Consider the following 72089-nt stretch of genomic DNA (forward strand, 5'->3'; position numbering starts at 1 on the left):
AAACATTAAATCTGTTTCACAATAATATGTATCCAATGCATTGAAAGTATATAATATAGGTGGCATATTTGTAGCCCTTTGGGTTCTATTTATTAATGAATTAGGCACCAACTGCATGTTTATTTTTCATAAAATGTGTTCATGAAAAGCAGATAACACCAAAGTTAAATAAATCACATACTTCTTATATGCCAAGAAAACCAATATTCTCATATATAAATAACACTGCAGAATGCCCTGAGAGAATATAGTCCTTATTTTACTGTGTCAGCAAAAAATATTCAAGTTTAGCAGTGTTATGCCAGAAGTTGAATTTTCTAAAAGATATACTCAAGCTTTTACATTATTAGCACAGCTATAGAGAATTATTTGTAGCATACTAGTAATACAAAAGTATAGGAAGTGCAAACTCCTAACCCCCTAAATATGAAATTATTTGAAAAATTGTGCCGGTGTTTTGCATACTCATTTGGAAGAGTGAAGGTCAATAGTTTCAGTCAAACTGATATTTGCATTTGATTCCACAGAAATTTTATATGTCCCTACACAACTTTAAATACTCTGATACACAATGTCTTACTCCCTATGAACATCTGATGTTTTTTCATATTATGTGTAATTCTGTCATTGAAATTCCTCAACATATTAGCTGCCTTAATTTTCTTTATTCTTTAAAGACACAGAAATGAACACATGCCATTTTAGAGCATTTGTTTCCTAGTCACTAATTTTAAAATTATAATATGATTTTACTTCATTTGAGACTATATTGACATACCTGCTGGCATGACTACATGATTTATGTGTGTCTTACATGAAACATTAAAATGTTTAACGTTCAAATTGACGATTCTAAATTATTTTATGGTATGATAAAATAATCAAGTTTGCTTCAAAGTCATTATTGAAACATCACAACTTCAATATTTCTAAGTAAATCTCAAATATCTAATCTACTTATGGTAAATTTTAGATTATGGTGCTAAATCTAAGCATCACAAGTCCATCAGTATCAAAATTGACTTTATGTTTTCACATATTGGGACACTAACTTGTGTTCAAGGGTAACAGATAATATTTTGAGTAACCTACGTTCTATATCCAAAATCATTTAATTGATCTGTTACTTCACAAACTGTGTTATACATAAAAGGAAGAACTATAAGCAGGAAAATAAAAACACCTCCATAAGGCAAGTACTAGACATCTTTTTATAGCAGGACTATTCCACCACAAGGTAATAAGTAAATAGCAGAAAATCAAATATATTTTTAATGCAAATAGGATTATGAAGGTATTAAATATCCTAATGTCTGTGAGGTAGGAGACTTTCACAGGAAGTGATGCTGTAAATATCCCATTGGTTTTAAGTCAAGAAAAGAAAGCACTCCAGGGGTTGATATGGCTCTAAACGGAAAGCATGGAGCTACAAATGTAAATCTTCAGAATTCTTTTAGAAAGTATTATAACCACAAAAACCATGGTTTATTTATATAGTATTGCATGGTGATGAATATAACGTAATCTATAATAGTACAATAAACCCAAGGACAATAAATCACCAATTTTCTGAAATTAATATAATGAAAATTTTCTCAAGAACAAATTTCTTCATAATGTATGCTAAAAAGACATTACTTTCCTTCACCTATTCATAAGCCCACTTGTACAGTTTATTAACACTAGACAAACACTGACAATCACATATGGGCTGATAGTTATCAGTGGAAATATAAATGAGTATAAATGGATTTAATTATTTGCTTATCTTTTTCTCAAGTAGTAGAAAATATAATTATGCTTATAAAAAGTTTCTAAGAGTGGCTGATACTTATACAGAGAGAAAATGTTGAATTTCACATTGCTTTTGATAGATTGCTTAATGGTTAATTATGATTTCCAACAGAGTAAAGATAGAATATACTAGAGTCATAAATTATGCTAATTTTGTCAAGAATTCTATCAATATTTTGTTGTTAAACAAAATGATTTCCATAGTTCAACAGATTTTATGTGAAATTAATTTTTGACAATAACTTTAGCTTTCATTATAGAATTATTATTTTTTTTTGTTTTTGTGGGTTTTTTAAGATTTTATTTATTTATTCATGAAAAAACACACAGAGGCAGAGACCCAGGTGGAGGGGGAAGCAGGCTCCATACAGGGAGCCCAACTTGGGACTCAATCCAGGGGCTCCAGGATCATGCCCTGAGCCAAAGGCAGGTGCTCAACCGATGAGCCACCCAGGCATCCCTCATTATAGAATTCTTTATCTTAAGACTAAAGCTGTAATTATTTTGTTTAACTATCAAGGTTTATCTCCCATAGAAATTTATTGATCCAATCTAGTTTCAAGACTGCTCATAGAACCCAACAAATAGGAGAACATAAAAGTGAAGAGATGGTCTTAAAATACACCTAGAACTCTGAATAGCATTAAGTACAGAGATGTAAATAAAATGTTAAATCCTAAATTATACATAGTTTATACTTATCCAGAACAGGGGACAATTACCTTTGTGTATGACGTCTTTTTTTTATGCTTCTCTATTAATGTAGAAATTCCTGACAGGCTTCAGGAATTCAAATTATTTTTTAAAAAGTTATAAATGAAGTAAAATCGTTTTAATCATCAAAGGTAATAGAGGGTTTTTCAAAAGCTTGCTCCATAACTGTTATTAAGCTTTCACTGTGTAATTTTGGTTTATAGAGGATCTACTCATAGGGTTTTAAATTGAATAGATTATGTAATCATTTAACACAGATAACAAATATTTCTCATGTATTTTTCTTTTAAGCTCAAAATTTCCAAAGGCTTAAAAAAAACTTAGGCATACTTTCTCTTTTGTTCCTGTCTGTTGTCTTTACCAATCATGATAGATCTGTGTTAGAAACAGTGACCTGGAGAAAATTATTTGGACAGAAGAAATTGGAATGAATTGTCATTGAGGTTAAAGCATAGATTGGGTAATCAAGTAGGGATTTCTCTGTATCTGCCATTATAGTGATGTTATTACTAGGAAAATCATTTCATTTCCCATCTGTTTTGTGTGTTTGTATGTATATACAAAATAAAGTCAAAGTACCATATACTACATCCTGTCACAACATCCCATAACTCAAGTGCTGTTTTACATTATGTTTTAAATTGTAAACTGGTTTGTAGTTACATAGATTATTCTAATCACTTCAAAAAAACCCACTATATATAAAAAAAAAATATTGTTCAATGGGTGAGTGTGTTCTGAATGAAAACAAAAATAGAAAAATGAGAGAAAGGGAATGCACTATCATTTAAAACTAATGACATACTGATTATGTGGATCAGCTCTTATCTAGAACAATTTAAATTTACATATATCAGTACAGAAATGAGGGACTAAAATATGAAAAAGGAAAATTGGGTAATTGTGACCCATCATTGAGGGCAACTTTTCACCTAATACTGTCTGTTTCGGAAAAAGTAGCCAACAGAGTGTGAAGGTATGTATAGATTTCGTCAGTCTCTTGAAGACAGAATTTGGAGTCTGGGACCAATGAAGGGAGGCTTCTTAAACTGCCAATTGTTTGATTTGGCTTCCTAAAGGACTAAACCATATAAGCAGAACTTTAAGAGGAATGAAAAATGAGAACTAGACTAGCCCTACATGCCCTACAGCCCAAAGCCGTATCATTGTAAATACAGTAACTTGATTATATTAATCCAGGGATGACCATGTACCTATTTTCTCCTTCTAGAAGCAAAGGTAAATACTCTTGGGAGGACCTATTATATGTTGCCTCAAATATTTTCCTTGTATAATCATTCAATTAAAATTACTAAGCACTTGAGGAAACAAAGTGATGTGACTGAAAGCCAGAAGAAATATTACAAGACAAACAACCACAGAGGATGCTGATGATCATTATAATAGATATTAATGCAAAAAATGCTTAAAGTGTTCAGAAATATAGACCATAACAATTCTTTCAAGAGAGAACTGGAATCTATGAAAAAATAATTAAATGGTAATTTTAGAACAGACAAATGCACTAATCAAGTTTGGGAATACAATGGGACAGTGTAGCGGTATGTTGAATATAACAAAATAGGAGATTAAGGAACTGGAGGATCCAACTGTAGAAAATATCCAGGCGATAAACAAATAGTACAAAATGAATGGAAACACAAAGGAGGGCTTAAGAAATCTAAAGAATAAATCGATTAAAATAGCATGTATAATGAAATATAATATATATAATGGAATATTATTCAGCCACAAAAAAGGGAATCCTGCTATTTACAACATGGATGAACCTGAAAGATATCATGCTAAGTGAAATAAACCAGACACAGGAAGACAAATATTGTATGATCTCACTTATAGGTATAATATAAAAAAGTCACAATCACAGAGTCAGAGTGTAGAACAGTGGTTTTGAGGTGGGTGTGGGGTGACGGGAAAAGAGGCATTTTGGACCAAGCGCAGACTTCCAGTTGTAAAGTAATTAAGTTCTGGGTATCTAAGGTGCACATGGTGAGTATAGCCAAAAAGACTATACTGTATACCTGTAATTTGCTGAAACAATAGATCTTAAGTTTGCAGGTTTTTTGTTTTTGTTTTTGTTTTTTTACCATACACACACAAGATGCCAACTATGTGAGTTAATTGATGTGTTAGTTAACTTGATTGTGGTAATCATTTCACAATGCATATGTATATTAAATCATCATGTTGCATGCACAACCTTAATGTATACAATCTATTTTTCAATCATACTTCAATAAGGCTGGAAAAAAAAAGCTAAGCATAAAAAATAGTGACAGTTAAATCAATTTTTAAAAGAAAGATACAGGAACCCATTGTTAAACCTGTAGTTAGAACCTTAGATAATATACACTTTGGTAAGTCATAGATGGGAGAAGAGAATGAGGGCAGATTGACAACAGCTTAGCATGTTCCAAAATCAGGGAAATTCAAGAAACTATAAATTTGAGAACAGCTATGAAGAAAATCAATCCTTAAGCACATCATGATAGAACTGCTGAAAATCAAAATGAATAGAAAAGCCCAAAGGCATTTTCAGTAAAGCCAAATAAGGATCAGCAAGAAGCCCATGATTATGGGAACACTAAGGGGTATTAATCAAGCAGAAGAACAAGAAAAGATTAACCACAAAGTTACAGATAAGTGAGAAAACTCTAAAGCCCAAATATTAGCTGTGTAAAGCAATGTCTTGTTTTATCTAATACAGAAAACCACAAGAGAACATCACTCTCAAACTAAAAATGAGAAACAGCTGGATAAAACATAAAACATAATTTTTTTCTTTGGAACTGATCCAAGAGCTGAAATTGCAAGTCACTTATGGCACCTGAATTGTAAGGAGTGACAATCTCTTCTAAATAGAAAAGAGACATAAGAACTGTTACACTTTGGCAGGACACAAATAATTTTTTTTTTTAATTAACAGTATCCTAAAGGGAAGCTGTAAGGCTGAGTACAGTTCATAGTAAGAGGAAGCCCCATGCACAAGGAGAGTGGACACTTAGTCACAAACTCTTCTACCTGTGCTTCCACTAGATTTTTAATAGAAAGACTGTAGGCTGAGGAGAAGACTAAAGCATCTCCTTAGTGCTGGAGAAAGGCCAGAGGCGGTCCGATGTCAGGGGAGAATGAGAAGGAAATACACATGGGTGGCAGCTGATTCTCACACATGGACCTGCAGGGGTAAGGACAGAAGCAAGGCCTTCTGCAAGTAGGGATGCACTGAGGAGATCCTCCTTCATGCTCTCAATGGCAGGGCTCAGATCCACTGCTTCCAGGGAGGTGCAGATGCAAAATCCTCCAGGAGGGAGGGAAACCAAGCCTTGACTTCCTCACCAATACAAAGCAGTGCATTCTTATCATTGGGCAAAGGGAAAGGTAACATTCTCCTTACAGGAGACATACATTAGCTACAGGGCAGAAATTGCTGCCATAGGTGGAAAAGAGGCAAGAACGCTGAGAAGAGTTACTCCTTGGTGATGACTGGGATGGGCCAAGGGAGCCAAGAACTCTCCACCTCAAACATAAGCACAGCAGTATCATGAATAACACCATGTGTATAGCAAGAGCATCTACCACTGGGGAAGGGGAGAGAAGGAGAGACACCCCTCTCTGTGATTCAACAATGCAGAAGCAATGTGAGACCTGGGGGACAGACAGACAGAAACACTGAGAAAGTTCTCCAGAGACCCAGACCTCACAGTAAGTACACAAAATGATGGCCTATCCATCACTGAATGGATGTGAAAACTGTGGGAACTTCAGACAACGACAAAGACACCTACAAGGCACAGCATAGTTTAACCACCATATATTAACCTAATCACTCCAGAATAATGGCCTGATGGAGAAGGAGGTAGCACACACATTTCTGCAAAAATAATATACAGGTCATCTGTTATTCTCAGCTTGATGTCTAGAACTTATTCTTAACTCTATCTAAGAAAAATTTAACAGTCTCCCCACTAGACCAGACACCACTAAGGAACGACTCCACTGAACTTGAAGATAAGTCAAAAAATATTGAGGATGAAATGCAAAAATTTAAAAAAAAAAACTATCAAAACCAAACAAAAGAGCATTTAAGAGATGTGGGACAGAATCAGAAAGTTCACGTTCATGTATTATATTGACAGAAAGAGAAGAGATAAGAGAATGTCTGAGGAGTTCTTTCAAGACACAATGGCCCCCAAATTTCTAGAACAAATCAAAGATCACAAAACACATAACCAGTAAGTTTAGGCAACTACAACAAGAAAAATACAAAACAGAAGAAAAAATGTTAGAAAGAAAAAATTAAACTGAATTTGCTGAAAGAAAGATGTAAAGAGAAATCTGGAAGGCATTAAAGAAAAATCAACATTCCATACAGAGGAAGCAAAACGAGAATTTAAACATTTATTTTCAGAAATTGTGCAAGTCCAGAAATGGTGTGGAGTTATCTTTAAAATGCTTAAAGAAAAATAAATATTTCAACCAGCCTTTCCATGCCAAGTGAAAATATCTTACTTGGTCAAGATTAATAGAATATGGAAGCAGGTATCAAGAGGATTCATGTCTTGTGTTGAAGGACATAGGCTTTCAAGCAGCTACTATAAATATTTTGAAGGATTAAAGGAAAACATGACCTTACTGAGTAAACAGTTTGGGAACTGCAATAAAGAAATGGAACCAAAAAAAAAAAAAATAACAATTCCAGAACCAAAAAGTACAAAAATCAAAATGAGAAATCAACCATATGTTGTGAGCAGGAGCCTGGAGAGGAGAGGAAATCATGAGAAACTTGGAAAGCCCGTCAGTGAAATGGTCTCGTCTCAAGGTACAGAGATAAAAGACTGGAGAAAAGATTACCAACGAAGGTCTAACAAGCCCATAGTTGGAGTCACAGAAAGAGAGGACTGAGATTGGAGGAAAAAAAAAATGTCTGAATAAAAATGAGCTTTTCCCCCCCTTCTCCCCACCCAGTTTGATTTGAAAATACCCACTTACATATCCATGCATTTCAGCAGACACTAACTAGGATAAATACTAAGAAAATCACATCATGGTAAAACTGCTAAAAAATAAGGAGGGAATTTTTGAAAATAGCCAGAGAACAAAAGAACTACCACATAGGGAGTGACACTGAAATGAATGACAGCTAACTTCTCATCAGACACCACAGAAGCCACAGGCAATGCACTATTATCACGAAAGTGCCAAAAGAGAGGTTTCGACATAGAATCCAGGAAAAAAAATATAATAATGAGGAGGAAAATTTACAGTTAAATAAAAGTTGAAGATCCGGGCCACAGACCTATACTAGAAGAAATGCTAAATCAAGTTCAGAAAAAGAATGACACCAGATAGGAACTCAGATGAGCATCAGAAATGGCAAATGTATCAGAAAATAACATTATTTTTTCTATTGATTTCCTAAAGGCAAATGGTTGTTTAAGAGAAAAGGTTAGCATTGAAAGTAGAACTTCAGCAGTTTGTGCAAAGGACAGAGAGGAAAACTATAGTCAAAAGCAATAGCATGGACAATGTAAAGTGTCAAGTTTAAAATGAGAAAAAGTGTGAATTTGGAATCAAGAGTGAAGTGGAAAGTAGAAATATTAACTCTTAAATGTTGAAAATTCAAAGATGTATAATGTGAACTCTAAGGAAACCACTAAAAATAAAATATATGTGCCTGAAAGTCAGCAGAATATAAAATAATGAAACAGAGTAAGAAGAGATAGGCCTACTTACATATGCTCACTAATTTTTAATAGTGGTGTCAAGGCATTTCAATGAATTGGGAATAATATATTCCTCAAATGGTGCTGGGACAAGTGGATAACCTTACATTATACCTTTACTTAACACTATATACAAAAATGACAAAAATTACCTTGAAATGAATCAACCAAAAGTCTTCCATTTAATCTATAAAATCTTGGAGAAAATATAAGAGAATTTCCTATTTGCTTTGGGATAAGTAAAAGATTTCACAAGGAAGATACAAAAAGCATAAGCTATAAAAGAAAAATAGATAAATTTGATTTCATCGTTTTTCCTACTTAAAGCCTTCTTAACAAAATAGAAAGTAAAGCTAAAGACTAGTAGAAAATGTTAGCAAAACCATTATCTGATACAATTTTTTCAATATATAAATAAATTTAATAGTTCTATAAGAAATATTTACTGAAAATGTAGAAAAATTTCACCAGATACACCACCAAAGAGCAGAAAGGGGAAATGGAGACATGAAAAGTTGCTCAACAAAAAGCCATCAAGGAAATACAAATTATAATTTCAATAAGATGCCACAACATACCCACACGAATGCCTAACACTGTTTTATATGTATATACATTAATTGCCGACTAGAGCAAGTGGAAATCACATAAAATGCCGTGCAAGTGGGAAGTGGTACTGCCATTTCTCATCAGGTTGATCATACCCGAAATCCTATCAACCTTCTGGAATTAATTTTTTTTTTAATTGTCAAACAATTTACCCAAACAAACAAAATACAAAAAAGAAAAAAACTTATTGGTCCTAAGTATCAACCTTACAGATGTGAAAACATGTGTCCATATAAATACTTGTACTCAAAAATTCATAGCAGGTTGTTTCTAGCAGCCAAAAAGTAGGAAAAGCTGATATGACTACAGTATCTCAGACAAGGTATGCTTCAAGACAGGAAGTATTACCAGAGATAGCAGAATTCTTCATACCAATAACATAATTAGTGCACCAGGACCACGTTACAACTTGAAGTTTGCATGTATCTAATGAGGATGTTAACATACATGAGTCAAAACCAGATAGCTCCTGGGGCAGAAAGAGACAACTCCAAAATTACAGATGTTGTGCTTAACTCCCATCCCTCTGTAAATGATAGTAGATGAAAATAAAATTATAGGATACATAAATGACTTGATGAAAACTGGCTTAATTGATGTTTACAAATATTACACTAAAAAGTACAGGAAATATAGTCTTTCAAATATAAATAGAACCCTTACCACATTTCCTATGTTAGGCTGTAAATTGTTTTATAAACATATAAGATCTTACATAGCATATTTAAAATTTATGAAGATGTAATCTAATAAACTTCAAGTTTGAAAGTTTTACCAGAAAAGTATCAAAACAATTAAGTTAGAAATGAATATAAATTCAATATCTAGAATAAAAACCAATATTTGGATATCTAATAAAACTCTACTAAATAATCCACAGGTCATAGAAGAAAACATAACTGAACTTATAAGATATATTGAAGTACATGAAAAGGAAAACATAAATTATCAAAATTTACAGGATGCCACTACACCATAGCTTACAGAGATATAACGCCTACAGTAGAGAAAGTTATAAAATCGATGATCAAAGATTTTTTCCATGCAGTACCTGGTGGCTCAGTCGGTTAAGCATCTTACCCGTGGTTTCTGTTCAGGTCATGATCTTAAGGTCATGAGATCAAACTCTGTATGGGGCTTGTGCTTAGTATGGAGTCTCCTTGAGAGTCTCTCCCTCTCCCTTCCTCTTGGCCTCACCACCTGCTTTCACATGCTCTCTCTCCCACTCTTTCCCTCTCTCAAATAAATAAATAAATACAATCTTTATAATGAGAAAGATTTTTCCATAACAAACTGGAAGAACAAAATAAAGCTAAAATGATAAAAATTAGAAATGAGAATAGGTAAGAACAAATAATGGGTAAAAGAACCCAGACAAAATAGAATAAGTCAAAATTTGATACTTGGAAAGGCCTACAATCTTGATAGAAAACACTAACTAGACAAAAATAGATGAATAATATTGATATAATATTACATAAAACTCTAACTACTACAGACATTAAGCAAATGAATAACTACATTAATAAATTTGAGAATTTAGAGTAAATAAATGCCATAAGTAAAATATAAAAACAGACTAGTAAAGAATCATATGTGGCTAACCATGTATCTATAAAAGAATTGAATTATTAATCAAAACCTTTCCTCAAAGAAAACTATATCCAACTAATTTCACTGGTAAATTCATTTAAGTTAGGGAAGAATAGCACTCATTTTTCATGACTTCTTTAAAGAAAATAGAGGAGGAAGAGGGACTTTTTATTTTATGAGGAGAGCTTTACCTTGATATCGAAACCAAAGTAATTACCAAAAAGACTTATCCATTCTGGACATAGTCCCAAACATTCTTAACTACTAGGAAATCAAATCTAGTGATATATAAAAATGATAATATGCCATAACCAAGTGAATGTCATGAATTTTAATGATGTGATCTAACATATTAGACTAAATATAGGCCAAATCGAGGTGGAAATTGGAAAGGAAGTATTATTACCTGATCCTGTGGTAGGTATTAGGCCTAAGGATGCCTGCGAATCTGGACCCTCGTCAAATAGTCCTCGTTACACTAACCCAGGGCATGGATGCTAGGCCCCACTTACATGAGGCTGGCTAAATTTACTCTTAACAAATTGAACATCTGGAACTCACAGTTGAGATTGTGTAACCTGAAATTAATGAGATGCAGCTGAAGGTTTCCCAGGTCTGATGGCTTGCTTTAATTAAGACTCTCTGAACCATAGAGCCTTACCTCTTATACGCAGGGTAGGGATGCTGATTAATGCGTCTGGGAGTCATTAGCCGTCCAGAACGGGACCATGCATGCTATGTTGCCTGACTCCTTACCTTCTTCAGAGCTGATCTGGTGCTAGGCAATTGTATCTTGTAAATTTGGTTTTCTGTTTAAAACCAAAACCACTGATTCTGGCCAAACAGATTAGGCACTGCAGTAAGACTGCAGGATTATGTACCGATGGATCACATCATTCCCTTATTCCACAGCAACGCGTTAGGAAGCTTTATTAGAAAAAAATTTCAAAAGTCATTTGTATTAATATTAACCACTCTAAAGGGTCTAGGGGCTAACCACACAAAACATGTGTGAGTCTGACAGAGAAAACAATTCAGAAAATTAAAGACTCCAGTCATGGGGGACAGATGACACCTGGGTGGGCGGTGAGTGGCCTGCAACATTTGCTTGTAACTGAGATGGGTTGGCCCCTCAATCCCAAACCTTTCCTCTATCAGTTAACAGGAAGTAGCGTGGACATTTAAGTGGGGAATGGAGTCCACAGGCCACCTGGGAACCTCAGGTAGCTATAGGAACACACAGCTTGCAAGCATATATGGATACACAGATGGAGCACTGTCTGGACATTTGAGTGGAGTTTTAGTAAGGCGTAATAATGTCCTTTATATCAGGGGTACTGAAGAAGAAGAAGATGGGGAAATGAGAAACTAGCATCTTTTGTGTGGATTTTATATATATGTATAATTCTAGATAAATTTATGTAAATATATATAATTCTAGACAAATTTTTTTCAAAAAATATCGAAGAGATGAAATAAGTTTTAAATAAAGGGATAAATTTTGCTGTTTATGAGTATGTATTTATTTACAACCTAGTTATACGCTAAGCTTTTTGAGTGATGTGAAAATGTTCTGATTTTTTATAGAAAAATGCCAATAACTAAGTCAACTTTATAAAAGAAGGTGAAATGAGAAGATTCCCTCTAATATATATGTCGTACAGGGCCATATGGCTTTAAAATATTTATTTGACCAATACAAGATTATAAACAATAAGAGTGGTCAGAAATGGACATACCCGTTTTATATCCATTATAAATTTTATATCTTATAATTACACATTTATAAATCTTAAATGTTATAAATTATAAAGTTGTTAGATAATCAGTGGAGAAAAACAAGGGACTGTGGGAATTGGATCACTATGTGGAGATAAATGAAGTAAGACTTCTTTTATCACTTTTTTTTTTCCTGTGCCTACTTAAATTAAAAAAAAAAAACTCATCTATGCATTTTGTTTGTATTAAATGTTTTTATACGAAGTTTAAATATTTGAAAGTATGTTTATATCTCAGAAGTTTCATTTTTGTAATCATTTCATTTTCAACTGACATTGTTTTATCACTTTTTCTAAATGTATCCGTTAACATAATGTTATTTATTTAATATTCACTTTTATGCAGTTAGAAAAAAAAAAAAACACAAAGCAACCTTTATTTAACAATACCTTTGGAGAATTGCCAGCAATTATTTGAACAAGCCACATGAAAACAGGCAAACAGTAATCTGAAGTATTTTTAATGATGTATCAAGCTACCAACTTGATTTAATCCTTTCAACTTCCGTGAAAGCAAATAATTGGAAATCATTTCACATACAAGTGACTTAAAAGTTAATAATTAAAGTCATTTACTTTTGCAACTTTTGTAACATGATTAAATTAGTTCTGTTCACATTTCTTTTTCTTTTAATAATATATATGTGACTACACATGGCTGGATACATGATGGATTCTCATTTTTCATGGTAGTTATGTTCTATAAAGTTGCTGTGAACACTGAATTTGCAATACAGAACCATTGCTTCTAGGTAAATACAAGGTCAGTTTGCTGGCAAACATCTGGCAACAACAATTTCCATCAACTCATTCACATAAAATCTTATGTGTCCCTGTTTTAAGATACTTTATTTAAAATTTCTTAAAATTGATTAATTGCTCTGTCTTTGGATAATTAAGCCAGGGATTTGGGAAGCCATTTTTACTATACACTTTGTTTGCCACCATCCTTGTGAAATGAGCCAGGCTCAGCGCTGAAAACCTGCTCTTCCATGTAATCCTGTTTCTGTATAATACTCATCAGGTGGTGGTTGTTGTTAGTTTTTTTTTTTTTTTCCCCTGCCACCTTCTGATCTGCAGAACTGACCTCACCTTCAAGCTTGAGGCTGTTCAAGCCATATCACTTTTTGAAACACGCAAAGCAGCCAACATCAGCTGGGAAGTGTTTAACCTATTCCTGACCCTGGGTAATGTGACCATAAATTGTTTTGTTTTCAGCCTCACAACAATGCTGTCCACTATACTTTATCGGTTATCTCATGAATCCACAACTTTAGTCTTTTTCCATACTTTCATTACACACTAGAGAGGTTATTTCAGCAATTTCCAGAGAGGCCTTGCATACAGGTCAGCAAATTTCCTCTCCCTTTTCCTGGATGTAATATATTATTCATTTATTAACATTGAACTGTGGCCAATAGCACTATGACTTATGCCTTAGTTAAAGTCCATTATTTTGCAGCTGAAAAATCAACTCTCAGATGGGGTCAGTTGATTTTTAAGGGTCACAAAGCAAGTAAGTGGGAGAACTGTAGACCACAGCTAAATCCACTGTAGAAAAATGCAAAAAGTTTTATTTATAATTAAAGCTTTATAGTTTAACATATTACTAATACTAATAAAGTTATGTATCCTATTAACAACACATATAATTCATATATGTAACACGCAAAATATACATGTATTTATATATGTGTATATTTATATATGTACCCTATTAACATGTATAATTTATATATGTAATTTATAATTAATAATTATGTGTTTTATATGTATTGTGTATTAAACGATGACAATAGTGTTTAAGGGAACTTAGGATTGTTTTGTAATGGGGTATCCTTTACATACAAATAAAATACATTTAAGAAATATCATGTATATACTATACATTATTATCAGTGTATGACTTATTTTCTCCATAAGGCACATCATGTCCTCCTTGCTCTTAAAAACACTGGACAGAACTTCAGCGCTAAGCTTGGGGGACCCTTTAAACAGCAAAATCACTAACAAAAAGTATGAACATGTAAAAGCATGACACTAGATACACTGCCAAAAAGACATCGGTCTACAGAATGAGGGCTAAAACAAGAAGCAGAGCATCACCTTTGTTCAACCTCAGTGGGAACATGTTCACTGAGTGACTCACATCTTTTACATTCTGCCCATGTCCACGAATAATCACAAAATACAGCAACTACTGATCTTTGGGTTTACAAATGACAAATTAGGAAATCCATGAATAATGAACATTAAGTGAATGTATGTGTATTTATTTTTATAGACTGATGTCTGGGAATTTTGTTCAAGGAGGTGGCAAGAGCATTTTTGCAAAAGCGATTTATGGTGATTTCCTTTAGGATTTATGTTTTTAACAACAGTCTAGGAATAATTGAGCTAAAATAGATTTTTAAATTTATCATACTTGCTTGCTGACTTTGCTCTACAACATATGGGAATTTAGAATATACTAACTGGTAAAACTGCTCCATATTGAATGAAGAATAAAATACTGAAGTAAACCAAAATAAACCAGAACGATGCATTAGATGTTACAAGGCCTTATGAAGTCATAAATATAATTAATCCTACTCTTTGCACATTCACCCATTTTTTTAATGAGGGGGGAGGGGAATGGGTAAGGAATAAAGAAGAGAGCAAGTACAGAGGAAAAATGGATGAAAGATGGTAAAGATGATGGGAAAATAGATACACAGATACACAGGTCGATGGATAGGAATAGGGAAAACACCTGGATATTCACAAAGGCCAACAATAATCATTGCAAAAGCCCTAGAATAAAAGTTGTCCTTCATTCTTTCTCTTATTTTCCCACATTCAGTATCTGCCATGTTTTCATTTTTTTAATTTATTTATTCAAGAGAGAGTGAGAGAGCAAGAGCATAAGCAGGGGGAGGGGCAGAGAGAGAGAGGAGATTTTTAAGCAGACTCCATGATAAGCACCCAGAGCTGACAAGGGGCTGAATCTCATGACCCTGAGATCATGACTGGAGTCGAAATCAAGAGTCAGCCACTAAACCAACGGAGCCACCCAGGCATCCCTATGCTGTTTTTAAAAAGCAAGGAAGTAGCCATGAAGTTCATAAGCAAGGAACGTTTGGAAATCAGAAGATCTTCTTTACTAAGACAAATGCTAATATCAACTAAGATGTATTAACTGAAATATAACTTGCAAATTTCTCACCAATGTACAGTTCACAAACCATTCGGGCCAAATAACCTCATACCCGTCAAATGTATTATCTTTTTGTTGTTGTTTTTCAGCTGAGCAAGCAAGGCTCAGAGAGCTCAAGTTAATTTCCAAGTCACACTGCTAACAAGTAGGCGCACTAAAGACCACAGCTAATTCCATTCTATTAAAAGCAATACATTTTTAAAAAATAATTTAACACTTACTACTAATAAAATTACATAAAATAACATATTGCTTAAAGAGTGTTTTATGGGCAGCATGCTCTGATTAAATAATTTCTTATATTGTCCACTTAGGTAGAGGCATTACTATTCCCATTTCACATTAGAGAAAATATACAAAGGACTTAATTTGCTCAACTTTGCACAACCATCAAGTGGTAGAACTTGAGTAATACTCCTGCTGATTATGCTTCAAAACTTATTAAATTTAACCTGCACTTTTTATAAAAATATGTGAAGATTGGGTCCACAGGATTTCCAAACACATAGCATATCTACTTTGTGTTTCTGAACCCTCCCTCTATGGTTACTTTTTCATAATTGACCATTTTATAAATCCTTAGTTCATATATACAGGTACGTGCAGATTTTCAAAAGCAAAATTTTTTTTTTAGTTTTCAGTGCAAATATTAATGTAAATAGTTTGCTAATCCTCCATCAGACCCATGAAATGGAACTAGAAAAATATGCTTGAGATGTAAAACAGAAATGTCAGGATTTAAAAAATGTGCAACTAATCTCAGAATATTGCAGCATTTAAGTATCTAACAATTCAAATAAAATAAAGTGTGATTACATTTTTTCTAATTCTAGATATCTTTAATATATGTATTAGCTTTAACAAATTCTTTTCACTGATTATTTTCACCTATTTCATTTGCAAGTTAACACAAAGAATCACGGAAAAAAATAATACTGAAGGTAGATTAAGGAAAGCTAAAAAAAAATCTTTTAGGATTTTGAATTGTGACTTTTAAATATTCTAACTCCAGTAGTTAAGAACTATGAAGATATGGTAGGACACACTTCATGTATTTAATATTTCCTAAGAAAACAACCAAAGCAGATAACAGCTCAGTTGCCACAAGTTTCACTTGCATTTTAGACCATCTTGCTATTTGTTCTATATTTTACAGGCATTAAAAAGAGATAGCAAAATAAATTAATTATAGAAGACACCTGCAAGCCAATAGGTGTATAGGTCTGGAGTAAAACATTGCTCGGATTATAATGAGGGACATTTTGTAATTACACAGTGATTAACCACTATTTCTATTTTCTTGTCTGGTTGTCATAAACAGTCTTTTTGAAGTTGCATTAATGTGAACATTGAAAGAGAATACTGATGGCTCTTTTGAATATCCAGCATGTTTTGCTTGAGGATTATGCAAATCATTTCTAAAAGTCTCATTAAAAGATAATATTTAAGCTGAACACTAAAAATTCTCAGTTAAAATTCAGATCAGTGAAGCATGGAGTTAGGAGGTAGCACCTTACCGGTTTATTGTGCGCACTGCTACGCTATATAAATATTCTATTTGCATCGCATATTTTTTTATATATCAAGTATCTAGGACATCCTCGCTTCTTTTATTATGATATATGCATATATATTTTAGCATGTATGGAAGAATTATTCCATGCAAATTTGATGTCTATTTTGAGAGAAATTATAAAACTTTCAGTATAGAATCTGAATGCTCAATATAGCGAAGCATATTACAGCTATGAGTTTAAATGTGAGAGCTTTGGGAAAAAATTTGGAAAAAAAATCAGGATTCGGGAAAAGTTAGAGAAATAACGGAGTAGACCCCTTGCGAACCTAGTGTACTTTGTAGTGCCTTCTCACCTGTGTGTGAAACAAGCAGGCTACTAAGGTATTTTAAGATTTAATGGTATTCCTTTCCTGTCTTGCTCCATTACATGCCTCTAGTAAATGGCTTTGTCAAATTTTGTTACAAATTGAAGAGCAACTCAGATGTATTGATTAACAATTTAAAATACATCTTAGATAATTTAAGAGGAACCTAGAAATCGATCAATCATAATAATATTAAGAAATGCCAAAATTAAACTTATGGAGGATAACTTTGGGTCTTTGTATACTTCTCCACAGAACAAAAAATTTCCTTTGACACAGAAAAGAAATCAAATTTCACTAACTGTGGCATGGATTATAATTCATAAAGAAAGCAGTAGTCCTCAAAAGGCAAATAAGCTGAGAAAGAATTTAGGTGATCAAAACAAAAATCCACTCTCACTCAACGCTAGCAGTATTTGTTCTCTATTCACATTTGTTTACAGAGAATTGACTTACTTCATAAATATAAAATTATGTTCAAGCAAAAAATACCTACATATACATAAACAAATAGCCTCGGAAACACTGACGATTGTTTACAGCAATATCTTTGAACTGAGTAGCGGATCAAAGGGTGCTGTGTCTTCGTGGCAATAGATTTCTGGTCTTAATCTTGTTTCTAAAGCAGACAATATTAACTTTGTAATGCGAATAATTAGAAATGCATGAAGGGGCAGCCAAGCTGACCGTGTTCACATTTCATTCTTTTGTGAAGGTCTATCTATATTGTTTATCAAAAATGACTTTCCCTCTTTGGAACTTTTCAATGATGAGCTATATACTTCCCCTACAGTACACTACAGCTATGATTTATTTTGAAGGGATTCTCATTAAATTGTACACTGCTGTATTGAAATCCATGATTACATTGAAAACGCTGACACAAATATTTTCGTATTACCCTTTAAGTTGGTTGATTTTCTGTGAATATTAAATCAAGGACAAGAGCATGCTCTTCTTTATCTGCATTGAGATGAGGATGCTGCATATATTATTGTGTCCTGCATGTATATATATATATAAATAATATATACTTTATAAGTATATATAAATATACTATATATAAAGTGTATTGTATATACATTGGGGGAAGAAATGTTCTATAGAAATGTCTAATAAAACTACTATATTTACACTGTAATAAAATATATTTATATTATAGGTAGACTTAAGAATTACTTATAGTCGTAAATATCTCTATACATAAATATATCTGTACAAGCTCAGTAAGGTCTTTGTAAATTGAACATAATTAAGCTAATATTTAAAATCTATTTTATGTCAAATTTTAATGGCATATAGCTAAGGATGTGTCTTAATAACCTAACTCTTAAATGTCTTTAAATGTCTTTAGAAAATATACTGAAACAATTCATATCTGTATTTTGCCTACATGTAAGTTGATATTCAATTCCCACGGATTCAAGGCACCTGGGTGGCTCCGTCAGTTAAGCATCTGCCTTCAGCTCAGGTCATGATCTCCAGATCCTGGGATCAAGCCCTGTGTTGGGCTCCATGCTCAGAGGGGAATCTGCTTCTCCCTCTCCTTCTGCCCCCTTCTCCCACTTGTGCTCTCTCTCAGTCTCTTGCTCACTCTATCGCTCAAATAAAATCGTAAAAGAAAATAATTCCCATAGGTTCATTAGAAATTGCTTTCAATTTTAAAATATATGCCTTCTTCAGAGAATTCAGTTACATTTTTAAATGTAATAGTGCAGTAGTTATTTTTTCAGATATTGCTTATGGCATGCTTGGGAAATGTATCTTTAGTAACAATGAATTTTAATGAGTTTTAGGCTGTTCGAAGAACATTTTACAAGTACAAACATATAAAATATGTAACTATAAAACATAATATGCTGTGATGTTTTATATACTGTTTTCTCTGTCTAATTGATCTTAAGTACCTGAAAAGGACATCTATGGTCCCTTTTTTGGGGAGTGGGAGGGTAGGGTAAGTTATACCACCTAAAATTGTGTGCCTTGAAAGTTTGCTTACTACATATAAGAGTGAATGGCTTAAAAAAAATTCTAGTGTGACAATACCATTCTTTACAATTGTGAGTGCCCTGGTCATTGGTCAACAATTGCAGGACTGGATGGGACTGTGTCTATAAATGCACAAGATGACTGCCTCGCTTGCCCAGTCATCACCTAGAATGACAGAAACAGGAAAAAAAAATCTGAAAAAGTTTCCATCTTCTCAAAGAAACTTAGGATTCTTACCATCTGACTTGACTCATGCTTTTCACTTTCTCAGTGGATTCTAGGAAAAGACTAAAGCCTGGAGAGGCTCCGCAGGCTCTGAGTTTTCCCAGTAATCACCCATCTGTGTCAAAATTAAATTACAACACCCTGATGAAAATGCTCTTGGATTCCATCTTCAAAAAACATTCTGGCAGAAAAATGCTTCCTGTTTTCTATGTTGTTCTATCAAAAGTACTTTTACTCTGCATTGATGTTATATGTATCTGATCAAATTTTCCTATTTGGCTTGGATGGAAGAAAAATTAGAGCTAAAGACAAGCTCCGGGTCTTAGCTAAAGCAAATGGAATTCTTGTTGTATGCTATTTCCTAATCTTTAGCTTTGTCACATAATCATTTTATTCATGTTGTACAAAAATTGGATGTAAATATTTTAGGGAATAAATCAGGATATATAAAAAAACAAAAATGCACACAGCCTATATACATTGCACAGTGGATTTGCCTGTAATGTTTGACAATAGCTGCTTGTGGTGCACAGACCAAAATGCATTATTGGATGTCTTTGGATAATGTACTTTGTGTGCATATTGTTAAATTAGATGGGCATCTTATCAAATAACAAAAGTATCATAAAACCACAAACTCAATACTATTTACAGTTAAATCCATAGCACCTAGAAAAGTGATGCTTCACAGGCTCTGAAGACTTACTGAGTAACAGAATTTTATCACTTTTGAGAATTATGAAATATATATATAATTTGATTATGAGGGATCCCTGGGTGGCGCAGCGGTTTGGCGCCTGCCTTTGGCCCAGGGTGCGATCCTGGAGACCCAGGATCGAATCCCACGTCGGGCTCCCGGTGCATGGAGCCTGCTTCTCCCTCTGCCTGTGTCTCTGCCTCTCTCTCTCTCTCTCTGTGACTATCATAAATAATAAATAAAAAAAATTTAAAAAAAAAATTTGATTATGAAATGCATCTACATTAGAACATCAGATTACAAAAAATAAATAAATAAAAAAAGAACATCAGATTACTTGTGTGGAGCATAGCTAGAGATGTAATGTTGCTTGAAAGCCTACATCCTAGGTGTCATCCTTATTGAGGAATTGAATAGATTTGGTTCTATCAGTCATTTACGAAATTAGGTCACAGATGCATGTAGAACAAGAAGCACAGCTCTGACACCACTCGTTGACCCTGTGTATACATCAGGGAGAGGGAGTGGTCAGAGGAAGTTCAGAGTAGTCACGCCCACATGTTGGCATAGTCTATGCAGAGGACTCTGTGGACCAGGGAAGTCATGTAGTTTGAGGAAGCTCCTCAAATGATTGTGACAAAGTTACCTCTAAAACAAAGTCATATTACAACTAAATTTGGCCTTACGGGAGCTCTCCAGTAGGTCTTATCTTCTATTTCATAAATAACTTTTATTACTTAACACTCCTGGTCTCATACAAACTGATATTCACATCAAATTAATATTTACCATCACCTCCTTCTCTGTACATGTATAGTACCAGTTATTTACCCATTCTAACATTTTATAAACATTGCTGGCTTTACTATTAGTTATGTAAGGAATAAACTGGTGGTATATGCCTAGCAATCTTACACCATAAGATTCACACATAATTTCACTAAGCAATATTCCATTTTTCCCAACTTCTTGAAGTTTTTTTTTTTTTTTTAGTTTCACATTTTTATTTAAATTCCAGTTATTTAACATACAGTGTAATATTAGTTTCAGGTATAGAATTTAGTAATTCATCACTTACATACAACACCCAGCACTCACACAAGTGCTGTCCTTAATTCCCATCGCCCATTTAACCATCCCCCACCCACCTCCCCTCCAGCAAGCCTCAGTCTATTCTCTATAGTTAAGAGTCTGTTTTATGGTTTCCCTCCTTTCCCCGGCCCCACCTTTATTTGTTGTGTTTCTTAAATCTTGAAGCTATTTTGACTTGCCAGCAATGTGTACTTCTAACATGCCATAGCTTCTAACGCTTAATACCAAACTTTTAAACTTCTGACATCATTTGAATGTAAAATAAAAATTTGAGGCTTTTCACTAACTCAAAGGGATATTTGTACCCCTTTGTTTATTGCAGCATTATTACAATAGCCAAACTATGGAGGCAGCCCAAGTGCTCATTGACAGATGAACAGATAAAGAAGAGTGGCATTTAGGGATCCCTGGGTGGCGCAGCGATTTAGCGCCTGCCTTTGGCCCAGGGCGCGATCCTGGAGACCCGGGATCGAATCCCACGTCGGGCTCCCGGTGCATGGAGCCTGCTTCTCCCTCTGCCTGTGTCTCTGCCTCTCTCTCGCTCTCTCTCTCTCTCTGTGACTATAATAAATTAAAAAAAAATGTGCTTTTAAAAAAAAAAAAAAGAGTGGCATTTATATATATATATGTGTGTGTGTGTGTGTGTGTGTGTACACACACACACACACATATATATAATGAAATACTATTTAGCCACCAAAAAGAATGGAATTTTGCCATTTGCAACAACATGGATGGAGCTAGAAAGTATAATGCTAACCAAAATAAGCCAGTCAGAGAAAGACAAATACTCTGATTTCACAAAACAAACACCAAAGAAGGGGGGCAGGGGGGACACAAACCAAGAAACAGACTCTTATTTACAGAGAATAAATTGATGGTTACCAGAGGAGAGGAGGGGGTACATGGATGGGTCAAATAGGTGATGGGAATTGTGGGCTGCACTTACATGATGAAAAAAATAAATAATAAAGACCTTAACACACACAAAAAAATTGAGGTTTTCATTTGTATTTTTCTAATTACAAATGAGGTTGAATATTTAATCATGTGTTGTGTCTTGGTCTTTTGGACTTCCACTTTGTATAGTTCTAATTTTTCACCATGTATAATTCTAATTTTTCATCATTATTCAACTAATTGTTTTGTTTTAAAATATTTTACTTTATTTATTCATCAGAGACGCAGAGAGAGAGGCAGAGACATAGAGGGAGAAGCAGGCTCCACACAAGGAGCCCAATTCAGGACTGGATCCCGGGATCACACTCTGAAGCAAAGGCAGATGCTCAACCACTGAGCCACCCAGATGTCCCTAATTATTTTCTTATTGTTTCTTATTTGAAATAATACATACAGAGTTTTGGGGTATTGAAAATATTCTCTTCCATTTTTTTAGCCTATTTTATTGTTACAGTATTTTCTGAAGAACAGAGCTCTCAATTTAAATGTAGAATTTGTCAGAATTTTCCCCTTTTTGATAACATTGTTTGTATATTTAACAGTCTTTCTTACCCCAGGCTCACAATTTGTTTAAAATTAATTATAAGTACTATTCTTGTTTAAAATCTGTTTAAAATTAATTGTTTAAAATTAATTTGTTTAAAATTAATTGTAAATACTATTGCTTTTCTACAATACTACTTCTATCACATAAAAAGTTTCCTGTGAATCTGGGTGGCTTAGTAGTTGAGTGTCTGCCTTTAGCTCAGGTTGTGATCTCAGGATCCTGAGAAGTCCCCACATCAGGCTCCCCACATGGAGCCTGCTTCTCTCTCTGCCTGTGTCTCTGCCTCTCTCTGTGTGTCTCTTATAAATAAATAAATAAAATCTTAAAAAAGAAAAAGTTTTCATATGTGTGACTCTGGGCTTTTTATTCTATTCCATTGGTTTTTCTACTTATTTCCTAATTTCTTAATTAATAAAGCTTTCAATTAATAAAGCTTTCTGGATACCTGGTAAGGAAAAAAAAATCTTCAAAGGCTGCTTTATATATTTTGGGATATTCTGTAGTATTTAGAAATACTTTTTTCAATTTATAAAATAAAATTAAACCAAAAAATAAATGATAAAAGAATATCTATGTGGTTGCATAGAATACTTAAATTGGGGAAAATTTTTAATTTTTTCTATATTGAATCTTTCACAAAGTGTTCTATCTTCACTATATGTAAGGGACATTTAATGTTTGTCAGTGCAGTTTTATATTTCTGTTGGAAAGGTTTTTACATATATTTGTTAAATATATTCCTAATCTCTTTATATTATTTCATAAATTATATTTTATTAGTTTTATTTCTAAGTATTTGTCATTGTGCATACACATGCCACTTTTTATGTACACTGATTTCACCAAGTCAGACTTTAATCCCTGTTAAACTGTTACTAGCATATTATTTCTTCCATTTACCTCATAAATTAAAATTTTAAATCTCCATAATTAACCTGTATGTATATTCTAGTTATTCCTACCAAATAAATGTCCAATTAATGTGTAATAATTTGTAAGTCATGAAACAAGGTAATAATAATGGGAATCTGAAAGTCATTTCCCATGTATTTGCACCATTTTTAAAAAGTTCTTATTCTAAACAACATGCTTTGGACTAACACATTTTTACTTAAGGTTTGCCAAATACCTGCCACAGTCCTTTAAGATTAATGGGATAACACTTAACAATGACTTTTTAAATATTCCGACTATTATTTTATTATGCCTTTGACAAATTTTACAAGTTCACATTTCAAGTAATAATGTAAATGCATTTCCAAGGATTATTTGTAACTTGGAATAACTTGCTTTAGGATATATTGCAGTTATATTTATATAACATATACCTAAAATATTTGCTAAAAGATTTGACCCTAGCACATTTTGTCACATTTCAAAATTCAGTATGTGGGCCTAGTTATCCACAGAATGAGAACCCAAATGAAAGGAATGATTTTCAGGTACAACATGATACTCTTCACTTTTTCTGCGAGTTGTAATCTTGTAGAAAGAAGAGTGAACTTTGGTGCTAATGTGGTCTGTTCTCAGAATTATTTCATGGTTGAATATAACACATAAAGATTTCTACACTAAAGCAAAAAACATTTTATAAAACTTACAATAATTTGGGTACTATAAGAAACATTTGTGACCCAAATTTTATGGAACACAGATGGATAAGGAGATATGTAAATACATAGATGGTTGACAAACAGATGGCTTTTAATTTTTCTTTTAAACACTGTCCCTGGTCGAAAGTGGTCTCCACTGATACATTTTCACCATCTTTTTGCATGAGTTTTAACATTTGGTGTCTTTAAAAAGTGGGGTAGCAGTAGAAGAGAGAAGGAAAGTTTGTAAATTTATAGCTAAGCACTATTTTCTTGTTTTTTAAATATTATTATATTACAATTAATCCAGGACAAATCTAGAATAAGGAATTGTGCCCAGACACTGCTTATTTCATATTTACTGCTCTTTTCAAAAGCAAACTTGAAGGGGGAGGTGGCGCCTGGGTGGCTCAATCAGTTAGGCATCCAACCCTTGGTTTGGCCCAGGTCAAAGATTCTGGGAGATAGCCCAGCATCAGCTTGGAGATTCTTTCTTTCCCTCTCCATCTGCCTCTCCCCCTGCTTATGTTCTCTCTCCCAAACATAAATAAATCTTGAAAAAAAAAAAAAAAAAGCAAACTTGTATCTTCAAGCACATTTATACATTTTTCTATAACTAAAATATAAATGGATTTAGCTTATTCATTTCAAAATCAGATGTATTGATACTGCCCACTAAGCTGAGATTTGTGAAAGTAAACAGTTTTGTTGTTAGCATGTAAAAATAAAACAGGTTTAAAAAGCTAACGTTACTTAATTCTGTAAAGTATGAAAGAGTTTAAACGGTTATGTCAGCATCATTAATGAACAATACACTAAAATTGTATAAATAGGTTTGACATTTAAATATTAAGTGAGGGATCCCTGGGTGGCGCAGCGGTTTGGTGCCTGCCTTTGGCCCAGGGCACGATCCTGGAGACCCAGGATCGAATCCCACATTGGGCTCCCGGTGCATGGAGCCTGCTTTTCCCTCTGCCTGTGTCTCTGCCTCTCTCTCTCTCTCTCTCTGTGACTATCATAAATAAATAAAAACTAAAAAAAAAAAAAAAAAAATTAAGTGAATTAAAATAAACAAATAAGTTATTTTAATATATTTTTTATCCTTTAAATTTCATTTACTCAGTTAATGAAGAGTGGCCATATCACCGTGTCAGGAAAAATCCTTTTGTTTTATGAAATCTTTCAGGCCTCCTGCATGAATCTTATCCTCCCATTAGCTCACATTTTATTATTGGAATTCCTCTAGTTTTCAAAATATTATCAAATGCTTTTCTACTTTATTTTATGCTTTTTGAATATTGTCCCCTCAATTTGTCATGAATATGATTATATTGTGTCTTGTAAATTCTAGGATGTAAGTTTATTCTTTTACCCTAACATATATGTTATGTATTGAATTTATGTGATTTGATTTATGATGGTCTTATTTAAGCTATTGCCATAGTATATATAATTATAGTCTGTGTAAATAAAACCATTGGTTTAAATTTACTAAATCACTGCTTAAAACATGTCCATTTATCATATGCACCATATATTCTCCTGAGACTGGCCATCTGGAATACAGATTAACATTGGGATTCTAGAATGGCAAAATATACTACTTAAATTTATTCACACTTTGAGTTTAGTAGTGTATAAGAAATGCAGAAGACAGGATTAGTGGACTAGAAAGCAAATCATTAGTAAAAAATCTGAACTGAATCACCAAGCTTATAAAAGGATAAGAAAGGAAAAAATAATAGAACTGTGTGGAACAAAGTGAAACAGACTTACACACATGTAGATAGAGGCCCAAGGGGAAAGAAAAAAGAAGGACCAGTAAGTTAGGAGATGATTGCCAGAGGGAGCAGGAGAGGGAATCCCAAGCAGACTCCATGGAGCCAACTTGGGGCTCAATCTCACAACCCTGAGATCACACACTGAGCTGAAACCAAGAGTCAGACACCCAGCCAACTGCATCACCCAGGCACCCCTATATTTATATTTTTGACTTGTAATTTTGAAGTACCCTCAAGTGTGAAGAGAACATATTTTCCTGCCGCAATGATGTTAGCGCCTTGGTGTGATTTACAGTGGTTAATAATGTCTCACATAATTTATGTAATTCTGCTAAGATGTAAATGTGGTTATATAGTTTACTTTGTCTTCTTGATATCTACCACAGGAGAACATACCTTGAGTAGCTGTTTCAGAAAAACAGATACAAGTGCAATGGACTTGACCAGACCTGCAGTTTGGATATAAGGATACTGAATTCCATCAGTATCCTCCAGACCTTAGATGAACACTGAGACCTACTTAGTCATAAACAAAAAAATAAAGGCCTTTATAATGTGATGAATTTAATTTTTAGCCCCCCCCCCAAAAAAAATAAATAGAGATATTTGTTACAAGAGTTGGGATGTTACTCTTTTACCACAAACTATGTGCCATTGGCTTTGGGACCAAGCAGAGGGAAGTAATACAACCCTTATAAGAGGATGTAAATAGAGCAACACAGAGTATGAATATTTAGTCCAATTTATACCTATGGTAATCTAGTAGTGATAACCTGTACTTGTACACAAGAGAGTTGAGGCAAAATATTAATACTGGTAGTTGTGTGTATGGTATCTGTTACTTTTTAAAGGAATAGAAAGAGAAATGTACTAGCAGAGAACTGACTGGCACTCTAAGAATAATATGAAGTCAATAGACAGATCCCAGAAATCCTAGGATTTTCTGAGTTAGAAAATGAACTAGCTCTCACCAAGTAAAGCTCGTGCCCATTAAATATCACCAACTCAGGAAAAAACCCGAATTTAGTGTCTGCCCTTACTTCATAGTCGTTTTTTTTTTTTTTTTAAGATTTTATTTATCCATGAGAGACACAAAGAGCGAGAGCGAGAGACAGCGAGAGCAAGAGAGAGAGAGAGAGGCAGAGACACAGGCAGAGGGAGAAGCAGGCTCCATGAAGGGAGCCTGAGGTGGGACTTGATCCCAAGACTTCAGGATCATGCCCTGGGCCAAAGGCAGGCACTAAACCACTGAGCCACCCAGGGATCCCCCCCATAGTCTTAGGACAGAAATCGCAGCAAGGCCCTGGTCATTAAGACTAATAGATACTCTTTCATTGGACTAATGTGTCCTAGAAGACTACAGACATTGTCTCATGAAGCCTTTTATGTTGTCAAAGTTTTACTTAAATCTAGAGAGACAGAATAAATTGTGGGTTTAATTTTTGTCACATAAAATGAAAACAGTAAAATGAAGAGGTTACCTCAAAGTTTCTATGAAGTTAAATCAACCTAAACTCTACCAGCCTGCATTAAAAGACATGGAGGCTATTAAAAAATTCTTGCTTCTCCATGAAGAGGCCAGTTTTTTTTTTTTTTTTTTTTTTTGTAATGCAAAACCAATTTATTTCCTTGTACGACAATGAAGATTGGGATACTATTAAAAGTAAAGCAGTCTTCTGTCAAATAGAGATCCAGATTTTTTAAGTAGCTGCTTTTGGGAACTACTATGATGGAAGACTTGCTGTGTTGCCTTCGGATGTTCACCAAACTGTTCTGAGATGCCTTCCTTCGAAGTCAGCCTTTCTAATTCCTTCTGATAGCTATGCTGGTATTCCAGATATTTTATGTTCCTCTTCCGTTTACCCACGAACCTTTTCAGGAATTCTAAGAGATCAGTTTCATTCTTCTGAGAAGTCAAGTTCTGCAGGTCTTGCAGGAGCTTGTGTAACTCGTTTTCCAACTCCAGAGCCATCACTATAGCTTGCACGTTTGTTCCCCAGTACTCTTTGTCAAGCCTCTTAACCACTGGAAGGCAGACTTTACTCTTACGCTCCTTCAGGTATCTTATGAACTGCCTTGCATGTCCTTTCTTCACCTCAGCTTCGTCTTGGAAAAAGGGGACATAAACAGGTGCATCCGGGTCTTCATCGAAGTAACAGACCATAGATAAATAACCATCACTGACGTTCAGCTCATAAGATGCTATATAATTAATAGCAACCCCACAGGCCTCTGAGAGGGGTCCTTGAGCCTGAGCCTGAGCCCGAGCTGGAGCCGGAGGTGAAGCTGAAGCTGAATCCGGAGCCAGAGCTGGATCCAGAGCCAGATAATAATTCAGTATAGATAAGTATGTCTGGTTACTGAGGTTATAAGGTAGTAATGAGATGAGAACTAGTCCTGGCTTCAATGGTATATAATCACATAAGACATAGTGAATTCTTCTAGTGTTACAACCGAGGAAGTATGTAATTTGAGAATTGCATCTTCTAAGCAGTCACTGCATCATAGCTATGCCTTTGTGAAGTGTAACATTTGACCCACCACAATCCAACTGAACAAAGTAATGGTAACATGCTTTGAGTGGTGCTTTTCCTTGCTTTGTTAACCATCACTACAATAGTCTACAGCACAACTTTTCTTTTAACAAAGCTAGAACAGTTTTGGCTTCTTAAACTTCATACTTGAGTAGGTTAAGCTGCCATACGTGTTCAGTGTGAATAGTGTTTAAGTTGAAAATATTGTAAAAAAAATATTTTTTCAAAAATATTTAAAAAAATAAATAATAGTAGAACTGAAAAAAAAAAAAAAAACTGGCCCATGTCTCTGATGGAGAGACAAAGTCTGAAGCTTCTTTATCTAGCCCTGGGATTACAAGGCAAACTACCAGGCAGACCACCATCGTATCTCATTTCACAAGGGGCCCTGCCAAACGGAAGCCTGAGGAAGAGCCTGACAAAGCGAAATCGGATGACTCTCTTGAAGAAGAAAATGACCAGGAGGAAAAGAGACGGAGAGTTACATCCAGAGAACAAGGTGCCAGAGCACTCCCTGCAGAAGAACCGGAGAGAGTACAACCTGGAATATACATGGACGAAGAGGAAGAAAGAGAGGAAAAAGAAGAAAAGAGGCTCAGGAGTCAAACCAAAGAACCAACGCCTAAACCAAAGTCTAAGGAGGAGCCAGACAGAGAAGGAAGAACTGGACTGCAGGGTGAAATGGATGGAGACGAGAAGGACAAAAAGAGACCCAGAAGTCAACCCAAAGATCTAGCTGCCAAGCGGAGACCTGAAGAGAAAGAACCTGAAAGAGTAAAACCAGAAGTTTCTGAGGAAAAAGATGAGGATTAAAAGGAAGAGAAGAGGCACAAAACTACATCCAAAGAACCAAATGAGAAAAAAATGGCTCGAACCAAAACAGTAGTGTCCTCCAAGACCCATCCTCTATGGTGTGTGCAGTGTGGACAGTACCTGGATGATGCCGAACTAAAGTATGAACAGCATCCTCCTGATGCAGTGGATGAGCCACAGTTGTTGACAAATGAGAAACTCTCCATCTTCGATGCTAATGAGTCTGGCTTTGAGAGTTATGAGGCTCTTCCCCAACACAAACTGACCTGCTTCAGTGTGTACTGTAAGCGTGGTCACCTGTGCCCGATCGACACTGGCCTCATTGAGAAGAATGTTGAACTCTTCTTTTCCGGTTATGCAAAACCAATATATGATGATGACCCATCTCTTGAAGGTGGTGTTAATGACAAAAATCTTGACCCCATAAATGAATGGTATATCACACTGGCTTTGATGGAGGTGAAAAGGCGCTCATTGGCTTCAGCACTTCTTTTGCCGAATACATTCTGATGGATCCCAACCCAGAGTATGTACCACTGTTTAGTGTGATGCAGGAGAAGATCTACATAAGTAAGATTGTGGTTGAGTTCCTGCAGAGCAACCCAGACTCAACCTATGAGGACTTGATCAATAAAATTGAGACCACCGTTCCTCCTTCTGTGCTCAACCAGAATCGATTTACAGAGGATTCTCTCCTTCGACATGCCCAGTTTGTGGTAGAACAAGTAGAGAGTTATGATGAGGCTGGGGACAGTGATGAGCAGCCCATTTTTCTGACACCCTGCATGAGAGACCTGATCAAGTTGGCTGGGATCACCCTAGGAAAAAGGCGAGCTGAAAGACGTCAGACCATCAGGCATTCTGCCAAAGAGAAGGACAAAGTCCCCACTAAAGCCGCCACTACCAAGATGGTGTACCAGATCTTTGACACTTTCTTCGCAGAGCAAATTGAAAAGGATGACAAAGAAGACAAGGAGAATGCCTTCAAAGGGCGGCGGTGTGGCGTCTCTGAGGTTTGTCAACAGCCCGAATGTGGACAGTGTAAAGCCTGTAAAGATATGGTTAGGTTTGGTGGTAGCAGACAGAGCAAACAGGCTTGCCAGGAGAGGAGGTGCCCCAATATGGCCATGAAGGAGGCAGATGATGATGAAGAAGTCGATGACAATATTCCAGAGATGCCATCACCCAAAAAAAATGCACCAGGGGAAGAAAAAGAAACAGAACAAGAATCAGATCTCTTGGGTTGGAGATGCTGTCAAGACTGATGGGAAGAAGGATTACTATAAGAAGGTTTGCATCGATTCAGAAACCCTGGAAGTGGGAGACTGTGTCTCTGTTATTCCAGATGACTCTTCAAAATCGCTGTATCTAGCAAGGGTCACTGCGCTGTGGGAAGACAGTAGCAACGGGCAGATGTTTCATGCCCACTGGTTCTGTGCTGGGACAGACACAGTCCTTGGAGCCACATCAGACCCCTTGGAGCTTTTCCTGGTAGATGAATGTGAGGACATGCAGCTGTCATACATCCACAGCAAGGTGAAGGTCGTCTATAAAGCTCCATCAGAAAACTGGGCCTTGGGGGGAGGCATGGATCCTGAGGCTCTGATAACAGAGGACGACGGAAAGACCTACCTCTATGATCAAGACTATGCGAGATTTGAGTCCCCTCCGAAAACCCAGCCAACGGAGGATAACAAGTACAAGTTCTGTGTAAGCTGTGCCCATCTGGCTGAAATGAGGCAAAAAGAAATTCCAAGGGTCCTGGAACAGCTTGAAGACCTGGACAACCGGGTTCTATACAGCTCAGCCACCAACAACGGCATCCAGTATCAAGTGGGCGATGGCATGTACCTCCTCCCCGAGGCCTTCACGTTCAACATCAAGCTGTCCAGTCCCGTGAAACGCCCACGGAAGGAGCCTGTGGATGAAGATCTATATCCAGAACACTACTGGAAATACTCTGATTACGTCAAAGGCAGTAACCTGGATGCCCCTGAGCCATATCGAATTGGCTGAATAAAAGAAATCTTCTGTACCAAGAAGAGTAATGGGAGGCCTAATGAAACCAACATCAAGATCAGAATCAATCAATAATAGAGAAATCTCAAAAATTTGAGGCCCGGTATAAGATGACATCACAAAATTGGCCCAGTGGGATTCCCTCCTTGGCATTTTTTAATGGGAGTATTCAATGCAGTTATGCTTCCCTGTTCCACTATTGTATACATTACGCATTTTAGCAGAAAACATAACTAGGGTTTGATTTCATAGATTTCTGGGTTAAGAAGATTCACTTCTTACTCTAATAAAAATCACTAGGAAGTTAATGAGGATACTGAAATTGATTTTAAGGCAGCAAAACACAGTCATTTTAAGCCATTATTGTAGTGGGGACATGTTATAAAAATGCCTGTGAGAACAGGTTTCCAAGCATGAGAAACACTAAGCCAAAGTCCTGACACAAAAAGGACACAAAAAGAAAGAAAATTAGTGAGAGATGAAGACGGGGAAGAAATGGACAATCAGTCTATGAAGTTTTATTAAGGTTTCTGATAAAATTTTAGATTTTGCCTAGGGAGAGGCAGAAATATATGTGTTTTAAATACAATAACACAATATGACTCATTTAAGATTTGTTTATTTTTGTTATGATAACATATAGGCTTGGGAGCAGTTTTTAGATGCTATTTGAAACCACAAGACAGCAAAAATTCAGCAGTGGATAAGGAATTGATATGGTCCAAAGGCTGAACCCTGGGGCATTTCAGGCCAAGTAAGAGATAAGAAAAAAAATGCCCAGTAGTTTGAGATCAGGTTTACTGATATAGGAGGAAATTAAAAACATTAAGGATAATAGACAGTAATTGAAGAAGATGCTGTAAAGGGAAGAAGGTAGTTAACTGAATCAATTTGGTATGCCAACTAAGGTGAGTGATGAGAAACTCACCATTATACTTAGCAACATGAAAGTCACTGTCAGTTGTCATGTTGATCAATTTCAACAAAAATCAGTTTCAGTGGAGGCTAAGGGAAGAAAACATAATTGGGTAGTGGTTTGGTCAACAAAGGATAAAGGCAGCAGGAGAACTGAAGGTATAAAAAAAGATGTTATTGTCATGATTTACCATGAAGTTTAATGCAGATCAGAAATAAAAGATAAAAGAGCGGATGGAATAGAGAACGGCTGGTATAATCAATGGAGTTTTGGTCTTGTTAAGGTTGAAGTTGTTTCTGCAGATATGATGAGATAATGAGAAAAGGCAGTAATCAAGAAATAAGAGAACTAACGAGCTATGACTACTAAATGTAAGGTCACAGGCGGAATGGGGTCCATGAATAAAAAAATATATATTAGATAAAAACTAAAGATATATGGGATGCCAGGATGGCTTAGTCAGTTAAGCATCAGACTCTTCATTTTAGCTCAGGCCATGATCTCTCTGCTTGAGACTCTCTCTCTCCCTCTCCATTTGCCCCTCCCCCTACTTGTGCTCTCTTTCTCCTTCTCAAAAATAAATAAATACAATCTTCAAAAAGACCTAAGACATATAGATTATGTATGGCCTTTATTTAATAATGTGCAAATATTGTCTTATTAATTATAACAAATATGCCATCCTAATAGAAGATGTTAATCATGTTGGAACAGAGTTTGAGATAATCTGAAAACTCTGTACTATCTTTTAAATTCTTCTATAAATCTAAAATAATTATAAAATTTTTTAAGTGTTTACTAAGATCGTAGGATACTTGAAACTAGGATATTGACTTTTCAGTTATTGGTAATAATGACATGGTCTGAGTGAGAGTGTAAGAGTGAATGGCTAAAATGGAATGGAAGAGAATTCAGTGTTTAAGTTGTCAAGGAGCTCAGAGGCCAATTGATTTGAGTAACAATTAAATAGAAACTGCTTTGTTTTTTTTCAAGAAATGAATGGGGACAACTAAATTTCTTTAGATGCATCAGTGATGGTATTTCAAACATGCGATTGGAAGACATTGTTTATTGACAGAATTAAAACAGGGAATAGAAGAGTTCCAGGACCAAGCTTCAAGCTGTGCCAATAATTAGAGGTGAAGAAGAAAAGTAGAAAGAACCTCAGAAGAATGGATACTGAAGTAATAAAAAATTGATTAGAATATGCCCTCAATGGGGCACCTGGTTGGCACCGGACTCTTAGTTTTGGCTCAGGTCGTGATTTCAGGGCAGTGAGATCAAGCCCTGCTCAGGCTTCAAGGTCAGTGTGAAGTCTGTTTGAGTTTCCCTCTCCCTCTCCCTCTCCCTCTCCCTCTCCCTCTCCCCTCACCCCCAGTCTCTCTGCCTCTCTTTCCTCCATATCCTCTCCTCTTCCACTCAAATAAACAGATTTAAAACAACAACAACAACAACAACAACAACAACAACAACAAAAAACGCCCTCATGTGCTGTAGCCCTCACTTGATACATTTTATCTGCATGGAGTAAAGTCTTGATTAAATTCAATTCCCTAGCATTACTTTCACACAAAACTAAATGCTGGTGGAAGGAAACAGTCATGCCATCTCCATACTCTCTAACTCACAAACACAGATTCTGAGAAGCTGGTCAGTAGGAAGCACCAGGAATCTGTCTCCTCTGTCAGAAAACAATTACACTGGCAACATCTGACACCTGCAACTATTTTGGAACTCTGCAGGCTACTCAAGGCTTGCAACTCCTAGAGGAAGTTTGCACAGCAAATTGCAGCTAATTTTGGTCAACTTTGGTCTTAATAAGGTAGCATCTCCCCATTCTCCACCTTTCAGACCTGGCCCAGGGGGCCATGCACAGCACAAAGATACTGTTACCAAAACAATGTGGTACAGGAAGAAAGACCTGGAGAGCAATGGAATAGAAAACACAGCAATAAATCTTTGCATATATTGTCAAATGGTTTTTGACAAAGATGCCAAGACCTTTCAATGGTGAGAGGATACTTTTTAATACACAGTGCTGGGAAATTGGATACCCACATTCAAAAGAATCAAGTTGAACCCTTACCTAACACTATATAAAAAATTAACTCAAAATGAGTCAAAGACCTAAATTTAAGACCTATAATTATGAAATTCTGAGAAAACAAGAGGCAAAAGTCTTTACAACACTGGATCTAGCATAGATTTCATGAATTGGACATTAACGGTGCAATTAACAGAAGGAATTGGACTTTGTGAATTTTGTTTTTTAATTGTGCATTTTTTTCTATCAATGGAATGAAAACACAATACACAGAATGGGAGAAAGTGTTTGTAAATCACATGTCTGATAAAGGATGAACACTCAAATATAGAGAATTCCTAAAACTCAACAGTGATAGACAACCCAATTTAAAAATTGGTAAAGGACTCGAATAGACATTTCTCCAAAGGACAAATACAAATGGCCAATAAATACATGAAAAGGTGCTCAATTCATTCATCACTATGGAAATGCAAACCAAAACTACAATAAGGTATCACCAGCAAGGAATATTAGCCTTAAACAGAAAGGACATTCTGACATATGCTATAACATGGATGAACCTGAAGACATTATGCTAAGTAATAGAGGCCTGTCAGAGAAAGATAAATACTGCATGGTTCCAATTCTATGAGGTACTTAAAATAGGCTAAACCACAGAGACAGAAAGGAGAATGGTGGTTGCCTGGGGCTGGAGAAGAGACCGAGAAGTTATTGTCTAATGGGTATAGAATTTGAGTTTTCAAGTTGAAAAAATAATTCTGGAGATAGTGGTGATGGTAGCACATTATGAATGTATTTAATTCCATTGAACTGTAGACTTAAAATGGTTAACATGGTAAAAAATTTACTTATTTAAGTGCACATACACGTGTGTATATGTATTTGTGCACGTATTTTGTTCCTTGGCATCTCTTCAGCACTTAGAACAGTACCTAACACTTAATTAGTCTTATAAATTGTATGTACAAATAAAAACTTGAGCTGGCTGGTGTTACAGAAACCAAAACAGTAATCCCAATTAGGAAGGAGCTATCAAACAAGGGTTTAAGCAAACTAAGACAAGGATATTTTTGTTATATATCACAATATACTTGCTGTCATTTGGCAAAACAGTGTCCAGGGAGTGAAGTTCATGGCAACTTACCTGGTATTTTGGATGGACCTGAAAGGGGGGCGGGGGGAGATGCCAAAATAGATCCTTATCAAGACAATTAAAAAATAAGGTTTACTGTGAAAAGAAGCAGAAAACTGGGACAGTAGCTAAAAGGTTATGTAGAGTTGATAAATTTTTGTTCTAAAATCCTAGGGGACTTCTGAGGAAGATAGTGGAGTAGGAGAATCCTAAGCTCACCTCCTCCCACAAATACATCTAGTTAGCACTCACATCAGTGTAAATAACCTAGAAAATTACCTGAAGATTGGTAGAACAGACTCCCTAGTTCATCATAGAGAAGAGGCCACATAGAAAATGGTAGGAAGGGCAAAGAGGCAGGTAGGGAACAAACTGACCAGACTGTCTTGGGAGGGAGAGACCATAGGGACAGAGAGGAGCAGACTCCATCGCAGGCACCCCAAAGTTTCCAAGGCACCGGAAGACAAATCCCTGCAATATTTGGCTTTGAAAACCAAAGGGGCGTAACGTTGCCAGGTTGGGGTTTTTTGTTTTGTTTTGTTTTGTTTTTATAATCAGTGGTATTTAACACCTGGAACTTTAAAAATTAGCAGCTAGGCTCTGGGAAAGTCAGAGGGCAATAGGAAACAGAGCCTCCACCCTTAGAGAGACAGCATAACAAACAACCCCACTGAGATACAACATAGAAGCCACAGATTATAAAATATATGAGGTATATATACAGGAAGATCTATTTACTAATCTCCCAACATGTGCTGGAGAGATCTTTAGAAAATTCTGCAAGAATAAGAGGGCTGACATGGCCTATTTCCCTCCCCAACTTTCCAGCCTAGATGTATAAACACCTGCAGGAACTAGCATGAACATTCTCCACCCAGCTGGCTAACAGTGCCCCATCACCTGCCCTAGCTTACTCCTGAGGTCTCCTGTCAAAGCCACCCTTGGCAGTTCTCCAAAATGGCTACAGGTTCTCCCCTATCCAGCAGATCCACACACAAAAAAATTAACACCTTAAAACCCACCCCTGCTTTCTCCTACAGACCTCCCACCCACAAAAGTTTCCGAGGTACTTCAGGTCTCCTCCACAGCAGTGCAAAACTTGCTAACAGCACATATCCATTTTGCATTCTCCTGCAAACACACTCTTGGCAGAAGTTCATCCAAAGCAGCTCTATAAGTATGGCATCATGCAAGCATCCCCTACAGTGGCCAGCATCACTCCCAAGTGACCAAGTGACTGCTGCCCTGGGAAGAGGGGAAGATAATCAGATAGACCAGATCCACTATGGTCCCAGTAGTCAGCTGGAAGTAGACATCTGGTCTGACTACAGGCTCCAACCACCAATGAAAGTCCCTCAGGGAACAATAGAGAGTAACCAGTGATTGGTGTGACCCCAGCTATGCCTGGTCTGACTCAGTTCAAACTCAAGTCACCCAAAACTGGCCCACTGACAGCACAGTGACCAAACCCTACCCAATTATACAGACAGCCACCACCAATGACTGCATTAAAGGCAAACATGGTTCAGCCTCAACAGTAGGGTGTGTGCAACACACATAGGAGACACCTCTGATGCCCCAGGTTCTGGTGAACAGGGGACATTGCACTACAAGGCACTGCAGAACCTCTTCTTCACAAGGCCTCTACTTCCAAGGGCAGGAGATGTAGTGCCTTTCCTAACCATAGAAGCAGATTTAGAGAAAGTGAGGAAACAGGAATATGTCCCAAATGAACAAACAACAAACAGTCACCAGGACTGGCTATGGATTAAAGTTAAAAAAAAATTAATGCTCACCTGAAAATTTTAAACCATCTCTCATGTGAATTTTGTATTTGAATTTAAAATACTGTTAGGCTTATAAACATCAAGAAAATTTTAAGTTTCTTGTGTTGGTAATACTGTCAACAGTTAATAGAACACACAGTAAACACATTTCTGGAATAAAAGCGCCCTCAAGTCAGGACTCAAATAGTTTCCAAAGACAAAATTAAAAATATGAACATGAGCTGAGAAATATAAAAGCAAGCATTAAATCAGTGAGTAGGAAATAAGTCCTCAAAATCTGTCATCAGAAATAACTCCCATAATTAGACTTAAACAAAGACCAAAGATTTTGGATGTATATAAAATATAATGTAAAATAAGTTTTAATTCATTTTTAATATAAAAGATAAAAAACAATGACTAAGGAAAAATAAGCTATCAAAAGACAAAGCATTTTAAAATCAAGCAAATATAATTTCAGGAAATTTTCTAGAAGTAGTAGGGGTATGTGTGGTTTTTGTGAGTGTCAAGTTGAAGTTAGTATGTAATGGTTTAAACATTAGATTAGGTAGGTACTATCATAGAGAGCAGTAGTTAAGTCAAAAATACAATTGAAGATGTTACTCAGAATGCATTTAATAGATACCTAAAATAGGAGAATTCAGTAAGATTAAACTACAACTAAAAGTGTGACGTCAGAGTTCCAGAAGATGGTAGTAGATTAGATAACAAAAGACAGTATATTTGATTAAATCTCAAAGTATTTCCTAGAATCCATTAGTTTCAAAAGCTACCCAGGTGCCATACACGATAGAAATAAACCTACAACTAGCTATGTTATCATGAAATTGTTCTACAATTAAGACAAAGAGAAGATAAAAGCAACAGGAAGCAAACTACAACAAACAAAGAGAACTAATTTCCAAACAGCAGAAGTTGAAGGTAGCAGACAGTGAAAAAATATCTTTAAAGCACTGAGAGAAAATAATTTTTCATACTGAAAATTTAACATGAGCAAATTTACCACCAATACATCCTAACTGTAAGAACTACAAAAGCTGGTTTAAAAAAATAATCTAAATATGGCAATGTTAGACAAAATGCATTCAAATAAAGAATTATTACTAGGAGACATTACTATCTTTACATAGTATTAAAATGTTTAGTTCACCCTATAAACAGAATACTTTAGAGCTTTTACATATGTAACATGATGGTTCAGGTTTTATGTAATTTGAAGTTAATAAATTTAACAGAAGACCTTTAAATCCTCTTCCTAGGGAAGAATTAAGGGCAAGTCCTTCAACAATTGAGAGATCAAAAAGAAAAAAAAATTAAGTATATGAGTTTCAAGAATAAAATTAACAGCTTGTGTATCCTATGTACAGAATGTAAAGCCAACAATTCATTTAAAAAAAAAAACACAAGTAAAAGTAATTTTCTCGCATATATTTAACACTCAAGTCCCTATACATATTCAACAATCAGAATCATATTGAATATATTCTCTTATATATATATATATATGTATAAAATAATTAATTAATGTAATTTAAGGATGCCTGGGCAGCTCAGCGATTGAGCGTCTGCCTTTGGCCCAGGGCATGATCCTGGAGTCCCAGGATCGAGTCCCACATTGGGCTCCCTGCATGGAGCCTGCTTCTCCCTCTGCCTATGTCTCTGCCTCTGTGTGTGTCTGTGTGTCTCTCATGAATAAATGAATAAATTAAATCTTAAAAATTATATATATGTATATATATATGTAATTTAGAAATGAATCCTAGAGAAATAAAACTTTTAGTACAAATATAAATTCTTCTAAATATTTAGAGATGTCTTAATATTAGAAAATACACATGAAGAATAATTAAAAAAAAAAAAAAAACTATCTTTCAAAATGGAGGAGATGCAACCAACCAAGTACATAGGGGTAGATGAACACCATAAAGGCCCCTGCTTAAGAAGAACAAACACGACACCTGATGGATGTGAACCTCAGGTGGCGTTGGATTGTGCAGTTCTGATCTTCTTCACACGAATCTGCAGGGAGGGGGGAGTTGCTGGACAGACTGCAGATACTGTGATGTTGGATCTGTCACATCCATTGTGTTATGCCAAGGGTATATTATCCCCACGATCTCACAGACAATGACTGAACACAGCAGGGGCACGAGCGCTGGCCATCCCTTCCCAGCTCATTCCTTCACAGCAAGAAGCAACTCTAACAGGCAATCGTGACTTTGGAACTCTCTCCATTTCCGGGCCTGAGACAAATCCTGCCCAGTCCTGCTTCCTTCCCCTCTCATCTCACAGATGTCAGTCCTGAAGCTCTACCCACTTACTTCAGTGCTCCCCTTCATCCTGCACAGGCAGCTTAGCCCCACAGCGACTGGCGGGGGTAATTTAGTCTCATCAGCAGAAGGTAGTGCAGCTTTGACACCGTGGAGGCAAGGAGAGATGCCTGTGTGTCTCAGGAAATCCATTTTAACGCTGCTTGGTGCTCACTAGTTCAATTCTACAGGGAATGGACCATGCAACAGTCCGGGTCTGAGAACGGTATCATTTCTAAGGCCTTCTCATTTTCTTTATGAATGAGAATTTAGGTCAGATCATCAAGTAAGCCATCAATAACTCCAGAGGTGATCAAGGAGGGTGAAGCCATGTAAAATGCAGGATAGAAGAAAGAGACACTTCTTCATGACCAGCTGCAGTGATGGGGCTTAGGTCCTCCATCCAAACTCTAGTATTTTCCTCAGGAAAAAGGGCCTCTGGGAAATAAGGGGGCAATGCATATTGAAAATGTGTGGGATGGATTGTGGCATCATTGGAGGTGTACCACTCATGCTGCTCTTCACATATAACTACTGTGAAGAGGGTACCTGCCAAGGAGACGGTGCCTCATGGAAAGCTTTGTTTGCCATGATCGTCTCTGCTGCGGTGTTCACTTCAAGTCCACACTTTTCCTGATCTTCATTAAACCAATAACTGATTGTGGCAGTGGTACAAGGACTTGGACCATCCTGTCTCAATAGGAGACTTCTTTATTGGGCAACCTACTGTCCTGCCTGAGATTTTGTTAGAGCTGTACTTCGGCTGGAAGTTCTTCCTCTCAAATCCTCCTTCTTGCCCACTCTCATTTCACAGGTGCCACATCCACATTGTGGTCTGAGGGCTCAGATTCTTTCAAATGAAAAGAATTGATCAAGTGAATTGATCAAGTGAAAAGAATTGAAAAGAATTCACTTGATCCTGATTCTTTTCACTTAACCTTCTGAAGCATTTCTTCAGGATATATTATACACATGTAATTCCATCTTGATATCTGCTCCTCATAGGACTTGATCTGACAACCTCCAGCTCAAAAAGTTAAAAAAAAAAAAAAGTTTCCCACGAAATACAAAGAATAAAAATAAAATAGAAACAAAGTACAAGAGACCACCAAAACTAAAAAGTATTACCAAAACTGACAATCACGGATTAATACTGACCAAGGACAGACCATGTACAAATAAACTATGAGAGAAAACCAACCACAAGGGTACCTGAGTGGCTTAGTCTGCTAAGTGGCTGCCTTTGGCTCAGGTCATGATCCCAGGGTCCTGGGATGGAGTCTCACATGACGCTTCCTGCTCAGTGGGGAGTCTCTTCTCCCTCTCTCCCTGCCCCTCCCCCCTGCTCGTGCACACACACACACTCTTGTCTAATAAATAAATGAAACATCTTTAAAAAAAAATCAACCATAGCATTAAACATAGACCTATATTCCTCTCTACAGGAGTTCCCAACTATGTGGAAGAAGGACAGAATTTTATGGTTTTTAGCAAGAGAAATCAACTGTTTGGGGCATAGTTGTTCAAAAAAACTCAGAAGTGGAAAGAATTGTTCTTGGGAGTTAGCAGCCATTGGTTAGGTAGTTTGGCTATTGGGGGGAAATCATGAAGGACTAGTAAGGGGCAGACTCATGGAAGGTTTCCGTGAGAAATTCAGCTCTTCATGGTCTCTCCCAAACCAAGAGAAACATAAAAATTACATTGGCAAAGAAGTAGGCGAACTTCTAAGATGGCCCCTAGTGATCTGTGCCCCTGGTATTCACGCTTTTATAGAACTCCTTCTTGAGTGTGGCTGGATCTAGTGACCAGTTTGTAAGATACGAAACACAATGACACTCCTGAAAAGTCACAAATGTAATTAAGTTACAATGGGTGTCATTTACATCTCTGTAACATTCCCTTGCTGATTCTCTTTTGATTTCATATCTGGCTCAAGTGGGTGAAACCAGCTGCCATGTTGGAGAAAAGCCCTGCAGTGCAAACAAAGATGCTAGATCTGACTCCTCCCTACAACTACTGAGACACGTTGTGAGTTGTTTCTGAGTGGAAATTTGAGAGGACTTTGCCCTGGTTGATACCTTAAATGTGAGGGGCAAAGAGGATGAAGAGCATGACTGAGGAGGATGAAGATGAAGATGAAGAGGATGGATGCTAAGAGGATGAAGCTAAGCCCGGCCCTGATTCCCAACTTCCAGAAACTGAGAATATAAGGGGGTCATTTTAAGATGCTAAGTTTTAGGGTGATTTGTTACAAAGTAGATAGTAGATACAAGCAATTATTTAAAGAAGAAAAGATTATTACAAACAACTTTATACCAATTCACGGGACAACTTAGTTAATAGAAAAATGCCTAGAACCAAAGACATTTTATAATATTTGGTCACACCCCTCATAGGAAAAGAAAAAGATGAATAATGTAAGTACTAGAGAGATTTCTTAAGTGGTTAGGAATATTTACATTAATGATATGTCACATACAATTTAAACTGATATGAAAACATCACTGAAATAATCTCAAGGTATTAGGCTATTTTTGAACAGAAAACTCTATACTGCCAAAGAACAGTTTACTACTAAGTTTTATAAATCAAGACAATGTATTTTACCTTTCTCTCCTACAATACCAATTTTATAATGAATTGATAAATATATTTCTAGACCATTAACATTATAATTGAGGGTTTTCTATTACATAATCGATTTGGAATTGCCTATTTGAAATCATCATTTATAAATCTGTCTAGCACCATTTAAAAATTAAGAAATATACCACATTTTTAATTATAGTAGGTGGTTCAGGTATTTCTTTTTTTTTTAATTTTTATTTATTTATGACAGTCACACAGAGAGAGAGAGAGAGAGGCAGAGACACAGGCAGAGGGAGAAGCAGGCTCCATGCACCGGGAGCCCAACATGGGATTAAATCCTGGGTCTCCAGGATCGCGCCCTGGGCCAAAGGCAGGCGCCAAACCGCTGAGCCACCCAGGGATCCCGGTTCAGGTATTTCTGAAGAGCTTTCTATGTTTAATAATGATCAGAGCATTTCAACTAAAGCAACATAGAAAAATGTTTTGAACCGATTTATGTACCTCATGTAAAATGGGATTTTCCATGACTATCCAAATTATTCTGAGGAATAACTGTCACTTTCATTATCCTTAAAGAATATGAACAGATTTGAGGCTCAGATAAGGAAAGAATAGTATAGTCATTTTGTCCCAAGTATCGATAATTATGTATGAATTTCTACTAAATTAAAGATCATTAATAGAAACAAAATATACACTGGAGAATAGAATTCAGAGAATAGTCTCTGAAAAGAGACTTTATGGACAATAAAGAATTTAAAAGATTTTGCAGAAACATATATACTTTAAAATCTTACTGTAAATAAAGGTGCAAAGAGATTTATTTGAGGAGTGTTTTACTTAGTGAACAAACTTGAAACAGACTTCAAACCTGAAACTGGCATGAAACTCAGAAGCATGAAGTTACAGAGGGACTTATAAAGTGAAAAGTGAGGAAGTCGTTTACCCCTTCACAGTGGTTGGTTCTTAACAGTGGATTTCCCAGATGGCAGAGGGATTGGTTAAAAATAATTAAACCATTTTAGGTAGATGACTCATTCTGTGATTATCAGAGGCACTTGCAGAAAATAACCTACGTTTTGTTTATATTTATGAAAAACAGCTAGATAAAATTTGACTTAAGTGGCTTCATGGTTTTGTCTGCTTAGAGAAACTTCAGGAAGGGTCTTCATTTTAACAATAGAAGCAATATACTTTAAGAATATTAAAAGGGATTTTTTCCTCTTTATTACTCTAATCCAATGGTTCTCAAGTAGAGTGTTTTTGCTCCAAGGGACATTTGGGAATGACTGGAGACATTTTAGCTGTCACAATTAGGGGTTGTGACTAGTGGCATGAGGTGGGCAGAGGCCCGTTTATTATGCTGTCGGCTTGGTATTTGCTTTTGACTTTCTCAAAAGGCACTTGACCTTATCTTCTTATCTCAATTCCCATTCATACTCTCTATTAATTAATGATATCAAGTCCCTCCCAACTGAACATTCAGAAAACATGGAGTTATTTCTCACATTTCCCAAATGCTATTTATCAAGGTGCATGTGGGGGAAAGGTTGGGGTTGGAGGCAGAGGATCAAGAAGCAGAAAGTGTGGGCTGGGAGGAAAGTAGGGTGGTGACATGAAGATCACAGGCACCATTTTCAAATTCAACACACTACAAAAGCCACATGGAGCCAGATAGACCAGGTCAACCTTGTCAATCATAATACATGTAAATGATGAGCACTACAATGAAAAGACAGAGCTTGTTAGATTAGATAAAAAGACATGTCATAACTTTTTCCTGCTTGGGAAAAAAAAAAAAAAAAACAGTCTCAGTATTAGTATCTAAGTAGGTAAAAAGTCAAAGGACAGACATGATAAACCATTCTAAACTCATCAAAATCAACCTGATCAACCTGATCAAAACTGATCAAAATCAACCTGCTATAACTACATAAATAAGCAAAGTAGATTCCAGAAGAATATAACCCAAAAGGTCGGTCTTTTCATAAATTAGTCAATTCATCCAAATGTAAAAATCCTAAACTTTATGTACATAACAGATCTTCAAAATACACAATACAAAAAAACTGATAGAACTGCAAAGAGAAACAGATACTTCCACAACTATAGTTGAATATTAATAGCACTCCCTGAACAACTGACAGATAGAAAATCTTTGTACGGTAAACTTCAATAACATCTCAATAACACCTCAACCTAACCTGCCCAAATTGATGATTTTAGAGCAATCTACTCAGCAGCAGAATATCTGCATTCTTTTCAAGCACATGGAACATCTATTGAGATAGACCATATTCTGGACTTTAATGTAAGTCTCAAATTTCAAAAGTTTTTAATTCAGCGTGCCTACATGGATCAGTCAGTTAAGCATCTACCTTCAGCTCAGGTCATGATCTCAGGGTCCTGGGCTGGAGGCCCCCATGGAGCTCCCTGCTCAGTGGAGAAGCCGCTTCTACCTCTCCTTCTGCCTGCTGCTCCCTGCTTATGCATGTTCTCTCTCTCTTTGTAGCAAATAAATAAATAAATAAAATATTTAAAATAAATAAATTAAAAGTTTTCAATTCATATAAATTATGTTCTCTCACCACAAAATAATTACACATTATTAAAGAGCTCTGGAAAATGCTTAAGTAAATAGAAATTAAATAACAGTACTAATACTTGGGCAAAGCAAAATCGAAGTTAGTATTTTGAACTGAATGTAAATGAAAGCACAAAATGTAACAATAAATGGAGTGCCATTGAAGCTATACATAGGAAGAAACTCCAAAAATGAAATTATATTAGAAAAAAGTCCAAATTCATCACCTCAAGTTTCATTTTAAGCAACTAGAAAAATAGCAAATCAAACTCAAAATAAATAGAGAAAAGGAAATATTAATGATCAGACCAGATACATTTTTACAAATATAGAACAAAAGCCATGTGTTCCAAACTGGCTCTTAGAGAAATCATCTGTTATAACTCTAGTCAAACTGGCCAGGAACAAAGGAAAGATTAGATTCAACTACCAAGAGTAAGGAAAATGTAACTACAGATCATGTTCTACAAAAATTGAGAACAAAGAGAATATTATGAAAAATTGTGTGCCAATATATTCAACTCCAATGACTCGACACTGACAAATTCCTTCAAAAACAAAAAACTTGAAGAGCTGTGTTACAGAATATGAGTTTGTAATTTAAAAAACCTTTTCCTCAAGGAAAAATCTTATGGGCCGATAATAAGATTTCAAATGGTGATTCTATAAAACCTAAGTGGAAAAATATGGAATTAATGCCTCCCAATATGTTTTATAGGTCCAAAACTAGATATTATAAAGGAACCTATTCACCAATACTCCTCCTGAATACAGAAGTAAAAATTCTTAAAAAAAAAAAAAAAAAAAAAAAAAAAAAAAAATATATATATATATATATATATATATATATATATAGCAAATTAAAAAAAAAATTAAATGTTTTTAAAAATATCCATCATGGGGACACCTGGGTGGTGACTCAGTCCGGTAAGCCCCCAACTCTTGATTTCTTTTTTTTTTTTTTTTTTTCAAATCTTGATTTCAGCTGAGGTCATAATCTCAGGGTCGTGAGATCAAGCCCCACATCAGGCTCTGCACTGGGCTTGGAGCCTGCTTAAGATTCTCTCTCTCCCTCTACTCCTCCTTGTCACTCCCCTGCACTCTCATGCTCTTTCCAAACACACACACACGTGCATACACACACACACAATTATGACCAGGAACACTAGTTTGGTTTTATGTTTAAAGCTAAATCAATACTATTTACAAACTTGAAAAAAAACCCAACATGATAATCTTAAACTCAGCAAAGACTTTGAAAAGATCCAATACCCATTCCTGATAAAAACTTCAAAGTAGGAATAAAAGGGAACTTATTCCACATGACAAAGGAAAGCTATAATAAATCTATAACATTATAATTAATGGTGAGAAGCTATGCTCACTTCCTAAGATCAAGAGAAAGAATTTCTAGTACTATGCCTAACTTTGAACTGAGCATTTTAGGTAGTGCATTAAGTCACTGAAACATAAAGAAATTGAAAAGGAAGTAAAACTATCTTTATTTATATGTTTAATGTACATGTGTGACTATGTAGAAAATCTGGTGCCATCTATAAAAAGCTACTGCAAGTATTAAGTGGATTAATAAATTTGAAGGATAGGAAAAAAAAACTATTTCCATATACTAGCAATGAACAATTGAAAATTGAAATTTTAGAAACAGTAGCATCCAAATTATGAGATTCTTGGGATTAATCTGACAAAAGGTATATGACTTCTACATCAAAAAACTATAAAACATTGTTGAGATAAATTTAAAATACCGAAATAAAAACAGAGATATACAATTTTTTTTTTAGTCGGATAACTCAATGTTGTTAGGATGTCAACTCTCCCAAAACTAATCTATAGATGCAATGCAATCTAAATAAAAATCCCCACAGGATTTTTGTATAAATTGACAAGGTAATTCTATAATTCATATGAAAATGCTAAAAGAATTAGAATTAGCCAAAACAATTCTTAAAAAAAAACTAAACTGTAAAACACTATTCAGACTACGAAATCTGAAACGTTACAGTAATGTAGAAGTAGCTTACTGGCATCAACATAGATAAGTGTATCCAGTGAAACAAGATAGGAATTCCAAAAACAGACCCATGCATATACATGAGTGATTTTTTTTTTTTTTTTTTTACATGAGTGATTTTTTACAAAGACTCAAATGCAATGTTTTTCACAAATATTGCTATAAAATTTATATATTCATATGCAGAAGAATAAACTCTGCTCCCTACTTGCACAAGACATAAAAATTAAAATGGATCCTATACTCAAGTGTAAAATCTAGAACTAAAAGATCTCTGGATGCATAGAAGGAAAAAAAAAATCTTTGAAATTCAGTTTGCAAAGATTTCTTAGATACAACAATACAATAATCTATGAAAGGAATAAATTGGTAATATAAGTTTCATAAAAAAGTTTAATTCTTTTAACTTTTATAACATAGAGTTAAATAAAATGAAAAAGCAAACCACCATCTAGGAGAAAAAAATTTCCAAGTTACATGTCTAATAAAAGAATTGTATCCAAACTACATAAAGAATGCTAACACATCAAGAATAACACAACAACCTAAAGTAAAAGCGCACGTTATTTGAACAGATACTTCACCAGAGAATATACACAGATGGCAAAAAGTACATGAAAAGATATTCAACATTAGTAGTCGTTAAGCAAATATAAGTTAAATTGACAATAATATACTACACCACACCTTCTAAATTGCCTAAAATTAAAACAAAACAAAACCAAACCAAACAAAACAAAAAAAAAAAAACAACTGACAATAGCAAGTGTTGGTAAGGATGTGGAAAGACTAGAACCCTCATACAAGGGTGTTGGCGTTGTAAAATGTTACAACCACTTGGTGTAACAATTTAAGAGCACTTAAAAAAAGAAGATTTCATTTATTGAGAGAGAAAGAGTGTGAGCAGGGGGAGGGGCAGAGGAAGAGAGAGAGAGAAAATCTTAAGCAGACTCCCTGCTGAGCACAGAGCCTGACACAGGGCTCAATGCATGGCTTGATCCCATGACCAAGATCAGGACTGGAGCCAAAATCAAGATTTAGCTGCTTAACCGACTGAGCCACTGAGGTGCCCCTTTAATAGCTTCTTACAAATTTAACATGCACCTACCACATAAGCCAGCCTGTTCCACTCCCAGGTATTTACTCAAGAGGAAAGAACATATAACCATACAAAAATTAATACACCAAGGACCAAGTGGTGATTACAAGTTTCTTCTTTTTTTTTTTAAGATTTTATTTACTTGAAAGAGAGCGAGTGAGGAAGCAGTGGGAGAGGGACAAGCACAGACACCGTGCTGAGCCCAGAACTCATGGTGCTCAATCCCATGACCTGAGATCATGACCTGAGGTGAAATCAACAGTCAGACATGACCAACAGGGCCACCCAGGCACTCCTACAGAATTATTACTAATAAACGCTGAAAACCACACAAATTTTCATTCTGTGATTAGATCAACAAATTTTTCCATATATTTACATGAATGTCTACTGAGCAATAGAAAATAAACAGTTGATATACATAAGAACATGCATGAATATGGTAAAAGAAGACACACAGCATGAATCTATTTATATAGGTTTTTATAAAATGTAGCAAATGACAGAAACAGTTCATTGGTTGCCTAGAGATGGGGAGAAGAAAGGTATTATGAAGCAGCATGAGAAATTTTGGAGGACTGTGGGTTCACTTCCTCTCTTAATTGTTTTGATTTTATCAGTGTGTACCTATGTCAAATCTTACCACATATGCTTTAAGTATATGCAACTTACCGCATATCAATTATACCTCGTAAGTACCTATAAAACTCATAGGCTATTGTCTAGGAAACTTATTCAAATATGGCTGTATTAAAGGTGAACAGTAGGAAGAAATCCAAGTTATAATAGTCAGTCTTCTCTCTAGTGATACTATGGGGAAATCCATATGAATACTATTTTCTCATTTTTATCAGATACTGAAAAACCAGATGTAAACAAGTCTATACATTTGAAGAGGATTATTCAAATTCAAAGTAAAACTATCTTTGGAAACACTCAAAAATATTTATCAAATGACCACAAAGAAGATATGATGGTGATGTAATATAATCTGGAGCAAAGGAAAAGCTACTGAGAATATTCATAATGATTTTTCTAATCATTTGAAAATAAAACATAAGTACATTACAAAACTTTCACTGAACTCATGAGCTCTGTCAATGTATAGATAGAGATTTCAAATTAAGGGGTTTTGAAAAACAAGAGAAGGAAAGTTATCTACTTTGGTCCAAGAGAACTAGAAGATAGATTGCATCTTACATGCAAATTTTAAAATAAGATGTTTGAAGTTCAAATTAATCAAGCTTACCGTACAGAACTATACTGATAATAGCTATAGAAAAATCAAAATACTATCCCTTAATCCAAACCCAATATTGCTTATGTTTATCATTTGAAATTTATTCATGTTTTGGAAGAAGTTAAAGAATCTAATAAAAGACCAAAGGCAGAGAAAGGAAGAATCCAATGACCCTAAAGATCTCATCAGAAAATAACTCTCTACACAAACTACTCACCAGATTAGTGCATGAAATGAGAGATGATGGTTTACCATTAGACAGTTTCTGTTCCTAGTGGACCAGAAGAATCCATTATATTTGCTGCTTTCATAGGAACACATTGGTCTCCTTTAACATGTAGTTTATTTCTGCTTCTCTTCTGATGATCTAACATAGTTTGGTTGAATTGACTCAACTCTTTGGCATCAGGCATTGAACGTGGTTCAAGCTTAATAGAATTACTATATCCTCTTACCTCGCTTCCTTGTTTTTGTTCTGGCTCAAAAAGGGCCAGTCGTCACCAAGATGTGTCAGGACCATTGACCCTTGCTACAATTTTTTGTTAAGAGGGTTTATATTTTTATCCCCACTGGGGTAAAGAAGTTAATATAAATCCCAGCTGCAAAAAACCATAGTCCTTAACTGCCCATCTGTTAAGATGTACTCTATCTACAGCAGGAGAAAAAGTCTAAAACACAAATAAAACTGTCTCAAGATGAAGGGGAAGAAAAAAAAAAAAAAAACCTTGATGAGATTTGAGACCTCTAGATTTAGCTACGCCTAAAGCCGAGCCAATATGATCTGGGCTTCTGACATTAACACAATTATCTAGACTAGCAAAATTTGTGAAGTTTCCAAATGGTGCATTCAGATTCAGCTCGGACTTTATTTTTCAGGTCATGTAGAACAAGACTGGAAAAGCAATACTTATTAACTGTTCCAGTAAAGATCCATGAGTTTCAAGTAAGGAACAAATTCTATTTTAAATGGTGAATGATTATCAACTTGGTCTGACATAATTTATTCAGAAATCTTCTGCTCATGGCAGAGTAAGGGAAATTTCAAAGTCTGTGGAGCGCACTGGCTCCAAAGATGCTATGGCATCAAGTGGACTACATCAGAAGTAATGAATTGGCCCAAAGCTCCCTGGTTATAGTTAATTTTGGCTGCTGTCAAGCCTCCTATATTTCTACAGCTTTTTAGCGAAACTGTGAACTACCTAACAGTTTTGCAGCAAGTGTCTTTTCTGCTTAAATCAGCAGAGGAATTTTGTTGTCTGAAGCTATACTTGACATGGTAAGTGGCTATTTCTTTGGATGGCATCTTTCCCACCTTTTATGGCTTTTGTCTACATTGAGAAAGTTTCCTTTCAGATTTCTAAGAACACATACTACATACTAGACATCCAGTGTCCCCTCAGTTTTAACTTCCAGAACCTAATAATTTGTAACAATGAAGGGTTTTTCACGTTGGCCAAGTACACCCAGTTAGTTTCTCCATCATGATGTTCAAGACAGCCTTCTAAAAGACAAACCCTATCATTTTGGGGGCTGCGTACTGACGGTGCCATTTTGATTGTGTTTTTCCCCTTGCTTTGCCCTTATTCTTATTTTGCTACTAACCTCCTAACTCCCGACTTTTTTTTTTTTTTTTTAATACAAGTAAAATGTGTCTTTTACCCATTCTTTTGCTTCTCTCAGTTGCTGTCTACCTAACTTTGGAGTATTCATAGTTTTCACTACAGTTTTTCAAAGAAATCCTGACCGTCTCTTGCACTGGTTTTCTGACCAGTGATTCCATTTAATGCCTCACTGTACAAATTCCACCCTCTTAAGCTCTTGAGAACTCAATTTCTAGATCCTGTCTTGGATCCTGAAGGCTCTTAGCAATATTTAGGTTTCAGTATGATAGGTTATCTTTGATTTCCATATAAAGAGAAAGAAACACTCATTGTGAAATTGCCTAATATTTTTGTAATGTTACTTAATGCACATAAAAGTGAAAAAATACAGGATAACTATCAACACAACCAAGAAATTAAATATTACCAATATGGCTCAAACACCTCCTGTGTACCTCTAATTTCCAGATCACATTAAATTTCTGCCTGCAATAAAACATTATCCTCAGTTTGTTTTATGCAATGTCCATGCACAACTATTATACTTTTAGAAGATATTTATTGAACATTAAATAGCATTGTTTCTAAAACTCTCAACTTTATGTAAATGGTATTGCATGCTACAATAGCATTTACAGTCAACATATTTGGAGGTGATTAATCTTGGAAAATCCTTGAAGATTTTGGGTTGAGAGCATGTCCTTTTGGAGAATGAGTGCTTCCATCTACCAAATGCCCCACTGTGCTAACTTCTAAGGATACATTTTTATAAATTTGAGCCCTAAATCTCTGAAGATAGTCTTTGGTTATAAACTCTCAAGTGAGTTTCTCTCCCCGAACCTCCAGCAAAGGTAAATCAGAATAACCTTCCTATTAGTCAATTTTTCTTAGTTCATCCTTCAGTAAGTGGTACAGTAAGACTAAGGTTCCCAGTCAGTGTGCCATCATGTGGAATGGGTTACAGGCCAGTACCAACATCCACATCTGTTGATACCAGTGTGATTTTGTATGTTTTTATTATGCTGTGGAATGGAGAGTGAGAAATCATTGCTTTAAATGACCTTAATGATGTGCAAAAAGCTCATTCCCAACTTAATGCTTTGTTTAGAATTCAAGCCTCATCTTTCATTCCATATACGAATGGAATATGGAATTCCAAGATGTGGAATTAAAATGCAAGCCTTTTGATTACTAAGATTGGCAGAGGCTCCCCTGCATCTATAGCTTCAGCTGACAGCTCTGGTTTCTAGTTTCATACTGGGAGCTCTTTTATAGAACATTTCTGGATGTTTGTATTAGGATGTGGAAGCCGAGCTTGTAGATAGCTGGTCTACCATGTTGCTAGAAAGAGATATTTATTTTTTATATTTATTTTTTTAATTTTATTCATTTATTCATAAGAGACACAGGCAGAGGGAGAAGCAGGCTCCATGCAGGGAGCCTGACAGGAGACTCGATCCTGGGACTCCAGGATCATGCCCTGGGCCAAAGGCAGGTGCCAAACTGCTGAGCACCCAGGGATCCCTATTTTTTATATTTCTTTTGATGATTATTCATAGACACTTTAAGCTATTAAATTTCCTTAAAGTTGAATATGGCAATTTCAAGTGACTATTGTTGCCTATTTAAATTTGCAATGTATAATACATAAATAAAGTGTGATTATTATAGCTATTGATGATCATAAATGTGTTACATAGAGTCCCTGTTTTATTCAATTCAATAATATTTAATTTGTAAGGTCGATAATATATATGTACGTTGTAAGATCTGGGTATAAGCAATTGTGTAAAAGTAGAAAAAAAAATTAAGTTCTCTGAATATGCCAGAAGAGACCCTGGGATGTCTTAGGCTTTTCTTTCCAATTGCCAAGATAAATCATCTTATCAATTGGTGATAAATTGATCTCTCATCATCTGTTAGTTGATCTGAAAGCATTTTCCTGAGAAAGTGGAAGCTATTCTGTCTTTGAAATACGTTCAGCACCACAAATGAAAGGAGATGGATTCCCACTCCTTAATTCTAATGAGGATTAATCTCTACCACTTTTACTACACAGTGTCCATGTCAAGAAGATCGCTACTTATGAGCTCCCACTGCCAGAGGTACCAAACCAGATTCCCCACACAGGAAAACTATGAAAAATCTGATCATAAACCTAAATCTTTCCAGAAAAAAATGTGGTATAGAAAACAATTCAATTAGGCCAGGAGCAGTTACAGGATGATGACTGAAATCAAGAAGGGCAGGTCTGGCAAGTTCTCAGTGATACAGCATGTGTGTGATTCTAGAATAGGTACAGTGTAGGAGTTGGTGAAGCAAGCAAGTGAAAACGCTGAGAGAGAGGGCACTATCCGGGAAAAAAATCTCCACAAAGCTATCTCTACTTTAGAGCAGGTATCTTGTCGAGGATACCTCCAAGTAAAGAATTATATTCCCTGTACTGGCAGTTCAGAAGTATTAGATCTTTAACCTGATTTAGGTGTTTAGCAGATCAAGCTTTCACAAGGAAGACAGAAAACTAAAAATAGATCTGTTTGTGCCTATCCTTCAACAAATGCACAACTGCTGAAATTGCTGTACATTTACAGTGAATCTTGAAATTGAGTATTGAGGATCTTCCAACATATTTCTAAATTCTTTTGGTTATTTTTGATAATTTTTATTACTTCATTTTAGAATCAGTTTGTCAATGTCTTCAAAAAATATTGCTGGGCTATGGATATAGATTTTACTGAAACTGGGGATCAATTCAGGGAGAATTAAAATGTTCAGGATATTGTCTTTCAAGCCATGAATATGGGTATCTCTCCATCTATATATACCTTACTTTTTCAGCAGTATTTTGTTGTACAAGTCTTGAGCATATTCTCTTAAACGTACCCCTAAGCACTTTGTCATTTGGTGATAAATGGCTTTTTTTTTAATTTTAGTTTCCAGTGGTTTGCTGATACCACTGAGATTTCCATACTGACCTTTTATCCTACAGACTTTTTACTTTCACTAGCAACATTTCTGTGTGTGTGTGTGTGTGTGTGTGTGTGTGTGTAATGGCAGCATTTTGTACTCAGGAGATCATGTCACTTGCAAATGGATACATTTTAATTTCTTTCTGATGTCAATGCATTTTTCTTTGTGTTGCCTCTATTACAACAGCTGGGGCCTTTGGGACAATGCAAATATAAGGAACAAAAGGAAAATCTTTGCCTTGTTCTTACAGGGAGGGCATTTAGTTTTTCACTATGAAGTACAATGCAAACTTAGGTTTTTCCATGTAAGTCCTTTATACCATGTTGAAGATTTTTCCTTCTAATGCTATACTGAGAATTTATCAAGGATTATTGAGTTTTGATACCTATTACCTCTGCATTTACTAAGGTGAGTAACACTGATTTTCAAATAGGCCAAATTCGCATTCCTGGGATAAACCCCAATTTGTCTTTTCTTTCCATTGCAGGATCAGATTTGCTAAAACGTTCAAGATTTTTTGCTCAAGAGGCATTGGTCTGTAGTATTCCTTTGTTGTACAGTCGTAACTCTTGTTTCAGTATCAGGCTAATGCTGACCTCCAAAAAGAAATTAGAATGAGTTCTACTATATTGTGTGTGTGCCTGTGTATGTTTATGGAGTTGATAATATTCCTTATATTATCTGAACTTATATATTATCTGAACTTATATTATCTGAATATAATATCCTTATATTATCTGAGAGCTGAACTACTCAGAAGTTCTCTTGTGAATAGGTCTGTGATAAATAAATAATAAAAATCCATACAAAATTTTCTAGATGCCTGGGTGGCTCAGTGGTTGAGTGTCTGCCTTCGGCTCAGGACGTGATCCTGGGGTCCTAGGATTGAGTCGCACATTGGGCTCCCTGTGAGGATCCTGCTTCTCCCTCTGCCTGTGTCTCTGCCTCTCTCTGTGTCTTTCATGAATGATTAATAATAATAATAATAATAATAATAATAAATCTCCATAAAATGCAGTATCATCAGGTAACTTCATCTTATAGTGAGATAAACTAGTTTAATGGCTTTCTGGAAATTTGGCTAGTTCACCTTAGTTTTTAGTAAAGTCGCCACAAATTTGTATATAATGTTTCTTGCTACTTAAGCACACGGATTAGCAAGCTTTCTATAGAGTGCCAGATAATTTTACGCTTTGTGCACCCTAATTCTCTTACAACTACTCAACTCTGCTATTGCAGGGCAAAGGCCCTGCACGGCCTCGAAGTCCACCACCACCTCCTCGGCACTCCAGTAAAGCAGGTTTATGTCCGCATGGTAACTTGCTGGGGTAGACTTGAGTGTGTTTTCTGGCCTGTAGAGTTTTCTGCTCCCTGAATGTATTTCCCAAATCTGTTAATTTCTTAAATTATGTCTCTGCCTTTTGGGTCATCATCCACATCTGAAGAAAATAGTAGGAATTGTGTCCTCCTGAGAGACTGAGAGGTTCTCTAACCCTCTCTCCAACCTTGGTGAAGGCTTTGGTGGCGCGGGCGGGGACGGCCTCCTGCACGTCCGCGGGCACCGCCTGCAGGCTCGCTGCGCAGGGCAGCACGCACAGGATGGTCTGGGTTGGCCCTTGTCTAATAGAAGCAGCGCTTCTGCGGCATCTGCACGGCTGCCACCCAGTGTGTCCACGTCCTCGTTGGTGACCACAGGCTCCTTCAGCTGCTCCCCCCAGGACCACATTAGACCGCACAGGACAAAAGGAGCCCTTTCGCCGCATATTCTTTCCCATGCAGAGACTGGCCCTGCAGGGGCGGTGGCACGGCATTCCCCACCTGTCGGTGCTTCTCTGGGATGTTGCCAAACGGCCCGTAGGCATCCGGGAAGCCCTGGGAAGGGGCGCACTCCCGCTCGCTCAGACGCGGTGCTGCTCAGGGTGGAGAACGCGGGTCAGGGTTGGGGACGGTGGCGCTGAAGAAGCCATCCCACTCCTGTGCCTGTTCCCGGCGTGGGGCAAGCGCCAGGGGCTGAGGGTGTTGAACCGTCTGGCCGCCGAGTCCCAGGCTTTGCCCCCTTCCACGCAGGAGCAGGCCCGCGGGCGGCCCCAGTGCTGCTGCAGCCGTTTCTCCGGTCGTGGTACGTGTCCCGCAGCCTCCGGGCCGTGGTGCCCTCGGGAGCCGCGCCTCAGTGTTCGGCAGGTCACGCCAGTCTGAGCCTGGGGCCAGAGGGATGTGCCGCCTGCGGGCAGCCACCAAGGCACTCGGGGCCTTACGGATGTGATCCCTGACGACAGGCTGGTACCGGGGCCCCGGAGCTGCCTCTGCAACCAGGACTGAGGCTCCCCGTCGTACAGGATCCCGAGTCCCGAAGCTCCACTTTTTTTTTTTTTTAAATTCTAAAGCTCATTACATTACTCTTAAATTTTATTAATGCCTTCAGTTTGTGCATCATTTAAAACAAGATATGTGCTTTATAAAGCATTCTTATACATAAATAGAACAATGAACAATTAAGTGATTTATCCTTAAGACACGCACATCCTTTTTATTCAGGTGTGTATAAGAAAGGGAAATAAGCTTTAAGTCTTTTTCTTTGGATTAAAGACATTCGGAAATTATTATCCAGGAATCCCAAGTGTTTTTCCTGGAACAAATGTGTTTGCAAATAAGAAATGTTGATGTAATCAAAAGGCACTAGTGTTGATAAAGAAGACCAAGAAAGATCTGTGCCGGGTCATCACCGAGGAAAGAGTTCCAGGGGAGCCTAAAGTAGATGTCGGGTAAACGAATCCAGTGGCATAAATAAAAAGGTTTAGATGGAAGAACAGGTAGCAAAAGCCAGATTATGGGACACGTAATCAGGTCACGGTCAGACACGGTGTCCCGCTGTGGGGACCACTGTGATGGTTCGGAACGGGCCCGAGCTGAACCCGGTGACGTTACTGACAAACCTCTTGTCCACCACGACGCTCAGCTGGCAGGCCCGGGCCGCGAACACACGCAGCGGCTCTGGGGCCAGGGGAGGCTTCTCCCGGGTGCGGCGGCCAGGATGATGGCCCGCCTCCGAGTCTGGGCCGGGCCACACCGACCGGCCTGCGACACGCCCGGGGTCCACTGTCAGCCACGTGGACGAGGCAGGGACACTGAGCCTCAGGACCGTGGAGCGCTGGAAGGAAACCGAATTCCGGACGTTCTCCAAGAGGAAGCAGCGGGGCCGGTAGTAGTCACAGTAGCTGAGAAGGGAAACCACCAGGGTGTTCTTGAGCTTGGAGCAGGTGGGAGAGGTGACGCGGTTGATGCCGCCAACCCTTGGCAGGGCGGCCCACTGCACAGCATCGCCACAGCTCCCCTCCGAGGACATGGGGGGGGTTGGTCGCCGCCCAGCCATGGCAAGCTTGGGCAGCGCGTGGCAGTCCTCCGTGAACCGTGGATCCAGGGTTGTTGGCCGCAGGGTCCCACATCTCGATGGCCCACAGTGTTTCTGGGAGGCCTGCTCGGTGGACCCTCCCCACCACCCCCCGCAGCCAGAAAAGGCATCCGAGGTCCGAAGCTTCGGAAGTTTAATTTCTGTCTCTGGTTCACTTGGTTCGCACGTTTGAGACTTTGCCTCGCCCTTCCCTCGACCCTTGCCTTTCCCTTTATTTCCAGGGCTATGGGCATGGTTTGGAGGATCTTCGAAACTTTTGTTCTTGGCACTGTAGGCCTCAAGGCAGTAGAGGCGGTCTGGGCCCCCTGATGAGAAGTCCCGGAGGCACCCAGGCAGGTCGTCCCCACACTCCACCGGGCAGCGGCGAGGCAGTGACAGGCAACACGAAAATAAATGGGTACGGCTGTGCTCCAGTAAGCTTTAGAGAACAAGCTGCAGGCCGGATTAGGCCAAATGCTGCTTAGTTTGCTGACTTTTGTTTTAAGTATCAATAGCAACTCTGATGTTATTAGTAATTTTGACTATTGATCTTCTCAAAGGGTCAGTTTGGGGTTTCATTAATCATTTAGTTTTTGTTTCGCATTTTGATCTTTACTATTTCCTTCCTTCTGTTCATCTAGTGTCTAGTCCATTCTGCATGCTTTAATTTCTTATGGTTCAAATTGACACCACTGGTTCACTCTTTCTTCTGTTTTAATATAATCTAATGCTATAAATATCCCTGTAAGCACCACTTTACCTGCATCCCAGAAGTTGCCACGTGTATCTTATTTAGTTTAAGACATTTTTAAAAGTCCTTTTAAGTTTTTATGACCAATGACTCTTTTAAGAGTATCCTATGTTATTTCCCTCACTTTGGTGCTTTTATGATTATCTTTGTATTCTTGATTTCTAGTGTATTTTGAAGATGTTCAGGGAATACACTCATTTTTTATTACTTTTACAATTTTTATTACTTTTACAACTGAGCTACGGTATAGCTCAGAACACATTCTTACTTTCTATTTTATTCAAATGTAGATGACAACAATGTTACATTAGTTTCAAGTAATATGAGCTAGTTTGGTGAATGTCCATTCTATCGACTTTGAAAAAATTGTTTTCTGCTATTTGGCAGATTATTCTACAAGCCTTATATAGGTGGAGTTACTTTAAGATTCCCCCCCTTCCCCCCATATTTTGGGAGTTACTGTCTCTGTATGAATTGCAAAGTGCTGAATTCCTTACTTGTGACTGAATTGTCTGGTTCTTTATAATTCTTTTTTTTTTTTTTTTTTTAAGATTTATTTATTTATGAGGGACACACAGAGAGAGAGGCAGAAACATAGAGGGAGAAACAGACTCCCTGTGGGGAGCCTTATGTGGGACTTGATCCCAGGATCCCAGGATCATGACCTGAGCCAAAGGCAGACGCTAAACCACTGAGCCACCCAGGCATACCTGGTTCTTCATAATTCTATTAGATTTTCTCCTCAGACTTAACTGCATATACAGTTAAGGTTTTTTTGTGTCTTCTTTGTAATTGACAATTTTATGAAATGATCCTGCTTATCCTTTGTAGTATTTCTCTTGAAGTCTATGTAATCTTAATCTAGTTAATTATTACTTAATATAATAACTTATTATAGTATTTTAGTTTTCATTTTTAACCTGTCAAATGTTTTTGCTTATACAATGAGTATGTGGGAGAGAGGATATAATTGATTCTCTTTTATCTAATCTGACAATCTTTTAGTTGGAGTATTAGGCCCTTCAAGTTTAATATAATTGATATAGCTATCATTAAAAATGTCACCTCTGTTTCTTAATTTGTTACCACTGTTCTTTCTACCTTTTGTAGATAAAACCTCGTAGATAAAAATTTAAAATTTATTCTTCTTCATTTTGTTTGCTATAGGTTTACAATAAACATTTTAAAGTAGGTAAAGTGTGTCTTCAATTATATACCTTTCGTATACACTGCAACAGCCTTACAACTATGTAGTTCTACTCCTACGTAGTTCTACCCCTCCTTGTCATTACATTCCTGTTATGTTTTGTATTTACATAAGCTATAAAACCTGTAATTGCTAATTATAATGTTCACATGCTAAACCATTTTAATATAGAACAAGATGAGCACCTTTTCTGCTACTTCTATCACCATAGCACTAGATGTTCTAGTCAAAGTACTTAAGAAAAAAAAAAAAGAATGAACAAATGAACGAGAGAATGAAAAACAATGGCATTCAAATAAAACTACCTGTTCACAGCTTTTTACATGTAAGTTCATGTCATCTGTAAATATTACTCATGCAAGAAAAGTCCCCTTTAGAATTCAGTCAAGTGCTGGATAAAGAAATAAAGAAATAAAAAATTAAAAAGTGCTATTTCTATATATTAATAATCAGAAAAGGAAATAGAATACATCATTCCATTTACAGTATCAAAAAGAATACTTAGGCATAACTCAAGCCAGGAGACAAGAAAGACTTGCATGCTGAGATACCAAAACCTTGTCGAAAGAAATCAAGCCTTACACAAATAGAAAAGTGTCTTACATTCATGGATTGCAGGAATATTGCTGAGATGTTAATACTACCCAAAGTGGCCCATGGATTCAGTGCAAACTCTATCAAAATCCTAAGGGCTTTTGACAAACAGAATCATCTATCCAAAAATCCACATGGAATCTTAAGGGACCCTGAGTAGTGACAATCTTGTAAATTAACCAAAATTGATGGTTTCACATTTCCTGATGGCAAAACTTGCTACAAAGGTACAGTTTAAAAACGACAAAAAAAAAAAAAAAGCGCAAACAGCTATGATAATTGAAGCAGTGTGGTATGCCATAAAAAGACACGTAGAGAAGTAGAATAGAGAGCCCCAAAATAAAACCCCACATATATAGTCAACTGATTTGACAAGGTTCATCGTTCAACAAATGATGGGAAAACTGGATATCCACATGAAAAAAAATACTAATAATTAAGTTGGACTCTTACCTTTTAGCATATACAAACATTACCTCAAAATGGAGTGAAGATCTTGATTTAAAAGCTAATACCATAGAACTCTTTAGAAGAAAACATGGGAGAAAAGCTTCAAGACAGTAGATTTTTTTACTAATTTCTTAGGTAGAACCAAAAGCATAGTCAACAAAAATATATAAATTGAACATTACAGATTTTTTGTGCAAAGCACACTAGTAACATATTGAAAAGGTAACCTATGTAATGGAAGAGAATATTTACAAATCACTTGTCTGGTAGTTTATATATTCTTGATATTAATTCCCTGTAACTCAAACAAAAATGAAACGATCTGATTAAAAAATGGGCAAACCAATCAGTTAAGCATTTCTCCTAAGTTGATATACAAATGGCCAATACATGAAAAGATGTTCAATATCATTAACTAGGGTAATGCAAGTCAAATCCACACTGAGATATCAACTCACATCTACTATGATACTACAAAAAAGAGAGAGTACACAAATATTGTCAAGAACATGGAAAAATTATAACCCTTGTGTACTATTGTTGGGAATGTACAATGATGAAGCCATTGAGAAAAATATGGCAATTGCTCACAAAACTAATAGAGATACCATATGACCCAGAAACTCAACTTCTGAGTATATGCTCTCAGAAAACCAGAAAGCAGACATTTTCATTTTTGTTCATACATCCTTGTTTGTAATAGTATTATTCACAACAGCAAAAAAGTGGAAGCAAAACAGATATCCAATGACAGGTAGGGGATAAGAAATGGATAAAGAATATGATATATACACATAATTAGTATTACTGTGACTTAAAAAGGGAAATTCTCTGCATGCTAGGACATAGCTGAAACTTGAAGACCTTATGCTAATGGATATAAGCCAGTAACAAAAGTACAAATGTTGAATAATCATACTTATGGAGGTACCCAGTATAAATTCAAAGAGATAGAAAACCCAACAGTGGCTTCCAACAGTTGGGGTGTCAAGGATAAACACAGCCAGCCATTGTTAATGTGGTATAAAGAGATTTTGCTCAACAACTCCTGAAATTAAGGAAAAGAGCTGAGTTCCATTCCAGTTTGTGCAGAGGTGATGTGGAAGTTATAGAGGAAGAGGGAGGTGGTAGTACAGGGGGTTCAATAGTGACATAGAAGTGAACAAGTGCAAAGAGTCAGTCAATATCAATATGATTAGGCCAGCTCTGCTACCTGGACAAGAAGGATAATGTTTTGGTCTCCCAAAGATTTCATTTCAAAGGAATGGCTCTCAGGTCTTCATGACCGAGCCTCTGAGTGGCAAAGGATGCCTACCTATTGAAAATTGTAAGCCTTTTTCACTGATAGCTCAAAGAAAATAAAGTCAGGGAAAATCATGAGGTGCTGACTAGAACAAATAGCAAAGTTTCCTGGCAATGTTGAGCTTTCAAGAGGGGACATTTTGTAGGGGAGAGGGAGGAGGGCTGGGACCATCCTACAGATACAGTATTATGCAGCCAAAAGCCATGATGGAGTTAGGTCAGGGGTCTTGGTTGTAAGGGCTTTGATGGAAGTCTACTGAAAGTTCTGCAGTACCCAGGGGGAAGGGAAAAAAGGATGCAACATTCTCCTAAATAGATCATGCATTAGGCCCCAAAACAAGTCTCAATGAAATTAAGAGGACTGAAACCCTATCATGGGTCTTTTCCAATTACAATGATATCAAACAAGGAATGTAGCATAAGAAAAACTGGAAAACAAAACATGTGGATGCTAAGCAACATGATATTAAACCAAGGCATCACTGAAGCAAATTAAAAAACAACAATAACAACAAAAACAAAAACAAAAACATGGAGACAAATGAAAGTGAAAACACAATATTTGTAAGGCAAAGATTTGAGTTCATTTTTCAATGGGTAGAGTTTCAGATTGCGAGATCAAGTTTTATGGATGGGTGGTAGTGATGGTTTGATGAATGCACAACTATGTGGATGTACTTAATGACACAAAATAGTTTAAAACACTGACAGTGGGCCATTTTGTGTTATGTATATTTTACCATAATAAGATTTTAAAATAAAAATGTCATCATTGTTTACTTACATATTTATGCTTCCTGGTGTTCTCTTTTGTGGATACTGAAGATCCAATTATATTTGGTATTTTTTCTTTCTCCTGGAAGAGATTAACATTTCATATAGTTCAGATCTATAGACTCAGCATTTCTCTAAAACAATCATTTCATTTGAGTTCTAGGCTCGCTTAGTATAAAAAATTATAGATTGCACTTTTTCAGTAATTCAAAAAAATTAATAATTGTCCTTTCCCTTAAATATTTTCTGAAAAGTCTGCTGTCATTCTTACTTTTGCCCCTCCATTTGTAATTTTCTACCTGTTTTAAAGAATTTACCACTTAATCTATATCACGGAGAGGTTCTGTTTAATATTTCTTTCAATTTTTCTTTCTGTGGATTTGTAATAATCCTCATTTTTAAACAATTTTCAGCCATTAAGTCAATATTTTATCCCCCTCTCTGCTGAGAAACTAATTTCAAACATTTTAGAAGACTGTTCCAATTTCCCAGTGAGAAATTATAGTACCCTGCAATAGGCAGAAGCAGATGTAATAAAGAATGACTTAACCTAAGGGGATTTTAGGAGGAGAATTTTGTCTTGTAGTTAAATACTTAGGGTCGATTTAGGCTGTATGTCTTATGTAATAGGATTGGAAAAAAATCACCTGGAATAAATATAGATAAAAGCACAGATGACCATGCGGAAAAACCTTCTGAGAGAAATCTACAATTTCCAATTCAAGAAGAGGTAAAATTAGAAAGAAAAATTGACCTTTTGGAGAGAAAATGGTATCTTGAAAAACAAGTTATGTAATTGTTTCAGAAAGAAGGCAGTCATCTACTGTGTTAGTGAAAAGTCAGTCAAGAACTAGGACAAGATCAGTGCATTTGACAAGATGAAGGTCATTGACATGGACAGTGATTTCAGCAGAGGTGAGAATAAGGCCATTTGGGATAGATTAAGAAAAAAAGGAGAAAAAGTAACAACAGTAAACCAATAATTCATTTAAGATGTTTTGTTACTAAGTAGAGAGTTGGACAATATTTATGGGAAATGTAGGCAAGTAATGTTTGTCCATGTAACTTAATTCATATGTTCTGCTGTTCTAGTTACAACAGAAATATGTTCAACTTCTTCTAGCTTTGTTCATTCAAGAGCTTGCATTTTGTGCTAGTTATATAGACAAAAATGTATTTAATCAATTCTTTTAACTGAATAGTATTCTATTTTTTTAATTGTGTGGCATACGTATTGTTTTTCATAATTTAATTTTTCTTCACTTCCAGATACTAGTGAACATCTTTCTACATGTCATTTTATCAGCAAGTTAAAGATTTTACATATAGATTTGAAGTAGCTGAATCAGGTTATACTTCTAAATTTATTAGGTATTGCTGATTTTTTAATAAAATGTCTACAATACTTTTCACCTCTACCAGTAATATAGGACAGTACATTTTCCTATTTGCCTTCCTATCATTGTTATTGTCAGACTTGGATTTTTTTGCCAACGAATTTTTTTTTTTTTCAAATTTCAGTTTCTAAATATGTGATTCATTTGAGGATTGTTCCATATGCATTGCCATTTTATTTTCCTCACAGTGAATTCCTAATCTTTTATTCACCCTTGAGGGGTTAATTTTATGGAAGATAAAATTGATGGCAGAGATCGTAGGTACTTAGATAATACTTAATTTATAAAATAATTCAGGTGACCATTCTGTGTATCAGGCTTAGCTTGAGCCAGGGCTTGTATTTCATGGAGGGAGGAATGTCGTGCTGAAACTCAAGCTCCCTAAGGCTCAGCCAGTCAAAATTTGTTTTAACCGAGATTGGGCATAGACTAGGGTAAGAATGGAGTCTGACTGGTTTATAGATGTAGGTAAGAAAAGCAGGGTGGTAGGCAAGCCAGCCTGAATACACAACCACTCGGGGAGAAATAAGCTTTAACACCTACTCGGGCCATCCCCCAAACCAATTAAACCAATCAATCTCAGGTGCTAAGAATAAGGTGCCATAGATTTTAAAAGCTCTCTGGTTGATTTCTCTCAATCTGCAAAGTTGAGAAACTGTCCTAGATCAAGATATTGAAGGTTTTGCAGCCTTGTGGTCTCATCTTTCAAGAAAGCACCCTGACATAAGTACTTTCAAGAACTTCCATCTACCTTCATTGAAAAACAAATGTTTAAAAGGACTGTTTTCTCTATCCTTCCCCTTACCTTTAGAACAAAAACATTCAAAATGGTCTTAAATATAGCATTTTTCTCTATAAACCATGCCTTTGCAATTATAACTACGGCAAAGTCTTGTTTTGTAAGTAAATGTTTCATTATCACTAAAGTGATTCAACCTGCAGTGTTCATCTCAAAATCATTAGTCTGAACACATTCAGCTCTTTGAAATAACTTGCAAGGCAGCAAAAATTATACAATCCTTTGAACAGTTCCTCCTAAAAGGTGGTTGTTACTGTAAATAACGTTCACTGTCTAGAATGATGTGGCATGTGTTAATTTTAATTTCACTTTTCTAAACATAAACTATCCCACCTTCTCCTTCCTAAGTCTCAAGTGGCCTCTAAGTATAAATGTGCTTATGAGATTGTCGGAAAAAAAAAAAAAAAAAAAAAAAAAAATGTTCCCTTCCGCTCTATTTTGAGCTGCAGTTAAAACACAGAACTTTATCCCATTAGAAATGATGAGTTTGCCCTGGGTCATTCCATGGTTAGCCCAGCAAGACCCTTGTAACCAACATATATATTTTAAAAAATGATTAGTTAAAAGCAATATAGTTGTTTTACTGCCGGTTGTCTGATAGCGGGGAAGATAGAGGCCCTTGCCTCTCAAACTACAGGGAGGAAGGGTTTGGTCACTGAAACTCAAAAAAAACAAAAAAAAAAGCAAAAAAAAAAATCCTCCAAATAAGGGGCCATAATACTGAGCAGCCTCAGGGAAACTGGATCAGGAATGTAGTCTTGGGTTCAATGCGGAGAATGCGTGGATCTTTACCGAAGTCACCCAACACACCCATAGCAGATTTTTATGGCTGCTGCAACAAATTGCCACATATAGTCCTTTAAAAAAAAAAAAAAAAAAAAAGAAAAACCTATTTCATTGTAGAAGAAAATATATCCTGAAATATTTGTTAGATAACAATACTCCCTGAAAAAATCATCCTTTATGATTTTTAAGCCTCACCATCTGGTCATAGTGAGCTGCCCCTCACCCTGTAATAAGCTCCATTAATATTGTCATAAGCCACAGGAAAACCCAAAGATTTTTCTAAATGGCTTCCAAGTTTCTGCATAGACACCCTTAATAATTCCAAAGGTAAACAATGAACAGAGAAATTTAGGATTGCAGAGAGGACAAAAAAAAAAAAATGTTAACTGGTGAAACTAGAACAATGGGTATGTAAGTGTTCAATTTATCAGTCTTTCAACTTGAGGTTTCAGCTGCAGACTAAAGAAGCAAAGACTAAACTGAAAAGTTGTCTTAGCATGATCATCCGATTTTCCACACTTGCCATAAATGAATGAATGAATGAATGAATAAAATAAAATAAAATACAGCCAATTATTTCTTTTCAAACCAGAAACAGAAAACCTGTTCTCCTCCAGGTGATACTTCCAATTCTGTCTAAAAACAAGGTTCTAGAGCTTTCTGGAAAGTTTAAATTAAGAGGCTACAAGTACACGAATATGGTTTTACAGTTTTGGGAGGTGCTGGAGTCAAACTCTAATGGAAGGTCCATGATGGTCACTGCTCTGTCCACAGTGGTCAGGTGGCTGCAGCTACAGCTCAAAAGCGGGGGGGGGGGGGGGGGGGGGGGATGGGGGGTGGATCCTTTTGCGTGGGTGAATCCTTTCTGGTCACAGGAAAAATTCTCGTTTAGTCTACGGTCAGTTCAAGAATCCAGTTTCCTGGAGCTCAGGGGGGCAGACAAGGGCTATTGGCCCAGGCAACATCATCCAGTAGGTGCCATGAGCTTGTAGGTGAGGCGGGGAGGGGCGCCTACCCATCCTGGGGGAGGAAAGGCTCTCCTTCTTGGGGGTGTGTGATCAGAGCCTGCACTTTGCTTGGGGTGGAGAACACGGGTCACGGTAATTTCATTCCTCATTAGGTTTCCACAGAGAATTCCACACATCTCTCCTGCCCGGACAGGGTTGGAGAAACTGAGGCACAGCCTCCCGGGCACTACCACATGGTACACTCATGTAATTGGAGGAGTGTTTTTTTTTTTTTTTTTTTAATGCATTTGGGAGAGCGCACAACAGGGGTGGGGGTGGGGCAGAGGGCGCGGGAGAAGCCGACTTCCCACTGAGCACAGAGGCCTCCCTGGGGCTTGAATCCAGGACCCCGGGATTATGACCAGAGCCAAGGCGGACGCCTCGCCGCCTGCGCGGGAGCCCCAGACCCCCTGGAGGGATACTCTGAGCCGCTCAGTGCTCCAGGGTCCCCCGACGCTCGCGGGTCTGCGCTGGGCCACCCCCCCCCCCGCCCGGGAGGCCGCGGGCACCTGGCCAGCGTGGGAGGCTCACCTCTCGGGGGCAGACGTCGGGAGCAGGACGCTCTGTCCCGCCGGCGATGCTGGACCGCAGCATCGGGGAACACGCGGCGGTACCGGGATCCCCCGCAGAGTCTACGCGCAGCGCGCTCCGTGGGGCCGCCCCCGTGGAGGTGGGGGCAGGAGCACCCCCGCCGCCGCAGAGCCGCCCGCCCCCCTCCCCTCCCCCAGCGGAGACCGCGGGCAGGAGCCCCTCCCCATCCCCCCCCGCCCCCAGGGCACCCGCCCCTGCCGAGCCACCCGCCCCCCCTCCCCCCCAGCGGAGACCGCGGGCAGGAGCCCCTCCCCATCCCCCCCCCGCCCCCAGGGCACCCGCCCCTGCCGAGCCACCCGCCCCCCCTCCCCCCCAGCGGAGACCGCGGGCAGGAGACCCTCCCCATCCCCCCCCCGCCCCCAGGGCACCCGCCCCTGCCGAGCGGCCCGCCCCCCTCCCCCCCAGCGGAGACCGCGGGCAGGAGCCCCTCCCCATCCCCCCCCCGCCCCCAGGGCACCCGCCCCTGCCGAGCGGCCCGCCCCCCTCCCCCCCAGCGGAGGCCGCAGGCAGGAGCCCCTCCCCATCACCCCGCCCCCCCGCCCCCAAGGGCACCCGCTTCCGAGCCGCCCGCCCCCGCGGCCCCGGGCGCCCGGCGCCCACCTGGACAGCCCGCTAACCTCCCGGCCACGCCCTGAGCCCCTCGGACCGCGAGGTGCAGATGCGGGGGCGGGCGGCGGAGCTCCTGGGGGGCCATGGCCCAGCCCCCCGCGGCCCCCGGCGGGCACCCAAGCTCGGGCGGTGCTGCCCCAAGTCAACTCTGAGGTCACGCAGAAAGACGCCCCCGCCCCCCACTCCTGCCCCCGCGGAGCTGGAGCCCCGGCTCTGCCCACGGCACCTGCGCGTCTTCTCACCGAGCACAAGCCCCTGGACCGGGGACGGGGACCCACGGGGACCCACGGGGCGGAGGACCCTGCTTGTGTCCCCGCAGCGCAGAAGCACGTGCATCCCACGACCCGACCCGTCTGCGTGCGGCCCGGGGGGCGCCGGGTCTAACTCGCCGAGAGATTGACGGCAAAGGGGTCCGAACCACACCGGGGAGGCGATGGGGCCACAGTCACAACGGGGCGGGGGTGACCGGGCGGGACTCACCCGGGAGGGGGCAGAGCCGCGGTGCTCCTGTTGCTGGGAAGCCTTGACCCCGAGGCCGCGAAGCCCGAGCAGCCGCCGAGGCGGAGCCGCAGCTCGACCCGGGCCACCTGCGCGACAGGTGCGAGGAGCGTGGGGTCGGCCAAGGGCAGGGCCGCGCCACCCGCCTGCTCCCCACGCTCTGCGCCTGGGGAAGAGCGCTCGCTTCCTCCAGGTGGTCCCGGGGCAACGGCCACCCAGATGGGCTTCCCACTCGGGGCATCTCCTAGCACAGCATCCCTGGAAACCACCCTCTGCCCCCATCACCGAGGACTCGACCTTCCAGCATCTCTAAGTCCCCCTCCGGGCAACCGCCTTTGCCCCCTGGGTGAACCTCACGGTTCTTCCCCTCGTGCCCTTCTTTGTCTAACACCTTCCTGGACAGGTACCTGAGATAAAGGGCGTCCGTCTGGAAGAGCACATTTCAGGGAGCCCTGATGAATGTCCGCAGCCACGTGAGCACCTCCCAAGTCAAGATCCAGGATGTTCCCATCAGTTCCAAACTTCCCTCCTGCCCCTTCCTGGAAGATCCTCCCCGAGCCCCGGGCCTAGGCAGCGCTCACCTGTGTTTCCTCAAAATAGATGATGTCAGGCTTTTCTTGCATTTAGCATGAATAGAATCATATCATACTTCTTTTCTGTCTGGCTTCTTTTACTCAGTTTAATGTTTTTTTGTTGTTTTTTTTTTTTTCTTTTTTACATCTATGTTGTTGCATTCTTCAGTAATTAATTCATTTTGTATTGCATTTTTAAAACTTAGGGAACATTGAAGTGAAGGATATATTGGACTTCATAGCATTGGCTCTGAAGAAAAAAAAAAAAAAGCTTTCTATAAATTTAAAATATTTTGCCCCCAGAATCTAGTGAAAAATGTTTGTTTGCATAGAGCACTTTGTAATCTATATAATTATTTTATTTAAAATGCATAGGTTTCTCAGCTAATAAGTTATAGAATTCTATACACTAATCTGACTCCTGCCAAGCAAAGGGTAGTTTTAACAATTGATTAGCTTGAGTTTCCTTTGGCGTTTTTTTTTGGCACTTTTAAAATAAAATAAGAATGGTATATCCTGTGATATTTGCAGGGCCATTGCAGTACACTCTAAATATAATTTAGGGATTATAAAACATGTAACATTTACTCAAAGATCAGTTGTGTAAATACATATTCAGATATTTAATCATTTGCTTATTCTAGAAATGACAATTTAATGGATTGAGATGTGCCTGATATTATTTGTTGATACTCAGCATATTTCACACCATTCTAAACTCTGCTGTGTGCAAGGCACCAATCCATCAATCCTGAAAACTTCACTTGCAAGTCTGTCTTGCTGGGAAGATTGTGAACGGATACTGCCAAGAAACTGTGGCTTTAGGAAAGTAGAAGAGATTATCCTCAAGTGACAACTGCAAGCAGGTGCATGGGTGTCAGCAACTTGCTGAGTTGGGACTCTGCCTGTGGATTTTGGATGCCCTCGTGAGATTGCACTGCTTTAATACAATCACAGTTAAGATCACGGAGAGTGACTTCCTTACAATCTCTGAGCTTCCGTATTTTTTCACGTCTCAAATTTTTCAAATGATTTTATTAGCCTCTCCTTTCCTGCGTGGAAAGTACTATGGTGGTAGAAAGCAAAGTCATGGCACCCTAACATCTAGAGGAAAAAAAGACACATAACCTGCACAAGTTTAGTGTTCCTTTAACTCCTCAGATAGCTGGAGCTCAAAATATAACCATAAAAACCAGAGTGACAAGTCCCTTGAAGAAGAGGGGGAAAAACTTCTACCTTTGGAGAAGGAGAAGAGGTGGTTGCCATGAAAATGTTTAAGAAGATATAAGCTAAGATTAGACTGAGTGTGGTGAGCATATTAGTTTAGAATTTCACATATAAATAAGAAGGATTCCACACTCACAGAAATTTCTTCTTCATGGTTCTGTATCATTTGCTGACTTAAAAGACTGGGACCACAACAGAGGCCCACAGCAAACTCTCTCAACCCCAGGAACACTTGAGTTGTGTTGAGTATTAAAAGCAAAACCTATTTGTCATTTGCAGACAGATAGACAAGCCTTCTCCCTTTCCCCAGGGACCATTTTGGAAAGGTAGAAGCAAAACAAACACAAGCAAAGAAAACCAAAACCAAAACCAAACAAAAAAAACAAAACAAAACAAAACAAAAAAAACCTATCCACCCAAGATCCTACAACAGTATAAAGAAAAGCTCTGCTAAAATCCTGGGAAGAGGAGGAGACTCTTGCCTAAAATCTGCAGCAGATAAAAAGCAGAATTTGTGATCAATTTGACAGATGAGGGAGAGGCATGAATGCTGAGATCTCATCCTTGGACTTTGATAAGAAAGCCCTGCCTATGATGGAATTTGGACAAGAAACCCTCCTGCCTCTACTATAAGCCTAGCACTAAGTAATAAAGTATAGCCATCTACTGCTGGAGGAGAGACGTGTACTTGTGAGAAACTGTCTCTATGGGGCCAACATACAGGGACTGCTAAAATTTGAAGGCTGACTAGGAATAGTAGGAAAAACTCTAATACCCTAAGTTCACTAAGGACAAGAAAACAATGAACCAATAATGAAAGAATATATAGGACAGAAACAACAAAACCTAAACCCAACCCACCTATTTAGTAGATTGTCTCATCACACCATTAGTCTGACAAAAGTGGATGCCTATTTTCTTTTTTATGATTTATTTATTGTTTTTAGAGAGAGTGAGAGAGAGAGCGAGAGCACAAGCTTGAGGGGCAGAGGGGAAAGAGAGAATCTCAAGCAGACTCCATGCTGAGTGCAGAGCCAGACATGGGACTTGATCCCACAACCCTGAGATGATGACCTAAGTTGAAACCAAGAGTTGTCACTTAACCAGCTGCACCACCCAGGTGTCCTGTATCCATATTTTCTAGACATAAATGCTAATTACCTTATTTCCTACTATTTTTTTAACATATGATATTTGGCATTCAATAAAAAATTATGTGTCACAAAATAGAGTTAGGTGGAGTGAGGTTGGGAGCATTAGCAAGAGACAAAGTAGTCAATAGAACCAGCTGTAGAAATGACCCAAATGTAGATTTCAATAGGTAATGTAAAGTCACTATGCTAAATATTTTTAAACATAGTGGGAAACACACATAAATGAATGGACAGATGGGAAATTCCATAGGGCAATGGAAACAAAAAATAAAAAGGAACAGGAAATATTAGAAATAAAAATTGCAATATAAATCATGAATGCCTTCAGTGAGATTATCAAATAAATAAACACAGCTAAGGGGAAAAAACTGAGCTTTCAGGTTCATGAAGAGAGAAAATTAAAACACACACACACACACACAGAACCCAAGTTAATCAAGTGGTCTAACATACATGTAATTGGAATTGTAATCTTAAAAGGAAAAGAATGATCCATAAAAAATAGGATAGGATGATGGTCAAGAATTCACCAAAATTAATAGGATAACAAAGTATATATTCCAAATTTTTAGAGAATTCCAAGCAGGATTTAAAAAATAATAATAATAAAATTCAAAAATACACCAAGATACATGGGTCAAATTACTGAAAATGATAGAGAAAAAGTCTTGAAGAAGCAAAAGAAAAATTAACACTAAAAGCAGAGGAACCAAGATGAGAAATTAGAGCAGATTTCTCATCACAATCTATGAAAGCCAGAACGAAAGAGAAAGACTTTCAACTGCTGCGAGAAGGAAACAGTCAACCTAAAATTAAGGCAAAATAAAGATTTTTCAAACTAAAGCTGAAAGAACTCAGTGCCAGCAGACTTGCATTAGTAGGAGCGTAAGAATTCTTGAGGCAGGAGATTGTACGACAGAAACATGCCTGACCTTATCCTAATCTCTGGGAAGACAAAGTACCCCTATGGTCTACACTGAAATGGAAGCTTATGAAAAGTAATAGAGTTTTGGCACAAGTGAGTCCTGAACACATATTTATCATAGAAATACTTAGTGGCTTGAGGAATTACAATATCAGCTCTACAACCCATCGAACATACAGTTATGATTTAAAGGT

The 72089-nt window shown here is 37.4% G+C and overlaps 2 pseudogenes; both read left to right on the top strand.

The window, feature by feature from the left end:
• The first annotated feature begins 11573 nt into the window (after window positions 1-11573).
• Window positions 11574-11826, top strand: LOC144283943 (small nuclear ribonucleoprotein F pseudogene; annotated as a pseudogene).
• Window positions 11827-29020: 17194 nt separating this feature from the next.
• On the top strand, window positions 29021-31633 carry LOC144284140 (DNA (cytosine-5)-methyltransferase 1 pseudogene; annotated as a pseudogene).
• The last annotated feature ends 40456 nt before the right edge of the window (window positions 31634-72089 follow it).

This window comes from Canis aureus, chromosome 15, assembly GCF_053574225.1.
Source record: "Canis aureus isolate CA01 chromosome 15, VMU_Caureus_v.1.0, whole genome shotgun sequence".
Lineage (NCBI taxonomy): Eukaryota > Metazoa > Chordata > Mammalia > Carnivora > Canidae > Canis > Canis aureus.